We start from the raw sequence: 72,089 nt of genomic DNA on the forward strand, positions 1-72,089 counted from the left end.
CTAGGTAAAAGATGACACCTAATTCTAATTGTAATTGCCTAATGGGTTGCCTATTTGGTGTAAAAGACTATAGAAACTAGGATAGATACAATTTAGTTAAGTAGGAACTAGAAGATAGGGTTGTTCTAGTTCTAGTAGAAGATTAGTTAAGTAGGAAACTAGGAACTATCGAACTAGTAGAAGACTAGTTAAGTAGGAAGACTAGTTCAGTTCAGTTTCGGTTTTTACACAAGAAAACCAAAACCGATCTAATATTTCGGTTTATAAATTTGCCCAACCCGAAACCGACCGGTGCTGATGAAAACAAAATTAAACCAGAATTTGCATTTTTTACATTTGTGCACTCCTATGTTTCATATAACTAGCAATAATTCATTCATTAAATTCAGAAATGAGCCACATCAAGGTCCTTTTCTAGTCTTATTATCAAAGCAGTTTCAATTATTATAATGTGAAAATAGATCAATCAAGGTAAACGAGAAGCACAAGACCCCATCTCGTTTACTGGTTTAAGAAAATGAAAGGAAAGGCCTAAAATAACCTCCATTATTGCAAAATCCAAACTCTCACCTAAAATATTATAAAGTCCAAAGAGACATCATGCCATGTGGGGCTGTTCACCTCCAAATCTAAGTGGAGTTGCAATCGTTCAATGTGCATTATAAACAGTTTCAGTTATTGCAATGTCCAAATATATAAATCAAAGTAAATGATGAGCACAAGATCCCAACACGTTTATTGGTTTAACATGATGAAAGGATTAAAGGCCTAAAGTAATCTCCATTATTGGAACATCCAACCAATTCTCACCCAACCAACTGATATCCCTTAGAATTGACATTTGTGCCATTAGGCTATGTTCCAATAATGGACTTATATTGGAACATATGTTAAAAAAGATCCAATTGTGAAATTATATATTAAAACAAAGCGGTCAAGAAATGTTTTTCTTTTTCTCTTTTTTTTTTTTTATTCCATGTCATTTTTTAAACAACCAATAAGATGCACTTTCCCAATAACCTAAATAATCTCTTCTCCTAACTACCTCCCCCACTATCCCCCACTTTCTCCAAAATTATCTTTAATTCCTATTTATCTCAAAAATTATCTTTGATTTAGTAGAGAGTTTCTCTCCTAAATTATCTCTAATTCCCATTTATCCCCTCCCCAACTATATATATAAAAAAAACTTGGATTAAAAATTTTAAGAATTATTTAAATATTCTAACAAAATTATATAAAAACTTTAAAATATTTATTAAAAAAAAAATTTTATATTTTCACAAAATATATCACGAAATTATCTACTAACAATTTAAATTTTGTTTTTCCAAATTATCAATTTAAATGTTATTCAAATAATAAAAACTTAACATTAAAAAATAAAATCTTATTTAAATATTTCAATAAATAAATATCATAAATAAAAAATATTATAAATATATAAATAACTACATAATGAAATATTTAGTAATATGTAATAGCTTTAAATAAATAAAATTCAAATAAAAGATTTTAAATATTTAAATAAATATTTAACATAACTAGATTTTAAATAGTTAAAATTACGAAAATATGTAATAAATTTAAAAGATTTCATAAAAGTAGAAAATTAATTATAACATAATATTGAAACTAATAATAATTTAATACCTTACAAAATTAACAATGAAATGATGAACTAATAGTATAAATTATAATTTAATGGATAATTAAATTCAGTAAATAAAAAAAGTAAATAAATATTTTACATATTATTTAAATATTTAAATAACTAAAAGGAGTGTTTGTTTTGCTATTAGGGCCATATTTTTTATTCCAAAAATACGCTTATCACTTTTTGTACATAAACAAAATTGACCAAATATAGCCAATAGAATGGTTGTCCGTGTCTTATTAGGGGCAAAATTGGTATTTTTATTTTTTTATTTTCTTTTATTAAAATTTATTTAAATGAATATTAGAGACGACACTGTCATTTTCCACTATCATCTAATGGAAGATTGATTAAATGCATAGTAAATTATAAGTGGTGTTTTAGTAAAATACATACTATAGGGTAAGTTTTAGTAAATCCATGAAACTATAAGGCGTGTTTTAGTAAATGACCATTTCTATTATTTAGCTTTCTCTTAACAAATCCTGCGCATCACATTGGTCCTTGCTAGTATTTAATAAAATGTAACAGATTTAAATAAATAAAATTAAAATAAAAATTTTAAATATTTTAGAGATTATTTAAATATTTAAATAACTAAATATTTATCATAACTAGATTTTAAATAGTTAAAATAACAAAATTAAGTAATAAATTTAAAAAATTCTGAAAAATAGAAAAATAATTATAACATAATATTGAAATTAATAATAATTTAGTATATTACAAAATTAATAATGAAATTATATAATAATAGTATAAATTATGAGTTTAAGGATAATTAATATCAATAAATAATTAATATTTTAAAATTTAAATATTTTATATATTATTTAAGTATTTAAATAACTAAATATTTAACTTAACTAGATCTTAAATATTTAAAATATAGAAATTATGTAATAAATTCAAAAAAAAATTCTGAAAAGTAAAAAAAAATTATTATTACATAATATTGAACTTAATAAGAATTTAATATTTTTACATAATATTGTAAATAAATAATTTCACTTATATCAAGTAATAATTCGAGTAAATAAGTTAAAAAAATAGTATTTATTAATAATAATTTTAAACTCTTAATCTACTTTTATTGTATAATTATATATACAAAATTAATATTTATTATATTTTAGTATTTATTTATCATTTTTTTTGTGATAAATGTATTTTTAATGATTATTTATAAATTTATTTTGTTTTATTATTTAATAGAAAACTTTCAATAATTATTGGAGATTAAACTACTATTTTTAAAATTTTTAAATTTAACTTATTTTACTTATTGTATTTTTGTTATAATTTATTGATTAATATTTATTAATGATTAAACTATCAATTGAAATTATACTATTTATTGACTAAGTTAATATATTTTTAGTAGTTATTGTCTTTTTGTAATTATTGCATTTTTCCATTATCAATATATTTTCAATAATTGTGTATTTTCACTATAGATTTTCAATAATTATTGGAGATTAAAGTATTCTAATTTATCAGAGATGAGCCTATTAATTTAACTAAAATTATAAGGGTTCATTAGTTGGTTTGGTTCACCCGTAGGCTATTTGGCCAACCAAATTGACCTGGTCAGGTTGGGGATTTAGTTAACTGAAATCGACTGACCTTTTGTGAAAAACAACCCACTCAAGTTGCATCGGTTTGGGTCAATTTTTTTGTTTGGTCAGTCGGTTCAAAAGATTTAAACTTAAAAACTAAATTTAATTTTAAAAATTACAGTGCAATTATTAAAAGATAAATTAAAAAATTAGATTTATAATATAAAACAAACATTTTAGACTAAGAAATATGAGAAATTTCTTACATTTTCATATTAAAATTTATATTTAAAATATAAAATATTAATATATATCCATGGTTAGGTCATTCGATTTTTGTCGGTTTATAAATGGCCAAAGTGAAATTGATCCAACTTGGTCGAATTGGGAAACTTTTTAACCAAAATCAACCTAAAATACTAGAAAACTTACCAACTCGGGTCAAGTTGATCGGGCTGGTTGATTTCATCAGTTTGATGAATAAAACTAACTAAAATTAATTATTGTTATTGTATTATAAAAAATTTATTGAAAGTAGTATATAAAATATGAATAATTATTAATTATTTAAAAAGTTGAAAATATAAAACAATTGTATACTCTTGTATGTTTTTGTTAGGGTCATTTACTAGAACACACATTATAGTTTTACATATTTACTTAAACCTACCTTATAGTTTTCATTTTACTAAAACATCCCATATATTTTACAACTTATTTACTTAATTAGTCTTTCATTAAGGAGTGTTTGTTTGGCCATTAGGCCCATGGTTTGTTATTCCAAAAATATCCTTAACACTTTTTTTGTATAAAAAATTGACCAAATATAACCAATAGGGTGGTTGTCCATATCTTATTAAGACAAAAATGGTATTTTTATTTTTATTTTTATTTTTTTAATTAAATTTATTTAATTAAACATTAGGTTCAACATTATCATTTTCCACTATCATCTAATGGAAGATTGATTAAAACCATTGCAAATTATAAGTGGTGTTTTAGTAAAATGCTATCTATAAGGTAAATTTTAGTAAATCCATGAAACTATAAGGGATATTTTAGTAAATGACTATTTCTATTATTTAGCATTCGCTTAATAAATCCCGTGCATTGCACGAGTCCCTGCTAGTATATGTAGAGATTTTACCGTGTGTGTGTAGAGATTTTAGGGCACCAATGGGCATGGCTCTTGTTGGTGAAGATGGGATCACTGTAACTTAGGAGGAGAAGCTCTGAAACGCATCTGAAGACACTGTCTTTAGAACGTTATTTGCCCCCACTCAGTTTTACTGAGTTTGTTGTTGGGTTACAGGCAAATTCGTTCCTAGGATACAACAGAGCCTTGGGCGAGAATCTGCAACCAGCAAAGTTGAAGAGTCTCCAAAGAAACCTTTTGTGAGACTATAGCAGACCGGACTGAGAGAGAGAGAGATATTGAATTTCAAAAATTGTGTTTTTGGAGTCTGATTCATGCTCCTTAAATAACTTATGAAGATGTATGAAAAAAAGGTAGGTGCTGGTTTAGAGAAGTCACCTTGAACAGTCACAATTTATTGTGACTGTTTAAAAGGTTGTTAACAATTGATGACTGTTAACTTTGAATTGTGCCTCTTGATCACACTCGATCGAATCGTGACCGTTGATATCAGCAATGGTGATCAATGGTCATCAACATACCAAAACCAGAACCGCCCATCGCAAGCCACACGGGTGCGAGCAAAGTGCGCATCTAAAGTGCCTCATTGCGCCACACACACGCGCGCACACGCATTGCGCGGCATCGAATCCCCATACTCTCCTCTACTAATTCTAAGGAGTGTAAATCAGCTCCTATTGAAATATTGAAAACAAAACTTATAATTTTCCAATGTGGGACAAGTTCAAAACTGATTTTTTCAAATAAGTGTACAGGTGCAATTTCTCATGTAATTGACCAATCAAACCCATTGAATTTAATCTCTTATGAGATTAAAATCCAACAGCTCTGCCATCTTTAGTAGTCTTTGAATGAAAATAAACAAGGTTAGTAATTTAAAACTTATATTTTATCTGTTGGTAAAGTTGACTTAAATTCATTTTGTCTTATTCTCTTTGGGCACAATTACTACATTCAAAATATATGAAGAATGACCAACCCCTTTGGAGTATAAAAAGCATTTGGGCAAATATGTTTTAATGTAGAAAAATCATTAAAAAAAATGAGTGAGATGGATTATTGGAACGGGCTGGAACATAAATATTCTAGCTGATGTTTGGACTAAAAAGGTGCGTTTATTAACTATATGGCAAGATTGCTATGCTAATTTATCATTAAAACAACTGTTGGAGTGAGATGATCCGTCCATTGTTTCCAATAAACATTTGTCCAAATTATCCTCCATGTTCCTTTACTATCTCATGCCCCACTTTTTACATTTTCTCATTTTGTTTTTACTGCTAGTAAATGCATACATGCATTGTTCGTGACAATTTCATATAACAATAATAATTTCATTATCCTTACTATAACTCTTGAAACAAAGTTATAATGGTCGATTTAAATTTTGTATTCCACTTCCAGTGTTAATAAAAATGCATCTTATTCATCATATTCATTTTTGTATATTATGACAAATCTATATAATATTATAGATGCTTACAATTTTTTTTTGTATTTTCTGTAATTGTCTATCTCTATCTATTTTTGAGTTTTTATTATATAATTATGGCATCATGTTGACTCATTTGACTTGAAAAAAAAAGACAATTTAATCACAATTTAATCTTTGGGTGGTTTTAATTTTTGTTTATTGCAATTATCTTTGTTTAATATGATAACTGTATTATATTTAAGATGTGTCAAATTTTTCTATACATTTTCTCTAATTTTGTAATTTTTTGTATTTTTGTATATTTTTTAACTTGTATTGTTTAATTATGACATCATTGGTTGATTTATTTTACCCAATTGGTTGGACCACTAACACACCACTTATATGGAAAAACATTTTTGTTTTTAAGTTAGTTTTAATTTTTTATTGTATTTTCCTTCATTAACAAAAAATAACTCTTATTTATCACACTTAATGTATTTGAATACGACAAATGCATGACATTGGAGATGTATCCAAATGTTTAATTTGTACAAAAATTCTGTTTTCTTTAATAACTTTTTGTGTTCTATTAAATACTTATTATTTATCTATTTATTTTTGTTTGATATGGTAATATATAATATTAGAAATTTGTGCAAAATTGTTCACATAATTTTTTGTATTTAAAATTTTGTATAATTTTATTTATGTTGGAACTTTCATTACTTAATTATGAAATAATGGTCGACCCATTCAACCAAAATGGTTGAATTACTTACCCACCACTAAAATGAAAGAATGATTTTATTTTTCAAGTCAGTTTTAAACACATAACTATGTTTTGTATTGTTAAATTGTTGAATATAGATTTAATTAGTAGATTTTATTGGTCAGAAATACAAACATCTCAAATATAGGGTTCAATAGGAGATAATGTGAGAGAACACTTTAAATATAGGACTTAATGAGAGGGAATTGAATGAAGTAAAGAGTAGTGGTTCAAATTACATTTTCTGCCTCCAAAGCTATAGAGACCAAATTCAAAAGTAGGAGTATCTTAGTCAAAAAAGTCCATAGAGCTCATTTCTATACTATATATAAGGTAAAACAGTCCACATTGGCATGCTTCTCCTTTCTCCCTTCCCCCCTTTCTTGCTTGGTCCTTAACTTTCTCTCCTTTCTCCATTATTCCTTCCTAGCCCTCTCATTATGCCAAGTTTCTATGTTCCTCTCATTCACATCCCATTATCATTTTTTTTCTTTCTCACACACATTAAATTCCAATTATAGTAACAATTGGAGTAGAAGGAAGTATTTTCACAAAGCTTAGAATGATGTAGAATATTTGAAGAACCCAATCTATACTATTATTAAATGTGTGAATGAGAGTAAAACTTTTGTTTGATTAAAATACCCTAATTTTTTAATTTAGTCATTCTCTATTGAAATCCCCCTCAAGGTTCAAAGTATTGACACAGGTCGATACGCTGGTAGGGCGTATCAACCTGTATCGGTACTTTTTCTAAAGTTTTATTTTTTTTTCAAAACTGGTTCAGAGGGATCAGTTTAAGGGCCTGACTAACCTCTGAACCATGGTTTTACCGATACAACTATGGGTGGATTCGAGCTGAGCCGAACTAAATAGTATGAGGCTCGAGCTCGGTTTGAGTCAGAACCTTGAGCTCAAGCTTGGCTCGAGTAAAAAATTCATAAGCTCGAGCTCGATTTTGAGAAAAATGTTTTATAAAAATAAAAAAGTATATATAAAAATATTTTTTATTTGATACTTAAAAATTTAATAATTATAATATTTTTATTATATATTATTTTCTATAATTTTGTTATATATATATTCGAGCTGGCTCGCAAGCTTTACGAGCCAAGCTCTAGTAGGCTCGAGCTCAACTTGTTTCATAATTGAGCTAGTGAATTGGGCTCGAGCTTAGTTCAGTTGAAACCGAGTTGAGTTGAACTTTTCGCAATCCTAGCTCGTGCAGCTCGTGAAAAGCTCAGCTCGTTGCCACCCCTAGATACAACCCCTAGAGGGGCATATCGGGAAGATATTGACACAATACGTATTTATTGATATGGGCCGATACGCATCGATACTTTGAACCTTGATTAGAATACCCCTATTTTTTTATTTGGTTCCTCTCTAATTGGAGGTGACTTGAACTATTACATTTCTCCTCATTCAATTCCTTCTCATTAAGTCTTATAATTAGGGTATTAACCCCAATTCTTTTGAGTCTTATATTAATTAACAATATTAAAGAAAAATAATTGTTTTGATTGGTGATATAAATAAAACACAAACTTAAAGCCAACCAAAAAAATGGAGTTATTTTCTATTTTGTGTTCAACCAATAATTTAACCTTTTGGGTGAAAAGGTGTCAACCCTTTATGTCATTGTTAAATAAAATAATAATAATAATAATAATAATAATAATAATAATAATAATAATAATAATAACAATAATAATAGTAATAATAGTAATAATAATAAATTAAAAGGAAATTTCCTTATTAGTTCCCTATACTTTGAGCCTAGTGCCATTGGTCCCCAAACTTCAAAATGTGACAATTCAATACCCGAACTTTTAAAACGTATCAATTTAGTACCTACCGTTAACCAAAAAGCAACGATTAGGTGGCATTTGAAAAAACACAAATGCACTTCAAGTGTCATCTAATTTTCTTTATCAACCATCCAACATTGATAAAAAATGAATAGTCTCAAGTCCTTGCCTCTTTTGTTCAATAAAGTTAGGGTTGCCATAATGCCCACAATGGACAACTACTCTGTAAGATGCACTTTTTGGTTTGTAGTCTTTGAAATCCTTGAAGATGTTGATTGACTTGAATTTGAGCAATGCAAGGAGATACTACAACAATATAAATTGTTATTTCTTCTTTGTTGGATTAAAGCCTTACTCCTTGACAAATCAGAACTATCCTTGCCCATTGCAAAGAGTTACTCTCTAATATCTCCCATGATCGCTTGCTTTTATTTGTTTTTTGTGATGTATGGTGGCGTGCTACCCCTATCTTGTGTAGCACTCTTTTGATTTATTTGTTTTTTGTGATATACCACTCAGTGGCATATGTGAAGGGTAATTGTAACAAGGTCGCACATTTCATAAAAAAAAATGATATTTCATACTTGGTCACGCCCTCCTTCTTTCATCTCTCATGAATTGACCTCTTATGGTATTACCTAAGCACTTGATATATTGATTTGTCGTTTTACACAAAAAAATATTACATTTTTATTAAAAACATTTGTTCAAATTTCATAAATTATCTGTATATGTTTTGTTCATGATATGCAATGTCAATGATATTTTTAATTAATTTATTAATAATATATAATATTTTAATCATTTTAGTTTAAAATATTAACTAGCAGAGGAGGCCCTGTGTTGTAGGGGCTCTCTCATAAACTATCAGTCTTGAGTGCGATTCCAATTAGAGACTTGATCTCGAGCTCGATTTTGGCTCAAGTCAAAAGCTCAGAAGTTTGAGCTCGACTACCTTTGATTGTAAGTCTCTCATGCAGCCAAGGTTCTGAGTTGAGGTCTCCCTCAATTGCTGAGGTGCCAAATCAAAACCTCTCTCAGCTGCTAAAGTGTCAAGTCGAGGTTTCCCTAGCAGGCAAGGTGTCGAGTTAAGGTCTCCCTCAGTTGTTGAGGTGTTGAGCTGAGATCTCCCTCAATGACCGAGGTGTCGAGCCGAGGTAACACCCTATGTGCACACTCGATTAAGCTTGTGAGACCTTTGATTGCAGGTCTCCCTAGCAGCCGAGGTGTCGAGCTATGGTCTCCCTCAATAGCCGAGGTCTTTCCCAACTGCTGAAGTGTCAAGTTGAGGTTTCCCTAGTGGGCGAGGTGTCGAGTTGAGGTCTCTCTTAATTGATGAGGTGTTGAACTGAGGTCTCCCTTAGTTGTCAAGGTGCTGAGATGAGGTCTCCCTTAGTGGTTGAGGTGTTGTTTAGATCAAGCTTGATTCAAATTAGAGACTTGAGCTCAAGCTTAACTACCTTTGATTGTAGGTCCCCTAGCAGCTGAGATATCGAGTGGAGGTCTCCCTCAGTTGGAGAGAGAGTGGCATTCTTATAATTTATAAGGAGAGAGAGAGAGAAATGGCAAGAGAGAGAATGACATTCTTGTAATTTATAAGGAGAGAGAGGGAGTTGATATGAGAGAGTAGCATTCTTGTAATTTGGAAGGAGAGAGAGAGAGAGAGAGAGGCATTCTTGTAATTTGAAAGAAAAAAAGCAAGAGAGAGAGAGAGTTGGTAGGAGATAGTGACATTCTTGTAATTTGAAAGGAAAAAAAGAAAAATTTGTTGTTAGATTTCATTTCTTGCCTTCTCAAGCCTTCTTTCATACACATTCCAACTTAATGCATTTATATTGATGCTCATCAATATCTAATTATAATCCAAATCTGACGGATAAAATCTGATTCAAATTTCAATGCAGATGAATTAAATTTGGATGTACGTTATATCTAGTTCAATTTAATCCACTTCCAATTTTAGGTGGATGGGGGTGTAGACATTTTTTTATGTTTTCTGCTCTTTTTATTTTTATGGCAAAAAGCTTTGTTTGACTGCCCAATTTACATGGAAACATAGGTGGCCTAATGGTCCATTTGGTTATTGTGGTGCACCTAAGAATTCCAAAATATTCCCATTTTCTCATGTTTGTTTTGAGTGACCATATGGAATGGGATGAGGAACTTTATTTCAAAACTAGGGATGCAGGGTCTCACCAAATAGGTGGAGCACTAAACCACTGAAAATAGTGAGAAAATTTTATCAAGGGCAACTAACATCTCCCTCCTAGCTTTGAGCACTCAATGATCAGATCTTTGATCGTCATTTTCATCTTCTCTAGCGAAGATAAGAGGAAAAAATGCTTCACTTTTCTTCAGTGATTCGACCTATGTGTTTTTTGTTCTCTAAAACATCATCTTTCTTCTTCCCCTCTCTACTTTCTTGGCCATCAATGGCTGAATTTCTAACTATGTTCCTAGTAGCTCTCTTCGACTCTCAAGGCCATCACTAGACCCTTCAACTTCTAGGGTCATCCTCAGTTTGGTATTGCTTGGGTGATTAAGGTCATACACACCAATCAGTGGTGTATGTCCTTAGAGGACTCACCAACATTTATCCCAACAACCAAATGGTGTTAGATCTACTAAGCCTCTATGTGTATTGTTGCAGATCTAACAAGAAATCTTTTTTTTTTCCATGAGACATTGGACCTATTGATTTATTTACTTATTTTTTCTTGTTTTTCTCTAGATTTTGCTAAAATGCATGCGATTATTATTAATCTTTTATTGTATAAAATGTATGTGATTATTTTTGTTTTTCTCTAGATTTGAGGTATGCCACACACCCACACACACACACTAGTGAGGATCCATGCAATGCATGGGCTTTGTTAAAAGAACTTGAGGCAAAAAGAAGTTAGGGGTGTAGCTTGAGCAGGCCTAATATGAGCCTAACCCAATTCAATTAAAGATTTTGCATAGGTTGGGCTTTAGTTTTCAACTTCAAGCTGGGTTTAGGCCAAAAAACTCAAGCCTAACCTAAGTTCAGGTTGGGCTTAGGTTGAGGCCTTAGGTAGCCTGAGCCTGACTCGACCAATTTGAGTTCGCCCAACATTTTGTGATATATATAGGCACACACACACACTAGTGAGGATACATGCAATGCACGGGCTTTGTTAAAAGAACTTGAGGCAAAAAGGAGTTAGGGGTGTAGCTTTAGTAGGCCTAATATGAGCCCGACCCAATTCAATTAAAGATTTTGCATAGGTCAAGCTTAGTTTTCAACTTCAAGTTGGGTTTAGGCCAAGAAACTCAAGCCTAACCTAAATTCAGGTTGGGCTTAGGTTGAGGCCTTAGGTAGCTCGAGCCTGATTCACAATTTAAGTTCATGCAACATTTTGTGATACATACACACACACACATACATCCATCCATCCATACATACATACATATTATTAGTATATTCTACCTATAAATTGGCTACAAAGCTTAACACGTCCAATCCCAAGCCTAGCTCAAGATGTTAGGTTAAAGCTCAGGTTAGGCCTAGGTTGGTAAGAGAAAAATTAGTGATAGTTTTCAATAATTACTGATAATTTACTAACCTAGGCCCGAGTTTACTAATTTAGGCCCAACCTGAGCTTAACCTAACATCTTGGTTGTACTTAGGCTTGGGCATATTGAGCTTTATAGCCCAGTTTCCGGGTATAACATATTGATAAATTTGGGTTAGGTCAAGTTTAAATTACCCAAGGCCTCAACTCAAACCGAACCTGAGTTTAGCTTAGCTTTAAGTTTTATGGCATAAACTCAGCTTGATGTTCAAAAACTTAAGCCCAAATTATGCAAAAGCTTGGGTTGAATTAGACTGGACTTGATTTAGGCCCACCCAACCCAAGGTACACTAGTACACCCCTGGCTCTTTTTGCCTCAAATTCTTTTAACAAAATTTAGGCATTTGAGGGTCCCCCCTAGTAATTAATAGCACTAATTTTAATTTATAGTTACTAATAGTAATATTAATTACTAAATTAGTAATATTTCATGCTATTTCTTAATTATTCAAAAAATAGTTAATAATTAATATTTAAAAAATATTAATAAATTTATAATCATAGTTAATAATTCTCAATTATGAATTAATAAATTTTATAATTCTTAATTTATAAAAATATTTCTATTTATAGATAGATTACTATTATTAATAGTAATAATAGTTAATTTAACAATTAATTTAATTATTCATGAAAGAATTATTAATTTTTAAATTATGATATTAATAAAACAATTAATTATTATTGGTAATTAATTAATTTATTAGTAATATATCACTAATTAATTAATCATGAATTATTAATATATCACTAATATTAAATATTACAAATAGTAATATATTTTGGTATTAATTTTTGGATTCTTTTAATAAATCATGGACATAAATAATAGAATTTAAGTGAATTTTGGTACTTTTTAATTAATCCTAAAAATAATTAATTAATTTTGGTAAGCTATTAGTAAATTGTTGACAATATTAGTAATTAATCCCAAAAATATTACTAAAATGAAAATTATTAATTATTAAAAATAGTAATATTGTTTGGGAATTTTTAATTAATCACAAAAATAATTAATTTATTTTGGTATGAGATAATAAAATAAAATGACATTTTTAATTATAAATTAGGAATGTGGAGAGGTTTTTTAGGGAAGTGAGGAGATGTTTTTTAGGAATTAGGACTTTAGGAGAGTTTTAAGAACAATAAATTAGGAGTGTGGAGAGAGAGAGAGAGAGAGAAAAGAGAGAGAGAGAGAGAGAGAGAGAGAGTTGTGCTAATTAAGAAGAATAGTTAATTGAGTAGAGAGAGATGAGTTGAGCTAATTAAGAAGAATAGTTATTTGAGTAGAGAGAGTGAGAAACGTGGGTTGTAGAGAGAGATTTTAGGTAAAATATATTAAAATAGCTAATTAGGAAATTAAGATAGAGGGTGATAAATCTGTGGATATGTACTTGTTTCTTGTCTAGATTTTCTACATCTATTCTATTTGAACTCTTTATTTACCCTGTGTTACATGTTAATGGTTTTTTATTGTATTACTTTTATGAGCTACTTCTATTAACTTAATACTATTTTTCTGGTAGAAAATTAACTTAAGGGCAAATTTTTTAAATCACCCCTAAGGTTTAGAAAATTGACTAACTATGACCCTAATGTTTTATTATTGTTTTAAAGTATTCTTACTATTTTTGATAATTGACTAAATCTTTCTTACCATCAACATCCCATAATTAAAGAATTAAAAAGACTACTTTACCTATCACTCTCTCTCTCTCTCTCCCTCCCCCCCCCACCGCCCCCCCGCCCCCCTCTCTTCCCTTCGTCTTTTCCCGGTTTTTCCTGAAGAAATGGAACCACTTGCTTCAGATATGTTTTCTGGATATGTATATAGTTAGGACTTGGGAGGAATTAGTGATACTTACCCTTCTCTCGTAGAGGTTGGGCGAAAGGGAGATTAACGAAGGTGGTGCCGTGGTGGATGAGGGTCTTGTGGGCGAGGTTGTGGTTGGGCGAAAGCCAATTTGAAGCTTGATGATGGTTGGCGATGAGGGCCTCTCTTTCTTGAATGTTTTAGAAACAATGAGGTCTAGATTTGTGAGGCTTTTGTTCCGAGATGCCAGCAGCCATGATTAATGGGGTCTGGATTTCTTCTCTTCTAAGATGAAAGAAGAAATACAAGCAGAGAGACGAGCTCAGGGATACCACGGCCAGAATAAGAAGATACCTGTTTGAGTGAAATAAGAGGGGAATAGTGAGTAGGGGTGGATTCGAGCCAAGCCAAACCGAATAGTATGAGGTTCGAGTTTGGCTCACCAAGATAGTACAAGGCTTGAGCTCGAACTTGATTCGACTTGAGTTCGATTTGAGAAAAACTGTTTTATAAAAATAAAAAATATTTTTTACTTGATATTTAAAGATTAGGAATTATAATATTTTAATTATATATTATTTTCTATATATATATATATCTATCAATAGCTTTACGAACTGAGCTTTATTAGGTTTGAGATCAAATCGTTTATTAATCAAGCCTGTAAATTTGACTGAAGCTTGGCTCAAAGCTCAGTTGAAATCGAGCCGAATCGAGCTTTTCATGAATTTGGCTGAAGTGGCAGGTTTCTTACCTGTGGTTCGGTCATCGACAGAGCCGGAGCTGGAGAAGAGAGCTTCTTCGTCCAATAAGTTGATAGTCGAAAAACAACACTTTGAGAGTTGAGAGTGGCCGGAGGTGGAGGGCTTCTTGTGGTCTGGTGATCAACGAGAGTTGGAGCCGAAGCTGGAGGCTAAGCTTGTGGGATTTTGTTGGACCTAGAAGCTGACAAAGTTGGTTCTCTCTAGAGCTACAGGAGGCTTCGGGATACTCTTACCGTCGTATATCTTCCAGCTTGAAAAACTTACGGATACAAACACGTTCACTCCTTGTTACATACACAAACACGTTCATCTCCTTGGACACCTCTGTTATATGTAACCAGAATACACAAAGAAATGAAACAAGGGAAGTGAGCGAGATCCTGTCTTAGTGCGCTTTGGTTTGAAGCACTATATCTTCACCGTCTTGTTCTTGGTCTCGGTGTCCTGAGTTTTGTGAATACAGGGGTTGCCATGTTGCAAGTGGTCTAATTGGCTCGAAGGTGGTTGTGTGCATCGGTCTGGGAGCGGAACTAGATGAGTGTTTCCATATCTTTGGGAGTATAGGGAAAGAGAGAGAGGATGATGGCCACCACTGATTTGAGTAGAGAAGATGGTGATCTTTGCCTAAAAGTATATTTTGAATTTAATTTAAAATTAAATCAAACATGTGAAATCATGTGTAAACGGCTTACGAGGGAGACTTAATAGGAATGGAATTGTGGGACAATTATTAGAAATGGTTAGGGTATTTTAAGACAATATTAAAATAGTAGTATATAGTTAATCAATTCCCTAAACCTTATGCGTAGTTTAGGAAAATTGCCCTTAACTTAATACTATAATTAGGCCATATTTACAATATTCACATTTTTTTTTTAAATTTCGTCATGTTAGCATGCCACATGGTACGGGTGCAAATGGATGGGATCATGATCAGATCTAATCCTATTTGGTCGAATTCGAACCACCCCTATTCGGATATTCGAATCAGATCGAATCAGGTAATAGGATCCAAACATAAATTAGATTAGATTCGGGTCACCCCTATCCGATCCGATATATGTTATATGTGTATATATATATATGTGTGTGTGTGTTATTTAATTATAATTATTTATATTTCATTTTTATAAATTTATTATATTATTTATTTATAAAAACATGTATATATGTGATGAAAATAATTAAAATATACTTATTTTTTTTGTTTTTTTTTTCTTTATTTAAATTGATATATTTTATTTTTTATTAATAATTTATTAAATTTAAAAGAAAACAAGTCATATCGAATTAGATTTGAAGATTCGACTTACCGATAGGATTCAAATTCAGATCGAGGCCTATCAGATCCGATCGGATCTTGGGATTGGGTTAGATTTGCCATGAACAATGTCAGAATGAATTTCAAATATACCCTGATTCGAATTTGATTCGATTTATTTGCATCCTTACCTTGTCTACCATGTGACAAGTTTCGTTCAATACTATGCCATGCCATCCCATAAACATTAGGTTTACGGGATATTTGATCTCAAGAACCAAGCATATTGCAAAATTTTCTCAACAATCAAACACCGAAAAACAAATTTTATTGGACCAAACATGATGCTATGCCAAAAAGGGAAAATAAATTTACTTTCTCATCTAATCTTTTCTCATCCCATTTTTCTCTACAACCAAACACTTACTGAATCCGTATTTGATGAGAAAATGAAAACCTGCATACAAAACACGGTCTCAGTTCGGTTCAGGGCTTTTGTCTATAGGCTTAAGGGGAAAAGATAACCCTGCATCCAAACACTTTCTGAATCGGAAATTGATGGATGCTCCACGGTTTCGTCTTTAGGGTGACTGCCGCCAAACCGGCTACTGAGCAGCGACGCCCAAGCGTAGCCGATCGTCTCTGCTATCCTTTTCCCTCTCTACTATCACTAGTTTAATTGATGACGCCGCAGTTGCAAGCCATTTGTTTTGGTATAAGCTGAAAAAAGATATTCTTTCTTTCTCTCTCACACACACTGAAGTTGATGAAACGACAATGTCTTCGGATGGCGTTGAAGCGGAGACGGTGTTCATAGGAGCTGGGTGCAATAGAATCGTCAACAACGTCTCCTGGGGCGCCTGTGATTTAGTCTCCTTTGGTGCTCAAAACGCAGTCGCTATTTTCTCCCCCAAGGTTCCAAATTTTCTTTTACTTCTCAATTATACCTCACTGCCAGATTCTTATGCGTATACTTAAGGTTGGGTTTGTTTATGTTGGATTGAAGAGTTAACATTTTTCTTTATTATTTTCTACAGACTGCCCAAATTTTGACTACTCTTCCTGGGCACAAGGCTGTTGTGAACTGTACTCAATGGCTTCCAAGTAGTAAGGATGCATTTAAAGGTATAATCTTTCCTGTTCCTGTTTGAACGTATGCTATTATTTAGTTTCAGTCTTGCAAGTTCAACAACATTCAATGGAACAAGTTTAAGTTCACTACAGAAAAAGAAACTGATGCACGATATCTTGATGAACTCAACCAGTGTACTGGAGAAAGAACGCTTAATGGTGTTGATTAGGCACATCCTATTTTTTATAAACCGGCACATTCCCAGTGAGAAGACAAGAAATACCTCTGTTTACAATGATAAGTTACTTTTGTTTTAAAAATGTATTCTTTTTGTCTAATGATTGAGGGTGTTCATCATTCTTGAATAATGGGATGTTCCCAGTTCACCATCCTTGCTTAACCACAATCAATCTACTGAAGAACTTTAACAGATAAATTCTGATACATCATCGTGATAGGAAATTTGCAAATTACTTGCCTGGTCAGAAAATGATGACAGGTTGACAATCTACATTTCCCTCTCTCTGCTTAACTTGATAATTATAGGAGTATATCCTAAGATATGAGAGGAACTGGGTTCTATCCTACACTTTATAATTTAATGCATTTTCTACTTTTGAGGTCGTTTGTGTCAGTCATTCTAGTTAAATGAAGTTGGATTCTGAACTAATAGATCTCATTTTTCTCCACAGTGCAACATCTAGAACAACATTTTCTGCTTTCGGGAGACACTGATGGTGTCATCATTTTATGGGAATTCTCTCTTAAGGACAGAAAGGTACTTACTTGCTTGGAGTTCTTCCACAATTGAACTTTGTAAGCTCTTGCATGGAGGACATAAGTATCACACTTATTCCTCAAATAAGCATACAAATTGATAAAGTTCATATTGTGCTAGCCTAATCTTGGGCTTCTTATACTGCATTCTCTTAAAGTTACCATAGTCTGAGGTCTTTCATCAGGCTAACATCCATCATTATAAGATAACTCCAAAGGACAATTCATTTATTTTGATGCTCAGAACTGAATATTCTGTCAAGTTAGCAGCTAAGAATTGTAGCTCCAGATGGATTATTTTCTACGTGGGTATCTGTTTAATTCCTACTGGAGAACACCTCACTAAGTCCTTGTTGTGTTTTTTTCTGATGGTCAATTTTGTCCACCAACTTAAGATTTTATTGAGAGTTTGCCCCTGTCTGCTGTAGCCAGTTGGCATTTGACACGTACCTTCAAAATTTGTTTCTTCTGATGATGTGGTTTACTGGATTCTAGCTGACTATGTCATGGTCAGATCCTCTCTCTCTCCCCCTTCTTTTCTTTTTTAAAAAACTAATTGGCTTCTGCTTACTATTTTTTCACAGTGGAAACATGTATTACAAGTGCCACAGCTGCACAAGAAAGGTGTTACATGCATCACTGCAATTGTGGTTTCACACAATGTTGCACTATTTGCTTCTACCTCTTCAGATGGTACTGTTAATATATGGGAAATGATCTTTCCATCTACTATTGGAGGTATGGCAATACTTAATGATATGTTACACTGCTTTGCAGATCATGTAAAGTGTCCATAGTAAAGGTTCAGTAAAGTGTGTTGTAATGGGCATGGTCCCTACTCTTTAGTTGTTACAGATGTTGTTATTCACTAAAGAGAAGTTGTCCTGTTTATGTGGTTGAAATTTTCAGCACCAACATCCATCGACTCTGTGTTCACTTTTCATGCATTTAATTTTCTTTTCTCTACAATATAATAGAACTGACCATATAATAGAATTGGCCTCTCAATGTCTGAAAGTGTTGCTAATACTTGCAATTTATCCACTATAGGTTCAGAAGAAATCAGAGTATTTAATGCCATTGTTGCATTAGAAACAACTAGATCTTGTTTTTGTTAAATGCTCATGTGGTTATTGTAGGTGATTGTAAATTGTCATGCCTACAAGCTCTTTCTGTGGGCACGAAACCTATGGTTGCGCTTTCATTAGCAGAATTGCCAGGGAGTAGTGGGCATATAGTCTTAGCAATGGGGGGTCTAGATAGCAAGGTTCATCTTTACTGTGGGGAGAGGATAGGGAAGGTTTGTAAACACATCTGTGCCTTTGCTTCTCCTTATATATTTGTATTTGTTATCAGTCAGTTGACATAGTTCTCTTTTTCCAGTTTGTTCATGCATGTGAATTGAAAGGTCATACTGATTGGATCCGAAGTTTGGACTTTTCATTACCCATTTGGACAAATGGTGAAAAGAATAGCCTTTTCCTTGTAAGCTCATCTCAGGATAGAAGCATACGGATATGGAAGATCACTTTGAATGTATCTTCAGCTGATCCCAAGGTGCCATGCCGGAAAGAACATATAGGCTTAATGTCTTATATTGAAGGTCCTTTGCTTGTAGCTGGTTCTTCATCCTATCAGATATCTCTGGAATCTCTGCTTATTGGACATGAAGATTGGGTGTATTCAGTGGAGTGGCAACCCCCTTCTTGTGCAGCTGCTGGGGAAAATGATTGTTATCAGCCCCTTAGTATTTTATCTGCGTCTATGGACAAGACAATGATGGTTTGGCAACCTGAAAGGACAACTGGTATCTGGGTGAATGTAGTTACCGTGGGGGAACTAAGTCATTGTGCACTAGGGTTTTATGGTGGCCATTGGAGCCCATCTGGAGATTCAATTCTGGCTCATGGATATGGTGGGTCTTTTCATCTCTGGAAAAATATTGGCTCTGACTATGATAACTGGCAACCACAGAAAGTTCCATCTGGTCATTATGCAGCAGTTTCAGATATTTCATGGGCCCGATCTGGTGAATACATTCTTTCAGTTAGTCATGACCAGGTAACCCATTCATTTGTAGTTCTATGGATTTGCTTTTCTTCCTTTGTTTACGGTGTTTCTGGTTTATAGTTGTTGCAAATTTGCAATGTGCACCTTGACTCTGCCTGTCGTTGCATTCCATCTTTTTCTTACTAATTTTTCTCTTTTAGGCAGACTAGGAAGGTAACAGCTGATTAGTAGATCCTGAAGGGATGCTGGAAGGCAACCTTGATCTCCAAACGAGCTCCGTTTTTTCTTTTTTTTGATCAGCAAAAGAGAAATTTATTTGAATTTAGGGTTAAATTTAAATTTTACAGCTTTGTGTATGGGATTAATGCTCCCACACTAGTACATATTTCTGTCCTACTTTGCATTGCAGCCCAAAACAATTGTTGCCTCAAAGCCCCTTGTTTGGCAAGATAATCAGCTAGCCCATTTGCACTCCTTCTAACCCATTTGAATTCAACCTCTACCTCCTTTGCAACCTTTTCCACTTCCCTTATCACTTGTTTGAAAGTCCACGGAGTACTTCTATTGTTTTTAGCCCAAGAGATGATACCCTTGGAATCCCCTTCAACCTCAATATGCCTCAGTCCTAGCTGCTTAGCTATCTTCGGCCCTTGTAGCAATGCCATTAACTCAGCTTTTAGAGAGTTACCAATGCCAATCAGTCTAGAGAACAAAGCTAATATTCTCCTTTTAGAAATTCTGATTACTCCTCCGATACCTGACAGTCCCGGATTTCCAAAGAGCTTCCATCAAAATTCAGTTTAATCCTACCGCCTTCTGGAGATTTCTATTCCATCCTTACTTCTAGAAGATATTCAAAGATTTTACCCAATGAGCTACTTTAACTTTTATGGTGTCTATCACCTCCACTGTTCTACTCTTCTCCAAGAATATTCTATTATTCCTTTATTCCCAAATCACCCAACAAATAGCTGCCTTTGTAGCTTTCCACATAACCTTCCCTCTTTTCTTTGGTTGGCTTAGGAAGTCTCGGTTGAAAATAGACCTGTTCACGGGTCAGGCTTCAGGCCTAACTTTACACTGTTTCGGGCTTGGGCTTCGGGCTGGGACAATTAGAATTTTAACAAAAGGCAAGCCCGAGCCCGGCCCATGAACAGGTCTAGTTGAAAAGTCCTACCACATCTTGAGGGGAAGCCCACCAGCAATCAAAGAGAGTACAAAAAAATTCTCAAACGTGATGCACAAAGGAACAAGATAATAACAGATGTACCAGGGACTCACCACTTTCCTTACAAAGGGAGCACATATGAGGAGAAAGGCAAGCAAAAGGCCTTCTTCTTTGCAGCATATCACAAGTATTTACCTTGCCAAGGAAAATTTCCCAATAGAAAGCTTGAATTTTTTCGGGGATAGGCTTACTCCAAATTTCTTTCACAGGGAAATCCCCAACTGGGATGCTAGGCGAAGCAAGAACACTTAAAAAGGAAGAGCAAGAGAATAGGCTATTTGAAGAGCCTTTCCAAATTCTGGAATCTTCCAAGGATGGGTCCAAGTGAACTTGTCCTATTAGATCCAACAACTGAAATAAAGAGTCACATTCATTTTCCCTGAGGCCCCTTTTGAAACCCAGATTCCAATTGACCCCATTTGGACTAGGAGTTCCCAAATTACATACAGTTTCCCCTTTAAGATTTGACAAAGTATAGAGGTAAGGAAAAAGATCTTTAAGTGGGCTTTCTCCCACCCAAAAGTCTTCTAAAAAATGAACTTTATTGCCCTATCCCACATAAAGTTGAATGGAATTAAGGAAGGTAGGGTAGATTTCATAAATTGCTTTCCAAGGAGAAGTTGAAGAAACATGAGGGGCAACTTTTGCATCCCAACCATTTCCATCGGTCCCTCCAAACCATGAATACTCTCAATGACTTTGTGCCACAGTCTATTGCTCTCAAAAGGGAATCTCCACATCCACTTTCCTAACAGAGCTGAGTTCCTAAGTGAAAGGTTTTCTATTCCCAAACCCCCTTGATCCTTGGGCTTTCTAATTTGTTCCCAATTAATCAGGTGAAACTTCCTCTCCTCTCCTGGGTGCCATAGGAAATCTCTCATGTATTTCTCTAAGCTCCTTGCTGCTCTACAGGGTATTCTAAAGGTTGAAAGGAAGTAGACAGGGAGGTTCGCCAAAGTGGCTTTAATCAAGGTTATCCTTCCACCTAGAGAAATACAATTCCTCTTCCACAGAGCTAGCTTCCTAAAAAATCTTTCAATGACTGACTTCCAGAACCCTTCTGATCTAAGGTTTCCTCCTAAAGGTAAACCCAAGTAGCTAATTGGCAACTTCTAATCTCACACCCCAAAATCTCAGCGAATCTATGGAGTTCCCCTTCCTCCAGATTAACCCCTATAATGCCAGTTTTGGTCCAATTTATCCTTAGACCTGTCACCCCACAAAGTTATCCAATAGCAACTTTAGGTTTACCACTCCTTCCTCATTGCCTCCCTCACAAAATGAGCTCCAAAATTTTGACCACAAGGCATGAGGGAAGCAACAAGGTGGTCAGCAGTTTCCACCTCTGACTGGCAGGGACCACAGTTTAATGATCCTACCTGAACATGTCTTCTATTTAAACTATTCTCAGTCAAACACTTACCTGTAACTGCTGATCAGATCATCAAAACGACCTTTGAGGGTATTTGAGGAAACCAAATCTTTGAACTAGGTAGCACACATACTGAATGGCCAAGGAAATATTTGTAGAAAGACTTCACCAAGAAGACCCCAGATGCTTCAGGCTTCCAAACCCTCTTTTCCTCTTGATCCAGCACCAGCTTGACCTTATGGATGGCAGTGAGAAGCTCCATCGGGTCATCCACTTCCCAGTTACTTAGATTTCTTCTGAAGACTGGATTCTGCACTACTTGGTTGTTATCAATCTGAAAGCAATCAGCAATCAAAGCATTTCTGTCCCTAGCTGCCAGGAAAAGAGTAGGAATTAACTCCATGAGAGGCCTGCTTGAGCACCATTATCATCAAATTATTATGATGCAGTTTACTGATAAAAAATTATTATAATGCAGCTAGTCCTGTTGTCTCTCAAGTTATGAAACTCCTCAAATCTCTCTTGCTAAAGTATAGTCGTTAAATTATTATATTTTAACACTTATGGTCTTATCAAAACCTTTACAATGTCTATGAAGGTGTTTTCCTCTTTTCTAGTTCTAGTCTGCAATTAAAACATAATGGGAATTCATTTGATTCTTAATTTCTTATTCCATCATATATAGTTTTAGGGTGTGTCTTCACTCACATAGGCATATGAAAGAAACACCTTATTTATTGTGAAAACTTATTTAAGTCTGTTTTTAGTACTTTTCAAATTAGATGGATAAAATGTCTCACATTCTACAATTGGATAATATGGAATCATTTACATGTATATTTAGGTTGAATTCACTGAATGACGGCATACTAATATTGAAATTTTAGAATATTGCAGACTGCTCGTATTTTTGCTCCATGGAGAAATGAAGTAGGCCTGGGAGACAGATTTTATTGGCATGAAATTGCTCGTCCTCAAGTTCATGGTCATGATATTAATTGTATAGCAATCATTCAAGGAAAAGGGAATCACCGTTTTGTCAGTGGAGCAGATGAAAAAGTTTCCAGAGTTTTTGAAGCTCCTTTGTCATTCTTGAAAACACTAAATCATGCCACTTTGGAGATATCTAGTTTTCCTGAAGATCTTCAAGAGGATATTCAAATTTTGGGTGCAAATATGTCTGCTCTTGGATTGTCACAGAAACCTATATATGTCCATGGTACTCTTTCTCTCTCTCTCTCTCTCTCTCACACACACACACACATACACAAACACTGACTGTAGAGATGATGGGCCTTACTTGTGTGGGCCTCTGTTAACTGCTTTTATTTTCACTATGCTGCTGCCCTGTTAAGGGTATTTGTGTAATTTCATATTCTTAAAAGATCGATTATGGGACTGGGGAGAATTACATTTCTCTCTTCTCCATCTCCCTTTTCTTCCACTTTCTTCTCTTCTCTTTTGCTTTGAACTTCTTCTATTTTCTGCTATATTTTCCTTGATTAATCATAACTTTTATTACTGTTTTTATTTTCTTCTAACACACACACCCACAGAAACACATAAATGGTCACATACAAATTTGCACTTCTTGCTTTGACCTGAATAATCAGATCACACATTTTCTTTGACCTATATAAACCAAACTGCTAAAGTCAGACTAAATTTGTTTTTGTTTCCATCTGGTTGAGTCTTAGCTTGATGGTTGATTCATTGTTACTTCCCATTTATTCTCATATCTGAAACGTTTGAAGATAAATAGTGATACAACACAAGAAAAAATTAACCCATTTATGGGCATATCTGCACTAAAGGGATATATGTTAGAGTAGCCTTGGCTGTATGAGACTTTAATTGTTACAGTAGCAGAATTTGTATCATAGGCATTTCAGTTGCTATTTGAGTGGCCTTAGTGATGCAGTCTTGTGCCTTCCATTGTTATGGTTTATCGTTGTTTATCACTTGTTTTTCTGGAATATTATCTGGATGCATCACATCTGAAAACTACATTTTGATCTAAAAAATTGAATAAGAAATTAGAAATGGCAGCTACCTCAGCATTGGAGAGATCCCACTATGCGGAGTGGGAATCTATCCAACAGTTTGGCTTTATAACTCAAGCCTATATACTCTGACACCCCCCCCCCCCCCAAAAAAAAAAAAAAGTGTGGTTTCATCAAGGAACAAATAACAAAATAGTGATGTATTGTTATTTGTTTCTTATTCTGGAGACATAAGAAACAAATAACAAAATAGTGATGTAAACTCTGAAATCATTACTATCGAAGTGGTGCAGTGGGTGAAATGCTTGGAAAATTTCGAGGATATTTCTACAGATGCTCTACCTAGCAATTTGGAAGGAAGTGGCTGACTCTGCTCCTTCTAAGGCTGAAATCAGGCCTCTCTGATCCCCTACCAGATGAAGGTTTCATTAAGCTGAACTTTGATGGGACTAATGAAGGCAACCTGGGTCATTTAGGTATTGGAGGTGTTTTCAGAGATGAGGGAAAAGTTGTTCAATTATTCTCAGGACCAATTGGTACAGACAATTCACTTAGAACTGAGATTATGGCTGTATTGGAAGGAGTTCAAAGGGGAAAAGAGCTAAACATTAGAAGATTGATCATTGAAAGTGATTCTAAGTTGGTGATTAATTGGCTACAAAAAGAGGAAATTGGGTTCTGGCATTATGTAAATGAAAAAAAAAGAAGGTTTAAATGGCAGACCCAGAATATGGAAGTGAGATTTCAGTGGGTAAGGAGAAGTGTTAACTCCTTTGCTGATGTACTTGCTAAACAAGGGGTGGGAAGGGTGAACTTGTTTTAGGAATTGTTGTAAGCTTGTGTAATTTGTTGGGGAGGGGTAAGAGAGCTTATCCCTCCCCCTTTCTCTTGTATCATCTTTTAAGTTTTAAAAGTGATGTAAACTCTCCAGTATCCTTACAGAGAAGTGTTTTCATTCTTTGTAGGCATCTCACAAGTGTTTATTTTCATGTGTTATGACCTGGTAAGAGGCCCTAATTCTTAGCGTAGGATTGGGAAAATTGCTTTAATTGAAAAAACCAAGAAGAATGAACAATTGAAAAGGGTGTTTTGCAGAAGGATGAACAAGGAGCCATGAGTCTCAAAAGATCAATATCCTTTATTAATACTTGATATGGATCCCCTCGGTCATTCTACTTTAACTTGCTTCCATGTGAGGGTACTGACTTCCCATGGGCCTTGATCTGGAATTCGCATGCCCCTTCTAAGGTTTCCTTTCTGGTTTGGACTGCTGTGTTGGGTAAATATCTTACCACTGATCGGCTGCTCAGAAAGGGGGTGCCCCTACCGAACATCCTTTGCCCTCTATGCAATGCAGTTCCTGAATCCTCCAACCATCTGTTCATTTACAGCAGATTCTCCTCCCAGCTGTGGGATTTGGCTTTCTCCTGCTTTGGAGTCCATTCTTGCCTACCTGATTCAGCCCTTCAGCTCTTGCAAGGATGGTCTCTTAAGGGTTTGAACAACAAGGGTAAATTGCTTTGGAGGACTTTCCCTTCTGACATCTTTGGCCCTCTGGAAGGAAAGGAACAGTTGAATTTTTTACAACTCTTTTTCTGGTGTAGTTTCAGTAAAAAACAAGGATATAAGCTTTTTGTGTTCTTGGTTAAGTGTACAAAGGGCATTCATGGGTGTCCAACTTTACTCTTTTTTGCAAGCTGGGCCCTTCTTCTGTTGACACTGTATATTCCCATTGTACAGGCTCTCATTGTACATGGGCTTCTACTTTAATACAATTCAATACTTTACCTGCTTCGAAAAAAAAAAAGAAGATGGGGAAGGCATGGGATCATCATTATCATCATCTAAGCATTATTCTAACTATATGGGGTCGGCTACATGAACCCTGTTTTTCCATTTGTTCTGTTTAGTGCCACATCCGTTGTTAAATTATGGGATAATAGCTAAAAAGATACAAACTTTCAGTCTTATAACCCTCTGTTAAAGCCAAAGATCGAAGAAAAGCCAGAATTGGAATAATCTGTGGAAGAAAATAAGGCCAATGATGTTTCCCTAGAATGGTAGGGATGATAAATTGATTTGGAGATTGAATCTGAAGGGGAATTCTCTATTAAGTTAGCATATTCAGTCTAAGCTTTGGCCAATTCCAACACCACACCCAGTATTACTGAACTAAGAAAGAATGGACTATTAATTGCCCCCCAAAAATAAAGTGTTTTTGGTTCCTTCTTTTTCTAAATCGAATTTCCTCGAGAGCTTCCTGAGGCGAAGGGGTCTAAACAATGATGAAGATTGTGTGGTTTGGGGGGAGAGGGAGGATAGTACTCACATATTCTTTAACTGTGATTATGCTAGGCAAATCTGGAGAGTTTTGGAAAATTCAAATTTGGCCCCCTCAAATGTGGATAACTCAATTTTAGACTGGTGAGTAAGAATCCAAAATGATAGAGGACAGAAGAAAGAAATTTGAGAGAGCTGATGGCCTTTGTCCTGTGGAGATGGTGGAAAAATAGAAATTTTAAGCTGTTTAAAAACAGATCTCTGCCTCCCTTGTCTCTGATAAGGCTAGAGAGGAGGCTTTAGAGTTTAAAGTGTTAAATGAGGGTAAACCTGGGGTTACTTCTTAAAAAAAGAATTTGGGTGAGATGGGAAACCCCGAGGACCGCATATATCAAAATAAACTTTGATGCTTCAAGGAAATTTGATGGGTCCTCAGCCATTGGATGTATAGCTAGGGATGAATCAGGGCACATCCTCAAAATTTGTAGTAAATCTGTTGGCTTTTTCTTCATTAATGTAGCAGAAGCTTGGGCAGCTTTTGAAGCCTATGCTATGGCAAAGTTGTTTACCAACGTTAATGTTATAATTGAAGGTGACTCAAAGCATGTAATCGACTGTCTGAAGGGGTGGGATACCCTTCCTTGGAGTATTAAAAGCATCATTAATGAATCTTATTTGATTTGCAGCAAGTGGAAGCTGAATGTCCTGTATGCCCACTTGTACAGGGAAGCAAACTTTGCAGCTGATTGGCTTGCCAATGAAGGTCATGGTTTAGGGTCCAGCGAGTTTTTGTTGTCTAATAATTCCTTTTATTTTATTTGCTTTAGTGATTATTGGAGTTTGTGACTTTGTGTTCCCCACTTTTCCTCTCTAAAAAAAGTACTTTAAATTAAAATGAACCCTACAAATTTATACATCAGATGAAAAATGCCATCTACTTTTTGAAGAAAAATAGAAAAGACTCTTTGTCCAAACGCTTCTTGTATGATCAGTTAATTCACACCTTACTGATGTATTCTAAAACTTCTAAAGAAAATATAGAGTGCCTAAGTTTGATTTTTTCCATTAGTATGTAGGATATGATATTACCAAACATGAGTTGTTGCCATCAAGTACAAACTTGTGCATTTCTGGAATGTCTGTTCCTGGATTCTCTTTTTATATTAAAAGAAAAGCATTGTCATTCTTTTTTTTTTTTTGGATTTGGTATCATTGGCATTTGATAGGACATCACTTCTGCTACCCTTTGATGCAAGATCCAAATTCTGTGCAACTCTCTGTAGGCATTATATGCTAACCAATCAAGTATGACTACATGGGTTGCTTGTCTATGTAGCTGCAAACGAGGTCTCAGACAGAAACAGCAATGATGCTTTAGACACTCTGGAAACAATTCCGGATGCAGTGCCAGTTGTTTTGACTGAGCCCCCAATTGAAGAGCAACTAGCATGGCATACACTATGGCCAGAGTCACATAAGCTTTATGGCCATGGGAATGAGCTATATTCTCTATGCTGTGATCATCAGGGGAAGCTTGTTGCCTCGTCATGTAAGGTATTCAATTTTCTTCTTAGAACTTCTGTTTCCATTTCTTTAATTTGTGTTGCTGTATTGCACAGCATTTCATTCCAAGTCTTAGAAAGATGACTCGTATTGGAACCCATTTGGATTATTATGCAACACTAGACACAGGTTATTTTTCACTCAGCTTTACTCCCTTAGGGACATTTTTTCTGAATTGCTATCTGTTTTACCATTCTATAATTATTCTTACCAGAACTGGTAATCAAGTATTCTCTCGTTGCTGGTTACTTATTTTAATTTTTAGCTTCTGTTTCCATTTGCTATATTTTTTCATGCACTTCTTGTAGCTGTCACAAGCATTCATTGGTTACACATCAAATTGCTTGTGTGCTAAATTTTTAATGCTAATGGATGTCATAATAGAATAAAGTTCAATTCAATTAAGTGGAGATTCCACAAATCCACAGTCCTGTTCTCTACGTTATCCATTGATGTTAATGATTTGGTTCATTCAATGCTAGAAATCACATCAATAGGTTTTATGAGCATTCGAGTCTTTTCCCTCCCATCAGATTCTTATCTTTATCCCTTGTATATGAATTTTTTTTGCCTCTTGCATTTAAAAGAAAAATGCATTCTGAAGGGTGCTGGTAATTAAACAATAGTATACTTAAATAGGCAGGCTTCATCTATATATTGTTTTTTTTTTCACATGTAACTGTTCTTCAATTATTGTTGGACTATGCTGTATTAATTTATCCAGTCACTGTAAATTACCATCTATCTTGCAGGCACAATCAGCAATGGTGGCAGAAATCTGGCTATGGCAGGTGGGGTCCTGGAAGGCAGTGGGTCGCCTGCAGTCTCATAGCTTAACAGTTACACAGATAGAGTTTTGTTGGGATGACTCTTTACTTTTAGCTGTCTCAAGGGATCGTCAATTCTCAGTCTTTTCAATTAAAAGGACAGGTAAATTGGTCTCTTTAGTTTACAGAACTGTCTAATAATTTGCTGTCAGTAGGATCTTAGTGTTTTTTTTTCTTCCATATAGCTTCTTTATTTCTTAAATGTTGCCATGAAGGCAGATGTACTACTAGTCAAGAATGATGCCTTCAAATGAATGCAAGAAATAACTAAAAGAATTGAATTTTCAGCACATTATATTATAGGGTTTCTCTTCATATTCTCTTGATCCTCCTCCAGAGGAACATTCCTACTTTGTTGAGACTATCTTTAGTTAAGCATGATATAGTACATCTGACTCATTGGTTTTGAAACCCCAGGGGCAGATGAAGTCTCATATCATCTTGTTGCAAGGCAGGAGGCGCACAAGAGAATAATATGGACATGTTCATGGAATCCATTTGGCTATGAGTTTGCAACAGGCTCAAGGGACAAAACTGTGAAGATCTGGGCTGTAGTAGAGAATGGATCTTCAGTGAAGCAGCTCATGGCTTTGCCACAGTTCAACAGCAGTGTAACTGCCTTATCTTGGATTGGTCGCAATCGTTCTATGAATCATGGGTTTCTTGCAGTTGGAATGGAAAGTGGACTAATCGAACTTTGGAGCCTTTTTGGAAGAACTGATGGTGAAAGTACAGCACTGCCAAAATTCAATGCTTCTCTTGCAGTAAGGTTCAACCCATTCATGTGTCATGTTTCCACTGTGCAGCGCTTGGCATGGACGAACTCTGAAGAGAGTGGAGATGGAGGATCCCTACAGCTTGGTTCTTGTGGTGCTGATAATTGTGTGAGGGTGTTTGATATAAAAGTGGACTAAAGTAGTTTTTTGGGTATTGTCCTTGTGTTGTATACAACACTTATTTTTACTTGATAAGATGATAAATTGACATGAAATATAGTTAATATTCCATACAAATTGTTGCCCCAAGGCTCCATTACAACCAGTCAGAGACCATAGCGACTGAGCCAGTTGGCACTGCCGAAATAATCGGAAAGTAGTTGCCCAAAAGGTGATTTTGGGATGCGATGCAATTTACTTATTGCATCTGTATACATTAGGAAACACATATTACTTGTGTAATCCCTCTTCTTTTCAGACCAACTCTAGCAGTGTCGATATAGTGTTTGTGACCTTATGCTCAGGTGAGGTAAGGTTTGGTTGGTCCGACGACTCACCCTACCAGCCCAAATTGCACTAGTCAAAGTAAGGCATTTTTTTTTTCTTTTTAATTTGGAAACAAAATGTTCCTAGTCGCACCTAACAATCCGTCCTATGGAAGTTTTAACAGTAAGAGCCAATGAGCTTATTCAATAGCCGACCCAGACGTTTGAATTTGAATTCCAGTAGTTTGGTTCTGAAATCTGGACCATGACCATTCGGCGAGTCATTGAAATATGAATAATTGAAGAATCTCAAGTGTAGTGTGAATTCTTCGTTACAGTTTACATTTGGACTCTTTTCTTCTCTAGATTTAGCCATTGATTCAATAGTTGGAAACTTCGAATGGAAGGAGGAGGTTCCCTTTAAAAGGCTTAGTTTGGAAAGAGTACAAATACATACAAAATACAAGGTTTTGCACTCTACATATTTGTATTTGTAGTCCTTTCAAACTAAGCCTCTGCTAGTTTGCCAGCTTTTTTTTCATGAAATTTGGTCCTTCGTTGAAATAAAACATTGATTGCCCAACTAAGCCAATTTGTAAGCAAAATAGTGGAACACATTATAGATTTCCCCGTGTATGTAAGGGAGTTAATAGATGCCAATCCAACAGCTATTACGACTTTGCCCTTGTTAACATGTAAAGCCAACAAAGAGTATAACAAGAGAGTACCTTCTCATAAACAACCTTGCACAAGAGAAATGGGAATAAATTGATAGAGTTCAACTATGATACTGGAAAAATTTATAATCGATTGACTGGTATCATACAAGCAGTAACCAATCACATGACATTCATCAAGTTGTTTTGGTATCATACCTTTCCATTCTGGCATCATAGGTTTACTTACCCTACTTGATAATTACACTGAGTTTGGGCCATGTGGATGATGCAACATGTCTTGGCTCTTCCCAATGCTTCCTGGTTGTGACAAGCGTTTCTAAGAGCTGGGGGGCTCGATTAGATAAAGTTATTTCGATATCTACCTTTCCGTTCCAGCATCATAGGTTTACCAATTACCGTATCCATGCAAACGATGCAACGTCTCTTGGCTCTTCCCAATTGTTCCTAATTCAGACAAGTGTTTTTAAGAGCTAAGTTTTCTCTTAAGAGCTTGCTATATTAGTCCTTTGTCTCCATCCAAGCCAAGTTTACCATTGTCGACTTGCAAGAGTTTAAACATTCTGTGATTTGATCAAATACATACAAATATAAAAATAATTTTATTTAATAAAAAAATAATCATGGTCAAAATTTTAGGTATTGTATGTCACCTTTGGCTAGCAAGGAATGCCCTTATTTTTGCCAATCAGAATTGGAGTCCTACTTACATTTTAAAACGAGCATATCATTTTGCAAACCAATGTCTATCAGCAAGATCTCTACAAACTCCATTTCTCAATATAGGTCCATACGTTGATAGGGGCATATTTTTGCTCTATTATTTATAATTTTTCTTTGAAACTGGTTCAGAGGGATCAGTTTAAGACACGTCTACCCCTGAACCAAATCAGACCCCCAAACATCCCCTGCAGGAGTGTATCGATAAGCCACTGATGAGACCCGATATGTATCGAAATATTGAACCTTATCTGCCATCTATGCGGCATTGGACCAGACCTCCACGGATTTGTAAAGATAAACTTTGATGGTGCCACGCGCTCGCGCAATCCCTCTTTCACCCAACTCAGCTTTGGTTACTGAAGCCGTGGCAGATGACACTCCTTGAGTCACTTCGATTTGCCCAATCTTGGGGCATTTCAGCTGCTATTATAAAAGGCGATGCTTAGACTCTGATTAATCTCTTGTTGGAGGATTCTTCACAACCTCCATGGAGCATATCGCCTTCCAAATCTTTTAGTTGCTTATTTACTACGGAACTCTAATCATGCTGCTCATCAATTAAGTGGCTAAATTTGCACTTTAATGTACCATTACTCACACTCGGTCCACTTTAGTGGAGTTTCTATCTCCACCTTGGATTTGCCTTGGGCTTTTTTCAAAAATATATATATATATATAATGGTAGTGGTTATACATTGGTCAAATAACTTGCATTCCTTATGTTGGGTCTCAAGGGCCAATGGCCACTTGATCCTTCAACTCAAGATGATTTTGATCCAAATGTGTTTCAAGGAGACCGATAACAGGGTGGTACAAATGGGTTGCCATCAAGACTTTGTTATTCAACAATAGAGGGCTCTGTCAACTAAAATGGGTAGGAAGAAACTGTAGCTGCAAGTCAATAACAAACACCTAAACAGTGCTCCAGAACCACATAATCCAGGATGAAGAATCTGTCAACCTTTTCTTGCGGCAAAGACCGTTCAAATAATGTAGATGGGGCGAGTTTGATGACGGATAATCAAGGAATAATCTTGTCCTACGTGAAAGCTTTTTCAACCAAGAACTGTGGTCCTTATAATATTTTTTTTGTTGATTTCCAATTAAGACGAACCTGGCAAAAATGAGCAGAAACGTCCAACGATCACACAGATTCATTCATTAATACAAATCTCCCGCCTAGTCACTCTCTGACAGTTCAATTTTCTTCTTAAGGCAAAGCATAAACGATAATATGCCATTCTCACTTCTCAGTTTGAAGAAAAAGAAAAAATAATGGAAAGACTGGCCCTCTTTCACCGACAGGTACATACATCATACGATACAGAAAAGGAGCGGAGAGAGATGGAAAAACAGAAAGAGAAAAATGGTTAAGTAAGAAAGAGAGTGGCAATAACATTGCACAGCTCTCTCCCATTATAACAACTCTGTGAGCCCCTCTTGGTATTGAACTTTTGGTTCAATGTGGGTTCACAGAGGGGCTCACATACGGGTGTTAACATGTGAGCACCTCCTTTTGATCATCTCAGAATTAGTAACAGGGTGATGTAATGAAATTTGATGGTTAACGAAGAAACAGAGTTGTGGTGCTGACCACTGAGATATCATCAGTACAGAACTTTTCTTTTTCTGCGGCTCAAATGCACTCAGTAACAGAAGCTTGGTGGATGTGTGTGGGGGATCTGGGCCTTCGCAACTCTCCTCCATGCATGTGACCCATTTTCAAAGAATCCATCTTCAGAAAGCTCCTGAGTGCTGATTAACAGGCAAAATTCATTGTGAAGACAATATCAGAACTGAGAACTGTATCTTTTCTGGCTTTTCATTTTAATTGGTTTTTGGTGGAAAGAAATCTATCAAAGCCGGAAAAAAGAGCAAATGAGAAATAAAGGAGAGATAAGATGGTTAAAGCCATAAAGGTCTTCTGATCAAACAGATATCTGGCAAAGGAGAAGAGCAGCTTTTAGTAGGAGTTTAGGACTCATCCAGTGGCCAGTGGGCCGCTGGATGCATGAAATAAGTTCTCCACGCCAGAAACAAGCTGTCATTGCAATTCTTTTGCCTGTACAATAGTAATGGACTAGTGTGAGTGTCCTAATTAATACACTGAGCAGGGTTAAGAGACGAAAGAAAAGCTCGTTGGAAGCAAATGAGTAATATAGAGGTGACCCACTGAGTCTGAGTGGATGGTCTGCATCAATGAATTATGGGCCCATGACTCGACACTCATGGATGGGGTATAGTAGAGGACAAAATGAATGCAGTAAGATTCATCTACGAATGCAAGGTTACTTGATACCTCATGTCAACACATCAGCAAAAGCACAAATGCTTGGTATGCAGTCTGTTGGGGAAGATGGGGTCACTGTAACTTTGGAGGAGAAGCTCTGAGGCGCGTCTGAAGACACTGTCTTTAGAACATTATTTGCCCCCACTCAGTTTTACTGAGTTTGCTGTTGGGTTACAGGCAAATTCATTCCCAAGATACAACAGAGCCTTGGGCGAGAATCTGCAACCAACAAAGTTGAAGAGTCTCCAAAGAAACCTTCTGTAAACTGTAGCAGACCGGACTGAGAGAGAGAGAGATAGTGAATTTCGAAATTGTGTGTTTTGGAGTCTGATTCATGCTCCTTAAATAATTTGTGAAGAGGTATAAGAAAAAGGTAGGTGCTGGTTTAGAGAAGGCACATTGAACAGTCACAATTTCAACCATTGTGACTGTTTAAAAAGTTGTTAATAGTTTGTGACTGTTAACTTTGAATTGTGCCTCTTGATTACACCCGATCGAATCGTGACCGTTGATCTCATCAATGGTGATTAACGGTCATCAACGTACCAAAACCAGAGCCGCCCATCGCAAGCCACGCGGGTGCGAGCAAAGTGCGCCTCTAAAGCGCCTCATTGTGCCACACAGACGCGCGCACACGGTGCACGCGCATTGCGCGGTATCGAATCCCCATACTCTCCTTTACTAATTCTAAGGAGTGTAAATCAGCTCCTATTGAAATATTGAAAACAAAACTTATAATTTTCCAATGTGGGACAAGTTCAAAACTGAGTTTTTGTAAGAGAAAAACTGATTTTTTTCAAACAAATGTACATGTGCAATTTCTCATGTAATTGACCAATCAAACCCATTGGATTTAATCTCTTATGAGATTAAAATCCAACAATCCCACACATTGATTGATCAATTACATAGTTTTCTCTCAATCCAAACTACTATGACACAGTTATGCATACAAAAGGTGTTTATCAACTTAAACCTCTTGTTAGTATAGTTATCTCAGAGCCTTATCAAAGTTATTGGTGGTAAGACCTTAAACCAACTACTCTCAACACAGACCGGAGACACCTATACACATAAAAATGTTCAGTCTCTGCAAGAGTTTCAAATTTTGCTCAGCACTGTTACGGTCATGTGCTTCTTTCCTGGTTTCAGGAACAATCCCGAGAGCAAACGCAAACCCTCATGAGAAGCGGCACCACTTCTATGTTCACATAGGTGAAGTTCCACTATGTGCTCCGTTATTTGACACATTTCAGAACTTCATTAAGAATTTATCTCAACCTTTCATCATAACGGAGAGCACTGTTTATGTTGTGATGGGAAATTTCTCAATGTCAGTGCTAATAATCACATTGCTGTAACTTGTTGTTACCCATTAAACTCAATACTAATGGATTTTCAGTTCAGGTTGGGTTACCATTACAGGTGACTAAGTAAAGGGTTTTAATCTCATCTCTTTGGTTGTCATTCTTACCAATTCTCTGGCTAAACCCTTGGTAAGAGGATTAGCCAAGTTTTTACTTGACCTCACATAGGTTATAGTGATGACTCCATTTTGAATCAGTTGCCTAACAAATTCATGTATCAGACTTACATGTCTGGACTTAACATTGTAGGTACCACTGTAGGCCCTTGACAGAGTTGCCTCACTATCACAGTAAATGGAAATTGGAGGCATAGGACTAGGTGAAAGTTTTATATCCAATAATAAATTCCTAATCCATTCAGCCTCTTTTCCAACAGCCGCTAAGGCTATGAATTCGGATTCCATGGTCGAGTGAGATATACAAGTTTGTCTCTTGGATGCCCAAGAGATCGCACCCCCACCAAGGACAAAAATCCATCCAGATGTGGATTTGTTATCTCCATTACCGGTAATCCAACTTGCATCAGTGTACCCTTCTAGTACAACTGGATAATCACAATAAAACAAACCAAGTTTCAGGGTTCTCTTGAGATACCCAAGAACTCTCCCAATTGCCTTCCAGTGCTCTGCACCGGGATTACTTGTAAACCGACTGTGTTTACTTACTGCAAATGCAATATCAGGTCTGGTACAAAGCATAGCATACATCAAGCTCCCTACTGCACTAACATACTCAAGTTGTGCAATTGCTCTACCAATATTTTCTACTACTTTTATACTAGAATCATATGGGGTGCTATATTCTTTAAAACCTAAATGCTTAAATTTCTCAAGTACTTTCTCAATATAATGTGATTGGCTTAGTGCATAGCCCCTACTATACTTTTTAACTTTTATTCCCAAGATGGTATCTACTTCTCCTAAATCTTTCATCTTGAAAACAGATGATAAGTAGTTTTTAGTTTCATTTATGTCAACCATATTTGTACCCACAATAAGCATATCATCCACATAAAGACATACAATTATTCCATAATTTTTAGTGAATTTTGAGTAGATGCATCTATCAGCACTATTATGTTAAAAACCAAAAGCTAGAATGCAAGAATCAAATTTCTCATGCCATTGTTTAGGTGTTTGTTTTAATCCATATAGTGATTTAACCAGTTTATAGACTTTTTTCTCGTTTCCAGGAAGAACAAATCCTTCTGGTTGTTCCATGTAAACCTCTTCATTTAAATCACCATTTAAGAAAACAGTTTTAACATCCATTTGATGAACAGATAAGTGATAAATGGATGGTAATGCTATAAGTGTTCTAATAGAAATTGTTCTAGCCACTGGTGCATAGGTGTCAAAGTAATCAATCCCTTCCTTTTGACTAAATCCTTTGGCTTCCAATCTAGCCTTAAAAGTTTGCACAGTTCCATCAGTGTTGTATTTTCTTCTAAACACCCATTTACATTTTATTGGTTTTGATCCTAGAGGCAGATCTACTAGTACCCATGTGTTATTTGACATTATTGAATCTATTTCATCATTTATAGCTTCCTTCCAAAAGACAGCATCTCTAGAGGTCATGGCCTCATTATAGGTTTTTTGATCATTTTCAATATTTAGGACAATGGGTATTTTATTTAAAATCTTCTCTCTATCAGCCTCAACCAAAAATACAATTGACTGAGTAGAGATAAAATCTGAACCTAAGTGTTTCTCTGCTCTTTGTCTTTGACTTCTTCTAAGTCCTATTGTAGGTGTTATAGTTGTGTCATTTCTTCTTTCAGTCTCATTATTATCAATAGGTATTGAGATCTGAGTTTCTCTATTATTTTCTGTGGATTCATTTTCTGCAGGTTCAGAACACAGTTTATTTTCAAAGAATTCAACATCTCTAGTTTCAATTATTATGTTGGACTCTAAGTCTAGAAGTCTATAGGCCTTGCTATGTTCTGCATATCCAATAAACATACTTTTCTTAGCTCTGAGTCTTAATTTGGTTCTTTTAGGATCTGGAACTCTATAATATGATAAGCACCCCCACACTTTTAGATATGCTAAAGTAGGTTTTCTTCCTGTCCATAATTCATATGGGCATTTGTTGTTAACTCTAAAAACAATTCTGTTATGTAAATGGCAGGCTGTTAGGAGTGCTTCTCCCCACAGGTTTAAGGGTGCATTAACTTTTAACAACATGCAGTTTATCATTTCTGTAAGTGTTCTATTTTTCCTTTCAGTCAGGCCATTCTCCTGAGGGGTATAGGGAGCAGAACACTGATGTATTATTCCAAATTCTTCACAGAAAGAATTAAACTCATTTTTAAAGTATTCAGCACCCTATCACTTCTAAGGATTTTAATTTTCTTTTCTAGTTGATTTTCAACTTCAGTCTTATATGGTTTAAACATGTCAAAGGTTTCATCCTTAGTTCTCATAAGGTAACATAGGTGTACCTAGAAAATTCATCTATAAATGTTATGAAGTATCTCTTGCCTCCTCTAGTTAATACACCATTGAGTTCACAGATGTCAGAATGGATTAGTTCTAGAAGTTGAGAATTTGTCTCAACACTAGGGAAAGGTTTCTTAGCCATTTTAGATTTTACACATATTTCACATTTTCCAGTTGATTCATTACTGTAAGCAATTATACATAGTTTGCTCATGTTCTTTATGGATTTAAAATTTAAGTGTGCTAATCTATCATGCCATAAAGAGAAAGAATCAACAATATAAGCAGAAACTTTTCCTTCATTAATACTTAATTTGAACATACCATTACAACCATATTCCTTTCCAACAAACATCCCATTCTTGGATATGATTATTTTGTCGGATTCAAAGACAACTTTGAATCCCCTCTTACAAACAAGATTTACTGAGACCAAGTTCTTTCTAATGTCAGGAACATGGAGAACATTCAGGAGAGTCAGTGTCTTTCCGGATGTGAAGTTCAACTCTACGTTGCCTCTTCCAGCAACTTTGGCACATGTTTGGTTTCCCATCTGTACCTCCTGGCCACCAGTCACTTCTTCATATGTCTTGAATAAAGACTTGTCTTTACAAACATGGACTATGGCGCCTAAATCAAACCACCATCCAGAAGACAATTTTGCCATGTTGACTTCAGTAATCATGGTCACGAGATTGTCTTCTACCATGTTTGCAGACTTTGTTCCGCCTTTCCGATATCGGCAGACTCGAGCATAATGCCCCTTCTTTCCACAAACATAGCAGGATCCTTTCTTATTGTTACTCTTTTTGAAGTTCCCATCCTTTTCCTTTACTTGTAATGCAGGGTTAGTCTTCTTCGATCCGTTTTCCACAAAATTTACCTTAGAGTTCAGCATACCGGTCAGTGTCTTATCCCTACTGTCTCTAATTCGAGACTCTTCTTCAATACGAAGGTGTTGCTGAATTTGCTCCAAGGTAGGTTCTTCAGCCTTGTGCAGAAGTTTCTTCCTGTAATCCTTCCAAGAGGGTGGAATTTTGGCAATGATTGCTCCCACTTGGAAAGATTCAGGAAGGATGATGTTAAGGGATCGAATTTTATTGACTATCACCTGTAGTTCATGAACCTGCTCCAGTATAGATTTATGGTCGTTCATGGTGAAGTCAAAGTATTCTGCAATAAGATATTTATTCGCACCTATTTCTTGCACCTTGTATTTGAATTCCAGGGCCTTCTAGATTTCTTTTGGAGATGCAAGTTCCTTGTAGAAGTTGTAGAGCCGGTCTGATAAGGCATTCAGTATGTGTCCTCGGCACAGAAGTGAGTCATCTTCCCGTTTTGCTCTTTCCTTCTTTAGTTTCTCATAGTCTTTGTCAATGGGTTCAAGAAGTGATTGCAAATTCGGGTCCAACAGATAGTATAGCTTTAGTGTGGTCAGAAAGAAGATCATCTTGTCTTGCCATCGGCTAAAATTTGCTCCATCAAACTGGTCTAGTTGAACAAGATCTTGGTTCATCATTTTGATCGAAGTCATGCTTGCTTCCGCCTCCATTGCAGAATAACGTTCTATAATTGTTGGGGAAGATGGGGTCACTGTAACTTTGGAGGAGAAGATCTGAGGCGCATCTGAAGACACTGTCTTTAGAACATTATTTGCCCCCACTCAGTTTTACTGAGTTTGCTGTTGGGTTACAGGCAAATTCATTCCCAAGATACAATAGAGCCTTGGGCGAGAATCTGCAACCAACAAAGTTGAAGAGTCTCCAAAGAAACCTTCTGTAGACTGTAGCAGACTGGACTGAGAGAGAGAGAGAGAGAGATAGTGAATTTCGAAATTGTGTGTTTTGGAGTCTGATTCATGCTCCTTAAATAATTTGTGAAGAGGTATAAGAAAAAGGTAGGTGCTGGTTTAGAGAAGGCACATTGAACAGTCACAATTTCAACCATTGTGACTGTTTAAAAAGTTGTTAATAGTTGGTGACTGTTAACTTTGAATTGTGCCTCTTGATTACACCCGATCGAATCGTGACCGTTGATCTCATCAATGGTGATCAACGGTCATCAACGTACCAAAACCAAAGCCGCCCATCGCAAGCCACGCGGGTGCGAGCAAAGTGCGCCTCTAAAGCGCCTCATTGCGCCACACACACGCGTGCACACGTGTTGCACGGTATCGAATCCCCATACTCTCCTCTACTAATTCTAAGGAGTGTAAATCAGCTCCTATTGAAATATTGAAAACAAAATTTATAATTTTCCAATGTGGGACAAGTTCAAAACTGGGTTTTTGTAAGAGAAATTTTGATTTTTTCAAACAAGTGTACAGGTGCAATTTCTCATGTAATTGACCAATCAAACCCATTGGATTTAATCTCTTATGAGATTAAAATCCAACACAGTCTACAAATGGTCCCCCATGTAGCAGAATCACAATGGTTTAGGTGCTCTATTTGTCAATGACAATCATTCTATGCAAACACGGACACCGTGCTAACAAACTTGATTATCTTATCTCCTCTCCCTCCCAAATAAGTGATTTTCAGAAGATAACATGGTACTAACTAACCCCACTCAGTAACATGTAATTTCTAAACCTGACCCAATCGAATAGGGTTTAATCAGTTCGGTATTTTTGAAAAAATGAAGGATTGGTTCGATTTTTGTTAACCTACAAGAAAATTGGCAGTTATTTGAACTAATCGGTATATATATTTATATGTTTATATATATTATATATATTTAATATATGTCACATATTTTCTATATATTATATATAAATATCTATTCATTATATATACATGTATTATATTTATAATAATTTATTTATAAATATATTATATATATTTATAATATATTCTATATCATTTATTATTTATAATGAAATATTACACATATATTTATATAATATATATTATAATATAAAAAATCCAAAAAAATGAAGAACCGAACCAGTCAAAAACCGAAACCGGTGGTATCGGTTTGGTATTGGTTTAGAGAAATGGAAAAAGTGGTGATACCAATTCGATTTGCAAAAATTGCCCATGGTTCGATTAACCGAACCGTGAACACCCTTAGCTTAATCCAATACCACCCCGACCTAATGCACAACTATCAATTGTATTTTTTATAACACATTTTGAAAACTTAAAAGTGGGAATTTGTTTTATAGGGTTTAAGGTGTTTTTTTTTCATTAGAAAAAAGCATAAAAACTAAAAATCAATATGAAAAGAATCCTAAGGATTAAGACTATGGAATTAGAAGCTAAAAAGTTACAACAATACCTCGTATATAAGCAAGGCATCAAGACCTGGAGGGGCAGATCAGCCAAAACGCGAACCTAATCCAACCCAACTTGAGTCAGAATCAAAACTTTAACCCGATTCCAAAGGATGGAGTCAAGCCGGATTTACTGTTTAACCCGATCCATTGACATCCCTAACTGATAGCTTAAGTTGAAGGATGATTTAAGCCAGCATATACAATGTTCCCTACCTTATAGTCTGGCTCTAAATTAATTTAGAGAGCATCAATGATTCACCAATCCAAGAGCTGAGAGCCCACCCTCATGTCTCCTCAAATGTGGCTGAGCTTTTGGTAACACAAATCATCAACTTTCTAAGATAACAAGGCCACAGAGTCACAAGGGTCCTACATCCTATGTTTGGTTATGAAACTTCAGAAACTTGGGGAGACAACATGCCAGAGTAGCAAAAACAAAGCTAGAACAAGGCTTTTCCCACATGGTAGCTGCAGCGGCAACTTCAAGCGGCTCCATATGCTTCTCCATCTTATCCACTCCACTCATCATGTGGTATAAATTTAATCATTGGAGACAAAAGCTGACTTACCTTCACCACTGCACTACTAAACCATATCCTCCCCCTTTAAAATTAACAAAAAAAAGTGTAGAGTGGGGATGATAATCCTCTATATTGTGGGAATGGGAAATTTCTTCTTCTTACTTTTCTATTAAGAATAGAAAATGCAAAGGTATGCCCCTATATTTTCCTTTGTTGCTACTTGACACATCCGGAGGCGATGTTTGGTAATGTGGTGGTTTCTATTTGAAACTACGGAGGGTGTTGGAGTGCCCATTTAAAAAAAAAAAAACAGCCCAATGAACTGGCTCTTAGTTGGCATCTATGTGGCAGTGTACTGGTGCACACATGCTAGAAAAAGCTATACACTATTAAATACCCAATCCTAACTCCAAATTAAAACAAAAGTTTATTTTTTTTATTTTTTATTTTTTTATGTTTCTAGAACGAGTTCAAATCATTAGATCTGCATTTAGATGTTAGGCAACATTTATCCTTAAATTTGACTATTGGATGATATTCACTATAGCATTGAATATAAACATTTCAATGGCATTGTCTCTCTAAATGTTTAAACCTAAAGGCTGTGTTTAGTTGCAATGCAAATAAATTTGCATTGATACAAAATCATGGCAATGTAAACGATTTGAGTGTAAATTTTGACTTATTTTTGTTTTAAATTTTAGTTTATTTTATTTGATTATAGTACAAATAAAGTTATATTAAGACATGAAGTAGAATAAAGTAAAATCCAAAACAAAATTAAACAAAAAATTGCATTTTATATATTTGCACTCATATATTTGTACTAGTGCAAATAAATTTGCACTGCAAGCAAACACGGCCAAAATGGCAATGGTACCCATACAACCTAAGTGAAATGCTAAGGACCAGATCTACTAGTAACAAACAATGTAAATAAATGCATCTTGCTCAAGTGTTGAGGACAGATGGCACAAACTTAATGTGCATAGCAATGTTTGTTTCCAGCAGATCTGATACCCTTTGAGGGCATGCACATTGTCATTGTGCATTTTAAGATTTAAAATTAAGAAAACATGTCTAGAAGTAAAACACACAATAACCATGAGTAACATAATAATAATAATAATAATAATAATAATAATAATAATATTGTTGTTGTTATTATTATTAGGAAAATTTTACTCATTAGTATCATGTATTTTGGGTTTAGTGTCACTTTGTCCCCGAATTTTAAAATGTAACAACTCAGTACCTAAACTTTCAAAACATGACAATCCAGTACTTACTGTTAATTAGTTGTTAACTAACCGTTAAGTGGTATTTGAAAAAGATACAAATTCCCTTTGAGTGTTCTCTAATTTTCTTTATCAATCATCCAAACATTGACAAAAAACTAACAGCCTTAAATTCTTACCTCTTCTATTTAAAAAAGTTTTTTGTCAAATGTGACCCCAACTTTCTTGAATGAAAAATGCAAGAATTTGAGACTGTTAATTTTTTGTCAACATTTAGATGATTGATAAAGAAACTTAAATAACACCTGAAAGGTATTTATGCCTTTTTCAAATACCACTTAACGACTGGTTAACAAGTAGTTAACGACAAATACTGAATTGTAATGTTTTAAAAATTTGGATATTGAATTGTCATATTTTAAAGTTAAAGAACCAAAGTGGCACCAGACCCAAAATACAAGGTACTAATCAATATAAAAATTTTTAGACTGAAATGTTTCATCTATTATTTTTGCCATTTTAACAATGAAAACTTTTGTTTTGTTTTGTCGACTAATTTGATTTTGATGTAAATGGCATTTTGCCAAACGCTATCATTCATCCAGTGCTGGTCTCGGCTATCCGAGGTCTTGGAAGGAATGGGTAATGGAAATGATAGAGCACACCGACTTACCTTCCTTAATATTTAGCAGTAAATGACCTTTTTCAGTCTCCCTCCACCTACATCTGCCGTAGATTTAACCATCCCATCAAAACTTTTTTGCCTTTAGATGGAGCAAGGCGCAAACATTGCATGTGGTATTATTATGAATGGACACGAAAGATAGCCGATTCTAGTTTTTTCTTTTTTCTTTTTTTTTTTTTTTTTATCCCCAAGTATTGTCTGGACGTAAGCACTTGTCATCCTTTGATGGCCAAACAAAGTAAAATATTAGTTAGTTTTACCTGATGAACATAACCAATTGAGGAGGTGAATTAAAGTCTCTGCTTATGTGAGAAATAAATTAAGAAATAGCTTATATGTTGGTGACCGCTCCTACAATCCCAGATGAAGTAGTATGTACAGTTAGGGGTTTGAATAGGACTGGTTTTGGCCAATCTAATCCGGTTCAAGAGTCCATTACAAATGGATCAGGTCCAATCTTATCCAACAGTATTTTGGACTATTTTGTATTATTTTGATTTAATGTTTGAAACATTTAATCTGTTCAAATTGATTTTAATTTAGATTTATTTTAATCCAGACCCGGTCTATTGATCCCTATATTCTTATCTTCTATCAATAGACTGGATATTGATTCAATCTGTCCTTATCCAATCTAATAAATACTTTAGATTATTATATTTGGACTGGCCCAATTTAATATAACTTATATTCTTATTGATCCATCCAATCCATCCAAATTGATTTTGATTATGATGGATCCAACCCAAAACCGCTCCATTGACACCCTTATACACAATCTTATTCCAGATGAACTACACACCTCTTTATAGTCAATCTCCTATTAAATCGAGAGTTTTATCAACACCAAAATACTAAGACTTAATGGTCTACAGATCACCTTCGGTAAAATTCTAATATCTCTGCCACTCTAGTGCTATTATTCTTATTTTTCTCGAAAAAAAATATTTACGGGGTACTTGGGATTTTTTCTATGATATTAAAATGTTTGAAGAAGGTACCTAGTAAGGGGTGTCTATGGACTGCATTTGGTTCAATCCAATCCAGTCCAATGTAAGTTCATTACAAATGGACCAGGTCCAACCAATCTAATAAATATTCTTAACCATTTTGGACTGGTCTAATTTAATGTCTGGACCATCCTGTTCAAATTTATTTTAATTTAGGTTGGTTCCAATCCAGACCTAGTCCATTAACACCTATATTCTTATCTTATATCAATGGATCAGATGACTCAATCAACCCAATTCAATATAAATTTATTATGGATGAACCAGGTCTAATCCAATCTAATAAATACTTTAAACCATAAAGTCTGAATTGATCCAGTTCAATATGTATTATTGGTCCGCCCAATCCATCTAAATCAATTTTGGTTTAATTGAGGTCCAACCCAAAACCGATCCATTAACACCCTTACTACCAACATATAGACTTTTTGAGAAAAGTGCTTGGCAATTTATAATAGAAAACTATTACAAAAAAATCTGAGGAATAAACTTGTCTATTGGAAGAAAAAGACAAATAAAAACATGCTCTAACAGTGGAATGAATAATGAGGATTATAGTTATTTAGAAGGAATCTTAAATTTACCTCTGTTTATTTATTTATTTTTTCATCATACCACATCCAAAAGGCAGAGGAGGTTCTAGTGGCTATCTCAATAACTGCCAGCTCTGCTGGCCCTCTATTGAAAAAAAAAAGTACTTTTCAAAAAGGCGCTTCCATTTCAATTACGGTATTTTGATGGGTTAGTGAAGAAGGGCTTAACCCTCCAAGAAGCCATATAGGAAACTCTCTAGAACATCTTTGATTCGGCTTTCTGGGATGTCAACGAATGCCCAATAAGATGTTGAGATGCTGAAGGACTAAGAATAAGAGAAATCCACAAAAACAGAGGAGCAGAAATCAAATTATCAGTCATATCAGCTTAGGTACAAAAAGAAAGTCATATTCAAGTTTTTATGGACCAAGGCCAACAACAACAGCTTACAACCTCATTAATAACTAACTTATTCAATAAGGATAAAGCAATAAAGCATTCAGTTCAGCAACAACTGTTATCTAATGGCCAAATGAGGGTGGGTTCAATTTATGCGGCTAAGACTAGCTAGTCAGTTTCTCTCTCTCTCTATTTCGAGAGAGGCTGACTTTGTTCTCTTTGTTCGTCGTCGGCTTTTTGCCTTGGAGTTTTCTCTGCGGTGGTTCCCTTCGGGGAGTCCCCTTTCTCTCTATTCTTTTGTTTACTCAGTTATTCTTTTATTCGTTCTATTCTGCATTTTTTCCCCTCATCCCCTGCTTTCGTTCTCTCTATTTTAACTCCCATATTGTTTTTCCTTTTCTTCTGTTGTCTTTTTCTGTTCGTTTGCTCTTTTTTTCATCGTTATTTTTTGCTTTTTTTTGCGTTTTTTTTTTCTTTTTGAGGGTGTTTTGACATGGGGTTATTTCTCTTGGATCCTTTATTGGGTGATCGACACAAGTGGAGTCTTTTTTACGTTTTGCCATCCATGATTGAGTCAATTTGCGATTCTTCGGCAGATGCAGTTCATGGTCAATTCCGTTCACAGTTCTCTGACGAAGGCAGTTTTGGATGGTGGTTACAATCTCTAGTAATGGTTGTAATATGTGAGGCTTTGTCATCTTTTGCAGATTGGAGACCTCCCCTATCATTTAGGGTCTCTTCTGGAAACCTCTCCTATTACTTTCACTCACAGTTTGTGGTGGATTGAAGATGTATTTGTCTACTTTTGTTGGTGATTTTAATTTACCTTTTTTTTGTTGCATAAGTTCTTTTAGTTCTCCTTCATCCATTTCTATATTTTGTTTTTCTTGAAAAATTGTATCAGTATTTTTAATTGGCCTTGTTGGAAATTCTTTGTATCAAATTTTTGAATGAATGAAATATACTTTAAGCCTTCAAAAGAAAAAAAAAAGGATTGACTAATCTAGTAGATAAATTATAGCCAAGCGAGAAATGTAGGCTTTCATTTGTTCCAATTAAGATCGTCATCATTCATGCCTTATCCCAATTATATAAGTTCGATTATATGAATTCTGTTTTTCTAATTCATTCTATTTAAAACGTGGCTTTAAAAAATGACCCGAAAATGGAACCATTCTGGCCATCAATTTTCGGGTCGACGATTCAATCATTTAGTTCAAATGGACGACCCATTCAAAAAAATAATAATTAAAAATAAAAAATGACCAAAACCATTGAAATGGTCGGCGATTCGATCACCTGGGTCAACAAATCGTTGATCAATTCAACGGTTTTTTTGCCAGATACTAGGTTTGGGGTAAAATGGAGCCTGATGGAGGGTGATTTGGCCCGACCTCACAGCACGGGTACACGTGGGCGTGACCTTGCTCAAACAGTGACTCAGCATGACAGCGCAACGAGCGTGAGCACAACTCGGAGGGAAAGTCCCATTGAATTCAGCTCGACAACTCGGTAGGTAAACTACTTGCTGGAAGCCGCCTTACCCACACCTCCTCCCCAGGGTTAAGGCATTTTGGGGGGTCCCGAGTTCGGGGCACCTTGACCCCTTTTAAGACCCGAGCTCCTCTCAATGGACCTCGGGCCACTCTCAGGCAAGAACGCACCGATCCTTCTCCGGACACCCCGAGGCACAGACACCTCGGGTCAGCTAGCTCAGCATAACCGGCTATAGGCAACCCGGCACGAGGGCTTCCTGCTTGACTGCCGTACACGACAAATCTGTGGACAACAGGCATGTCCCTCGCGCCGCGCCTGTCACCTTTAGAAAGGTGTTCCGCACCTGACAGACACGTACCCTGCAACGATGGCCCTGCGCGTGCCACCTCAGCCTTGCCTGTAACGACTGTGGCAGACTGACAGTGAAGGTTATACCTGCCCTGTTAGAAGTCAGAGGGCTTGAAGCAACAAAATTCAGTTATAAGGGGCTTATTCTCAAGGAACAATGTATCTTTGAATCATCTGCGCAATTTGCACTCTTAGCCTTCGTTTTCCTTTTGCTTCTTGCACATAATGCTGACTTAAGCATCGGAGCGTTCCCGTCAGGAAACCCCTCGGGAGTTCTTCCTCTTTCCTCTCATCTCAGGTACTTCTCAGGAGCCACGCAAGCGCCAGCTAGGAGTGACTGGATTGCGCTACATCAGAGCCGGTTCTAGATGGTTCTCAGGTTGAACAATCCGTCCGTCTAGGTAAATGGTGGTTCGAAAACCATGATTTAAAGCTATATCCACTTTTAAATTAGTGTTTAAATCATTTTTTACTATTTCTATCTGTCATTTTTACTCTATCCCAGGCTCTTTTAAGCCCATATCTTTTTTTCTTTCCTTTTTTTTTCTTGAAAGCCCAAAAGCTACTTCATTGCAAAGATTCTTTTACCAGTATTGGCAATAGAAGATTAGGAGAAGAGGAGCCTGGATCACCTGCCAACAAAACACGTTCCAATCCTTTACTAGCATGATTTTACATTGCACATCTCATACATGATGAATTCCACTTTTATGGTGGTCCTAGTTTCATGATGAGATGTGCAGTATTAGATCAAGTTGGTAGAAGGTTGGAATGAGTTTTCGTTGGCAAAAAATCTCAACTAGGGGAAGAGACCATGTGACTGTCTAGAGAGAATACAAGCCTTCTTCTCCATAAAATGAGCTGCACCATTCTCTGAAGTTAAGTCAAATATGTTTTTCTAAGTTTATTAGTTTTTCCTTTTTTAATTTTTGATAACAGGCCACACAACAGGTGATAGCCCTCCCCCAAACCCCTAAACCTTCCCCCAAACCGGGTGAAGGGTGGGATTCAATCACAAGTCTTCAGTCTTCACTACAATGAAATCAGATCGGTGTCTCATAGAGGGCTAAGGGCGCCCCACATCATCCTCCCACCTGTGTATGGGGAATATCTCTCCATGATAAGAACAGACGATGTTTCTAATGCAGATGAAATGTGAATGTGAGGCCACTACAACCAGCCATAAACTTTACCAACATGTACAGTCTAGCCATAAACTTGAAATTTTGAATAGTCATGATAACACCTCTTTTATCATGTTGACATAAATATTTATATTGCTAAAATATATAAATAAATAATTGTGAATAGTAAATTGTCCTTTATACCCTATTAACCATTTCACTTAGAAGCAAGCTCAACAAAGACTATGGATTCTATCAATTCTTGATAGATTACTATGGAACAAGGCAAATAAGATGTTGTCTTTCAAAAGTTACATTTTTCAATACTTAAATTATTATTATTATTATTATTTTCTCTTTTTATTTTAAAATTGGCAGACGCTGTTTTGGTAGTCAAATTGACAGAGAAGAAACAAAACACAGTTTTTGTCATCCTAGGAACAGAAATCAATGTTATGAAAACCAGACCATATCAAACAGTTGAATGGGTTCAATGGGAACAGGATTTACATCTACTTCGCAAAAGTGAACCGTGGTGAGAAACTATTGACAATGTTCTAATGCAAGTTCATATGCTAGATGCGACACGTGTAGGACGGACTACCGTATCCATTCCAGAGGAAACTATTAGTTGTGCGTGGGGATCTGCTGCTCACAAGAGACTACAGCCACACACATTCAAACATCTCCCAGCAAAATGTTTCCGCTGCTGTGCGAAGGCCTGTGGGTAGTAGTAGTAGATCTGATACACCTAACAACAGTAGGGATTGTGGATTGATAATGTGAGTTTGCCTTCGGTCAGTGCAACGCTTGTTATAATATGAAATTTAACCAGGGGTTCAACATTCTTTTGGGCTGTATAGGAAAGGAAAAGGTTAAGTAGTAGGAATGACATCGGGGTAGGGATTATATATGATGAAGCCGAAAATGGTTTATCAATAAATGAGGAACAGAATCTGTTCACTCCCCCGTATTTGATGAGGTGGTTTGGACTGAATTTAGTCTGCGGTGTGAGGTGGGCTGTTATGTCGAGTTATGAGGCTAAGCTGGAAGTACGAGCTAGGAGCTGAAAGGAATTGGGTAAATTTTTACTCAAGAGGACACTCCGATGCTTAATTCAGTGAGTGTTTCTTAGAGAGATAAAATACGAGAGAATGAGAGCTTATGTGCACTTATTCCTTGGGAGTTGTCCTGGGGTCCTTTTATAGCTCCTTGAGGTTCAGGTGCTGTAAGGCAACATCTCTGAGCCTTGTGCAGAGCCGTTTCCTAAATCCTAGGGTGTATTGGTTAATTGCTAGATCCAAGCTGTGGTTACAGGTTGCTTGCTGGCCTAGAGGCGGTCAACTCGGTGGTCCATTCTCCGAGCTGCGGTTACAGTGTTGTCACAGGCGTTGTTTGCAAGACTGTTTCAGGTGAGCTGGGGATGTCGGCGGATAGAGCTCACCCTAGCTCAACCGTGTGTTTGATGCTAACTGCCATGTGTTACTTCGGCGAGCTACTCTACGGTATTGGACGTTGTGGGCCGAGCTTATTCCAGCTCGACTGCATACCTGGTGTTGGCTGCCATGTGTCAAGCAGGCAAGCTAGTTTGCTGAGGAGAACGTTGTAGGTCGAGCTCGCTCTAGCTCGGCTTCGTACTTGATATTGACTACTACATGTTGAGCCGGCGAGTTGTCTTGCTAAGTGGGATACTGTGCCACTAACAACGTCCATGTATCATCATGAAGTGGGTTGACCAAAATACTCCTCATCAATATACTTACTGTCTCTGACCCTAACTTTGAAAGAAATTCCTAATATCAATAGAGATGGGATCACATTTATCTCACTTTGAAACAAATATTATATACTTACCGTCTCCATCCCTCATATCAATGGAGATGAGTTCCCTGTTGGGGATCTAAAGCCTCAAAATTATTTAACTATTTTTGTTGAAGAATAAATTTATTTTAATTAAAGGAAAATCTTAAAATATAAATAATATTTTAATATATATATAATATAAATAATATATATTAATCAGGAACGGAGCAAGGCATGGAATTCACTCCCCATCCCGGCCTCTATCTCCCACCAACATCACTATTAATTTCTGCCATGTTCCATCCCCACCAAGGCAATTTCCTTTGAACTCTGAATGCAGGAAATGTTGTTCTGAATTCAGAAAATTATCAAATATCCATTTTGATCCCATACATGAGAGTTTTTATTTGTCTTCCTGAGGGTATCATTGAAAAATAAAAAATTATAAAATTGCACTAGAGATAATTAGAAATAAACAACCAATTTTTTCTTAAAATTAAAAGATTCCTCTTAAAAGATAAGAGTTAAGAGGAAAAAAAAGGCCCTAATTATATATCAAGGAGTGTGTAATAAAACTCGACCACTCGTTAGGCATTGCAAGACTTTGGGAAATGCAGATGCTTGCCACCAAATTTTGTGCGTGGTCTGCCTTAATTACCAATTGTTTCACACAAAGGGACGACCTAAAAGATCTTGCCGGATCCTCTTTGCCTAGGTGTTTTCCAGTACCAGTACCACCTTTCCTTGTGACTAGTAAAAGATGGCGACTATACTTCCCTAGCTGCTAGGTACCCAATAAGCGATACCTTGTCTAACAAAACACCAAAATAGTCCATTTCCTTTGGTACTTTGGGTTTACTGCTAAAATGGAGTCTCACATAATGCTTCCCAATCTCTCTCTACCCAGAATTTCTACTTCTCACGAGTCACCTACTATTCAGTTACAATTTAGGGGTGGGTTTTGAGTTGGATCCGTCCAAATCAATATTAATTTGATTGGACTGGATGAACCAATAAGACATTGAATTGGAGCAGTCCAGAGTCCAGACATAATGGTTTAAATTATTTATTGTGGATTGGATTGGACCTGGTCCATCCATAATATGTTTATATTGGATTGGGTCAGATTGAACTAACATCTTTTTCATGGAAAATACATGTGTCAATGGACCAGGTTTGGGTTGTAATTGATCTAAATTAAACCGATTTGAACAGATCGGACGGTCCAGGCATTGAAGTTCACCGACCAAATCCGTTGATGGTCCATTTGTGATGTATTCATATTGGACTGGATCAAATTGGACCAAATCCGGTCAATTGACACCCGTAGCTACAATTATTGGTGTGCCTCCAATCTTAAGAACACTGTTCGTCAAGTTCTTGTCAGATAAGCTCTGTATCTGAGACTACATTTCTAATTGTCTCATGGGAAGGTTTGTTCTTTTTCTTTTACTGGAACAGATGTAGCAGCATTTACCAACTGGGAAGACTGATTGGTTAATTACTTCCCTTTAAACATCTTTATGTAATTTTTCCCTTGTGTGGTTCTTGAGTCGTTGTTCTAGGGCTTAGGAACTTCAACTTTGTTTGTTCTATGCAATCCTTGGATGCCATACAGTGAATGGCATCGTTGCAGCCTTGTGCATTCAACTGATGCTTACTGGTCATGGTCTAGAAACTGTAAAAGGAGACAAGAAGCACATCTTTTCATTTTGGGTTAAGACGCAAGTTGCTGAACCAATAAAAGAACTAAAGAAGACACAAATGAAAGCAATCCTAGTTGAATCCAGCAACTTTATCATCAGCATTTGTGAGGGTGTGCTGGAGGATGTCACAAATGATGATGATGCGCAGAGCAACTAACATTGCTACCATGGTGGAGAACTGTGGCATTAAATTGTCAACCATTTGATTGAATCCATCTACACGCCTTGTGTTGCCAAGAATCAAAGTCCAATCCACTGGTTAAACTAGCTTCTGAATCAATGCAGCACTAGAGAGAGAGAGAGCAGGTTAAGAAATTTGCAGTAGAAAAGTGGCAAAGATGAGCTGGTATCCATGGTGAATCAGTGAATCCCCCAAGTGGTCACCTTCGGGTCCTGAATTCTTGAGAAGCATGCCACCTCCATATCAGAACCCAATAATGGAAACCCACCACTCAACTTAGCAAACAACAGTGAATCCCCAGAGCTCATCATTGTATTCTTGGTCTGATATAGCCACAAACCACTATACCAGATCTGTTCACCAAGTAGCAGCATATCCAACCATGTACTGAAGCTCCTGTAGACAGGGTCTGACATACTTATATGGGATAAAAAGAACAGCTTGCTTTGCTGAACAAAAATACAGTTTTTAAGAATTAACAACCAAAATGGAGAAGGATATCAGGATTCGGGGCAGTTAATTAAAAACTGTCGCTAAAAAGAAAAATTACTTATGGTGTTTATCTAAGGAAAAAAGGGGTTAGCATGGAGATAATTAGATAAACCAAGTCAGAAATTAAATATGAGACCGCATAGCTGTTAAAGGTAATGTTGAATTGTTGATTCTTCATGTATTAACTTTCTTTAGAATGGTATGGACTCAATGGTGGGTTCTAATATTCTATATATGTGACACGTGGCAAGTTAGCGGGCCTCAGGTTACAATCTTTAGGTGGTTGCTTACCTATGTCAGGCTTTAATGAGATTCTATCGACTGTAGCGACAGCCTTAAACCTTATACATAACAACTTTGGCTGATCCAACTGCAACGTAAGAAACAGCTAGCACATCCGAGGGTACTTTTGTATATACACACGTGTTTTGTAATGCTTTTTTCTATAAAAAAAATTCTCAAGATACTCTTTCCCATGTGAAACTGAAACCCAACCCTTGAAATGGGTAATGAATTGGTTGATGCCAATCAGACGGTTAATTTGGTAGTTGGTATTAAGCTAATCGGGCTCCTCATTAAAAATAAAATAAGAAAAAAGAAAAAGAAATGAAAGAAATAGGGGGTGCCAACTGGCGTCTGAAAACAGGTGGTGGCGTGGTGTAACTGTACTCTCTCTTCATCTATTTCTAATGTCGCGTGGAGGATAGCAGCTTTTGCACGCAGGATGAAGTACATATCAGACAACATGGTGCTGACAATGACAAACGGTGTGGATGAATAATCCGAATCCCATTTCCCAATCACCCTAACCAGTGAACAGTGGCTCCCCTCATCAACTCTCCGATCTTGAGGACCACCAGAATCCCGTACATCCATCCAACAGGCCACACTCCCCCCCTCCCTCCCCTTTTAATTACTTTATTAATTTATAAACAGCTAATGAAACGAAGCTCGCCGCTTGCCACATGAAACTGAGAGGGCACACACGTGCACCTTTGCAGGGGTGTCCTTGCACTCTTCTGTGGGACCCTGCGCTGCAACCCCGTGGGGCCATAGTCTGACTCTCTTCCCCACCTCGTTTTGTTCAAACTTCAAACCTAGTGGGACCAGTTTCGTATAACGTTTGACCTGGTCAATACTATTGAAATCCCGCCAGCCCTATTTTCTTTTGCTGCTGTTCTGATTCTCCCTTTTTTATTTTTTTATTCGTCTGCCTAATTTTTAAGACCGTCCAATTAAATATCGTATTTATCAGAGCCGTCCATCTTCGTTCATGGAGTTGTTCTCCGGTATCGGATACCATAGAAGGGTGTTGTGTCTTGGTAATTTCATTTTAAGCATTGCGGCGCCATCTAACTGTCAGCCAACCTGACGGCTGACGCTAATAGACGGTTATTACTCTCTACTGTAGAAAGAAGTACAAGCAAGCCGATGTGGAAGGCTGAATTGCTGGTCCCAGGCCCTCAGCAAGTCAGCATTACAGGGAACCCCTGGTGACTGGCTCTAGATGAACAAATTCTGTTTTCATAAGCAGAATTGTTCCACCCTGCATCTAGATCAAAACCATAATCATCGTCATCTTCATAAAATAGGTGACAAAGACCATTAGAGACCCAGAAAATGTAATGTTAAGGAAAGCAAAAACGCGCCAGATGTTATGCAGGAAATGGATGTTCTGCCATGGAAGAGACCTGCAATTCAAAGCTTTATGTATTATATTTATTTCAATAACTAATACAAAAGACTGACCAAAACACAACATTTTGAGTAGACCTTGCTTTTTTACTATATGAATATGATGATCTCAGACCACCTTCATTTCCCTTAAGAACATCAACAATATAACACAGAAGAAGAAGAAAAAAAGACCCAGATCCTTATTTTCTATAACAGAGAGACAACACAAACAATACCAATGACCAAACAACTTGCAAAGAACATACAACCTAAGATTTACCAAACCCACCACCAAAATTGATTTTTTAATCTCCTATCCCCTTCAGAACATCATCTTATAGTGGTTGTGAGGTCCTTATCTGCTGTTTAGAGCTGTCCGTTGGCAACTGTGCCGAGGACTCCGAAACCACTACAGCCGAAGTCATGGTTTGGTATTGAGGAGGCAATGTGGAACCTGTAGGCTGAGCGTAGTATATTTGGGCATGTGTAGGATCTGCAAATTCGTATGTGTAATTACCGGTGCCGGCAGCGGCGACGGCGATGGACTGAGAGGGGTGATGCATTTGATGGTAACCCATAAATTGTGGTTGATGTTGATCAGAAGACATGTGAAGGAGATGTGGTGGGGCGGGTGTACCGGCTGTTCTGTACATATTTGGGGCCAAATCGGGTTTAGAGGGAGGAGCAGTCCTAGCGGGATACACAGGTGCAGCTGACTCTTTATAAGCTGCAGGAGTGTGAATCATAGCGGGAACTGGAGGTGTAGGTGGGCGACTAGATGCGATGGTGGAATTCTCGCCCAAATTAGTGTGCACAGGCAGGTTGTAAGGTTGGTTCTGCCTTACGGGCAAGAAGTACATTGGGTAATGCTGATCGAGCTGCTGGTGATGCTGTTGTGGCTGTGGCGGAGGATACATTGGGTAGAAAGACGAGATGGGCAACGGCTGCTGGTGGATGTAATGGGTGCCGGCATGAATGAATTGCTGTTGTTGCTGTTGTTGCTGCTGATGTTGATCCAATTGTGGAGTCAATACATGCCCGGAATCCTGAACTTGTTGCATTTGGATTCGATAGCTCGGATCAGATATGTTGCTCTTTGGGTCAACAGGGTTGGAAGAAACTCTGTTTTGTGCAACTTGTACAACTTGCTCTTGATATAACACAGGTTTGGGGCGAGACATCGCATTTGCCATGCTATTGTCTCTGCAAGGATTATAATAAAATTTAAGCCCATTTCGAAACTCAGAACTCGTTCCTACCTAAAGTACTGATCAATGTACCGGAAAATGGAAAACAGGAAGAACAAACACAGAGTAATTTAAGGTATACCTCGCAAGTGAATCCGGCGAAGGTAAATCAACGCCACCACTAGTCTTTTGGCTCAACTGCGTCGGTGCCGGCGGCTGCGGCGGTCTCCGGAATCCAACGGGAGCTCCATGGTCGGATCTCTCATCGTCGGAGAAAACCCGATTCTGGTTTTCGCTAGCTGCAGCAGCAGATGTAGAATTATTGGCGACTGCTGATGGCATCGTTGCGGCGGTAATAGTGGTCGGAAGAGGAGGCGGGGAAGACAAAGCAGAAAAACCCTCCTCTTGTTTCTGCGCAGCTACAGTCATATGTGAGAAATGTTCTTCTAATCCAACCTTCTGATCCTGGGACCGAGGCCCACCATCCTCTACATGAACCCGAATTGGAGGCAAATTTGATAGAGAAGGCGAAGAAGACGCCGACCCAAAAGAGGAATTCGTCTCTAGCATCGGCGAGTCGGGCACCGACTGAACATCTTGCCCTGGTTTAACTTGCTTACTATTGCCCAAGTTTTCTGGTTGAACCTCGGTATCAACAGAAGAGTCGATAGGACCATCGTCAAGGCCCAATAAACAATTAACCGAAGCGGAATCGGCCGAAAGACCTCTTGGCAGAACCCCAGCACCATTGAGAGCGTCCACGAACCAGTTCTCAGACTTTGAGTCATCGAGAAGTGACCCCATCGATGAGGCCGATTCAGGCTTCGAAGGGAATAGAAACAACCGCAGGCGAGAGGGCTTCAAAGAGGAAGCTGAGGTGCGATCGTACTCTTCGATCATGTTTTCGAGATCCTCATCGGTGGTGACGGAGATGAGGGAGTCAAGGTCCTCGTTGGGGAGCTGGTACTTGAGGGTGAAGGAGCGACCGTGGAGAAGGCTGCGGGAGAGACGAGCAGAGAGGTCCGCCAGAGAAGAGAGACGGTCAACGACAACGATGCGGGTGTCTCCGCCAAGGTAGCAGAGAGACTTGTCGTGAGGGCGAGGAACGATGTGACCACCGTAGCTGCACATCAGGCGAAGTTTAGCGCCGGGAACCGGTGGTAATGGCTCATCCCAGGAATCTGCGTTGCGGGAGCGGGGAGAAGAGTCGATGGAGTCGGCGTAGCCGATATGGGTGTTGGCGACGGCGGAGGGAGGTGGCGGAAGTGGTGGCTCCATTGGCGAAGGTGGGGCTGAGCTGGGATTTTTCTCCCTTAGGAGAGATGGAAAGAGAGAGAGAGAGAGAGAGAGGGTGCTCTAATTGGGCGTTGATGCTCTTATACTACTTGCTTCCACGGCCCACCTTTTCTTTTTCTTGTCAAATTGTCATCTTGTTTTTTCGATTTTCTTTTTTATTTTAATATTTCCCTTCAGATACGGGAGCGTGTAATAGAGAGACGGAACACACCAGAGGAAAGATGGGGTGCGAGAAACAAACAGCGAGTGTTGTCGTGATAAAAAAATAGTTTAATTAATTATTAATAGGGTGTTTTAGTGGAAATACCGAAATGTGTACTCAAATTTAGCTTCTTTATTTATTTATTTATTTATTTGCTTTATAAGTCTCACACTATTTTCTATTTTGTGTAAGTGAAGAAAGCGAGGGTGGCGCTCTCTTCAGTCTTCTCTTCAGGTGTATTCTGTAATGTATCACTCTGCAATCTGCGTCCTGGGCGGTGGACTGATAGTACAGACTACAGACTAGCAATTCCAAGTTCCAAGTTCAAACCGTGTGAAGCAAAATGCAAGACAGAATCAAGAAGCTTAAAAAAATATTACACAACACGTATAGTAGGAAACCATCAATTACCTTGGCAAAATTAATGTATGCAGGGGTAAAGTGAATATTTTGTTTTACTCCCAAATTTCCAATGCTGACTCACTGAGTTGGTGACAAGGGCAGATCAAAACTGTTTACATCAACCCTGGTCCCCTTTATTTTTTGAAAGATTTTTTCATGAAACAAATCGCCAAATATGGTTGCTTTTTTTATTTACTATGCGGCACATGGCTATTGGCTAAATAATTGCATGCCCAAGGGAAAAAAAAAAAAAAGGAAGGGATGATTTTTTGTTTCTGCCACATCTGTTAGCAATAAATGATGCTGGAAAAGTGGAAATCATCCATCCATTCTATTATTGTGACTGGTGAAAATGGTTAAATTTTGTAATATTAATGAAACATGGAGAGGTTAACAAACTATATGATGCCTTTAGGGTTACCACATCAACTGTGATGTGTCAAAACATGGGAACTTTTATCTTAATTTTAAAAGTTTTCCTCATTAAATAATGCTGAAAATTGATAGTTTCACCACATGGCAACTAGCTAGACATTCATTAAAAATAATATTGATGAAGAAAAGGAAAAAGGAGTTACAAAGAAATTTGTAAGATAATTCAATGCTGGCATCTAATAAAACATAACATGAAAACCATGGTTCAAACTTCAAATTATCCACAGGCAAAATACGCAAAATTGTTTCAGGTTTCAGTATTTCAACCAGGTGATCTGTAGGAAGGGTATAAACGATTGAATATGGCCTATAGGTAGGGATGACAACGGGGAGGGTTTTACAAATTCTATACCCTATTCGTCTACCTAAACTTTTCAACCAGTATCGGCCTCAAAACCCGTGGCGGATTGGATTTTGAGAATTCAAATTTTATCCATACATGAAAACATAAAACCCTCTCCGCATTCAAGGGTAGGGCGGGTTGAATTTAGAAATCGTATCTAATTTCTTACTATTTCCTATCATATATAAGCAATAAATAAGTAAAATAAAATAAATAAACAATAAAATTTTCAATTATTTGACTAAAACATGTAGAAAATATATGAACTATTGACGTAAAATTCAAAAATATTATTAAATTCAACACTTGGTATATAAAGTTTATATGCTTTCCAATAATTTGCAGCATGCAGGTTAGGGAGGACCGGGTTTAGCCTAATAACGTACCCTACCCATACCTGCCCCAAAACCCATCATTCAAGCAAAAAAAAACCCACCCAATCGGGTAGGGTAGGAGTAGGCACCCACCCCTACCTTTTAGGGATGTTTAGTATTGTATATTACTTCTGTTTATGCCTGATTTGTGCATTGAAAATCTGGAGAAACACATATTGGGTGCAAATTATAATGTAATGATTGTTTATTTATTTTTAGAATCATTTACTAAAACACCCCTTGTAGTTAGTTTTATAGATTTATTAAAATTACTTTATATTTTGTGTTTTACTAAAACACCCCTATAGTTTACAAGCAATTTACTTAATCAACCTTTCATAATATGGAAGTGAAAAATGATTGTTTTGACCTTAAGATCCCTTCAAACAAATTTAATAGACAAAAAATAAAAATGAAAATATCATTTTTGTGCCCAATAAAATGTGAGCAATAACTCTATTTGGTAAAATTTGTTGTTTGTTTGAACATTGTTGACAAAGAATCCAAACAATTTTCTTGATAGATTTGAAAGTCAAGACTTGTTTCTTTCTAGAAGCTTGATATGAAGTTTTATAGGTACTTTTGGAATAAAAAAGCACGGGTTCATGCCCTTAAACATTTTCCATTCTACTTAAATGGCCATCTTACCATTCTTAGACAGAAATACAAAAGACTCTTAATGGAAGAATGATTATAAATTATAGGGGTGTTTTAGTAAAATCCAACTATTGAATAGGTTTTAGTAAATCTGTGAAACTACAAGGGTGTTTTACTAAATGACAATGACCCCTTGTAGTTAGACACACTGGGTGCACCATAAAGAAAAACATTTATATGAGCAGAAAATTTCCTTTAAAGTGAGTTTCATATAACTAGAGATAAGTAGTACAAAACATTTCTACCTAATAGCCCACCAAACATAATTATGGTTTGGTAAAGCCTAAGCGCCCATGTGGCGTTGATGTACCATTGGAATAGACTAGCAACAAGCATACAATTCAATGATACCAAACATCCACTTAGGGGTTGTTTGAACACCCCTAATTGTTTTTGTTTATGATCATGTGACAGTTGTTTTTGTTTTTGTTTTAAAAAATAAAACCAATCATGTTGTGGAGCATACCATTCCCTAAGTTTTCCTTCAAACCAAACACAACATTAGTGTTTCAATGAATTCAAAGATTGATAAAAATATTATATGATATCTACCAATTTATTACAATAGTTTACGTTACCATATTTTAAACTTTGATAGAATGCAAACACAAATATATTCGGTGTAAAACCTTATATATTATGTTTGTAAACCTTGTATTTATACACTCTTCTCAAACCGAGCCAAGGGGGATTTTCAATTCATTTTGTTATGTTGCAATGAGTGTGTATCATGCAACAATAATTTTAGGGCCTTATAGTGAAGGTATAAAAGAAAGCAAACATAAGCAAAGTTGGGATGGATTTGATATTTTGATATGCGATGGGCCAGGCTCTTTTCCAATAGAATGAATATATTATAGCAAAACAATAATGTTTTAACGTGGTAGTAAGGCTTTAATGACACAGGCCTCTAGCTAGGGAATGTGGGCCTTGATGAGCCCAATTTGAACCAAAGCGTTGCAGAAGAGCCTTGCTTGAGCTTTATACATGGAGATGGAGTCAAGAAAATCTGTAATTAGCAAAAGTTGTCGTTGGCTGATTAGTCAAAATTGCTAACAGTACAGCAGGACTGGAGTTGGGTGAGGGACCGAGTCAAGCTACACAAGGCCCGTCGCACTGACAAATGACAATGGACATCCGCTGTGTAAGATGCGCTTTTAGGTTTAGAAAAACCGAAAACGAATAAATTGCATTTCACGATCGTCACCATCTCAGTAGGGTTTGTAAGGACTCAAGAACCTGGGTTTCAATCAGTCAAAGAAGTAAGATACCGGAAGAAGTACCATGTAGTAATTAAATGAAATACACATGAAGCCTGGAAAACAAACAAAATGAAGTAAATGAAAGGGGATTGGCATTTTACTGCTTTTACCTTTTTTTCCCCATCCATATTTGCTTTGCATCTACCTCTTTGAAAACTGTAATTAATTTTGCTGCTGGACTCTGTGGACAGCCCTCTGTAATACGGAAGATCGTCCAATTCGATCTTTTCACCCTATAATATATGTAGGAAATTAAGGGTATTTGTCGGTAGACAAAAGGTACAACCAGCAACAATATGACATGGACGAGGACACTGGACACCATAACTGACCTACAGTTAGACCTTCCCTTCTCCATCCATCTCATGCCTCCAGAGTCCACATGGCCATCAAGAGACGGAACACCATATATATATATATATATATATATAACCAAAAAACTACAGGGGAGATAACAGAGAATGAAAGAAAATAAACCATTTTGCTAGTGAATCAAGAAACTATCTTTCGTGGTTTGATGAATATTAATTGTTTCAAATTCACAATTTAATATCAAGAAAAATAAAGAAAAGAGTCTCAAAAAAAGACCAAATACTCCTCCATCACTATAATATTAAGTCTTAATTCTCAAAGTTTAAAGTATCATACATCTGATAGGCATATTGGGTGTTTTAATATCTAATAATTTTTTTAAAGCTCAGTTTGGAAAGAGTACAGATACAAATATTCACAATGCAAATAGATATCAAAATAATACAAAATACAAGATTTTGTATTCTACATATTTGTATTTGTACTTCTTCTAAACTAAGGCTTAAGGTTTTTGTTTCCCAAATTGCTTTAAATTCAGTTTGGAAGGAGTACAAATACAAATATGTATAAATATATAAAATAGGGAAATTGTCTAAAACTCACCATGAGTTTTCAACATTTCTCTTAAACTCACAACTTTTCAAAATGTCTAAAACTCACAATGTCAGTAAGTTTTTATTTTACAGAACCCGCCTTTCGTTAGTGCACCGTTAATACTTCTTAACAGAGGTGTCCATGTCAGCATAAAGAACAATTTTCATGATCAAATTACCCTTGAATGGTGAGTTAGAGGAAAGATGGTATTTTTTCAGTTTCCAGTTTTCTTGTTCTTTTTGCATTTTTAGTGTTTTGTTATAATTTCCAATGTCTTCTATAATTTCTGTTTTTTTTTTACAATTTTCTAATTTCTACAATCTATAAATTTTCCTGTATTTTTTGTTATTTATTTGCAATTTCTGTGTTTTCTATAATTTTTTGTGTTTTTTCTACAATTTTTATTTTCTGATTTTGTTTTTCAATTTCTGTAGTTTCTATAATTTAAAAATAATTTTTATTTTGTTTGTAATTTCTATAATTTTTGTATATTTTTTGTAATTCCTATGTTTTTATGTATTTTATATTTGAAAATACTTTTTTTAAATTTCTCCTTTTTTCATGTCTAAATATTAAAATGGTAATATTTTAACACCCATTAATTTATTTTGTATATATTTTATATTTTTCTATGAAGGATAAATTGGTAATATATTAACACACATTAGTCTGTTTAACGTCAAGTTAATGACATAGTGAGTTTTAAACATTTTGAAAAGTTATGATGAATTGTAAAAGAATGCTGAAAACTCATGATGAATTTTAGACAGTTTTACTTTTTTTTTTTTTTACTTAAATCAGAAGCAAGAAAATTGGATTATATGCTCTGCTCTAACGGAGTGTGTATAGAATTATCGCTAAGTTCAGCAGCAAAATAGGATGCTGCATGTCATGATTGGCTGATGCAATATCTATGTGGGATATTTTGGTAATTAAAAATTAACAAGTATGCTGACCCATATGCCCTTAAAGATGCTGGCTTATGTAATCATGGTTCTCTTGCTTTTTTTATGTTTGAAGTTTGAAATTTGAAGCTTCGGTAACATATCCATCCTCTAATAAAGTTGTTTTCAAAACTTTCCAGACCTGCTGGTTTCCAAACGATTAATGCATTTTCTATTTTAGATATTTTGTTTTAAAGCAAAAATGTTGGTTTCTTCTCACAATTGTGACTTGTGATCTTTGAATACACGCATACAGTTTATTATTATGACGTTTGGTGCTTTTGATGTTTATTTAATACAGTTAAATTCCATTAGGCATCATATAAGCTGAATAGTAAAAAAATACATTTGTGTTTTGATGATTTTATTTTCACAAATGGTTTCCAAACTAGTCAAGACAAATATTTATTTGATAAACGATTTAACTAAATAGTATTTTAGAAAAATAAATATCTAATATCGGTGCCACTTTTTTAGATAAATGATAAAAGAACCAAAGACCATCTTAAAATTCTCAATATGTTTTCTTCCACTCCAGATCCAGTGCGTTTGGATTTGAAGGGATTTTCTATTTGAGTCCACTAAAATTTTGACACATTAATCTATGATCAATTGGCCGAGATCGGCTCCAGTGCAAGGCCCATTTGAACACCGTTCAAACAGCCTTTACATCATTGCATCGGGAATATCTCTGTACTTCTATGCTTTATTTTATGGGGACATATTCCCAATGCAAGGCTATGATGTTGTTTCGAATGGACTTTGCACCTACTGAATCCAGTTTCCAATCTTTACAAACTTCATCACAAAATTAAGTACAAACAATATAAATTATGATTTTCTCGATTATTCAATCTAAATGTTATTCAAACAATAAAAATCCAACATTAAAAATAAAATATTATTTAAATATTTCAAAAACTAAATATATTAAATAACAAAATATTAAAACTAATACTTTAAATCAACTAATAATATATTTTGAAAAGTTACTAAATAACTTTCAATTATAATAAATAGATTAAGATTTTAAATATTTAGCTAAATAACTAAATATTTTAAATGATGAAATATTTAACATAACTAAATTTTAAATAGTTAAAATATAAAAATTATGTATTAATAGTACTATAATTTTATTGATTATTAAATTCAACAAGTAATTATTATTTTAAAATTTAAATAATGATAATATTTCAATAAATAAATAAATAATATTATAAATAACTAATCTCATTTATACCAATTAATAATTCTAGAAAATAACTTTCAAAAATTTATTTTTTATTAATAATAATTTTAAAAAGTTAATCTTTATTTATTTTATATGTATCTATACTAAAAATAATATTTATTGTATTTCAGTAATTATTTATTGTTTTTTGGGATAAATATATTTTCAATAATTATGTATAAACCTATTTTTGTTTTGTTATTTAATAAAAATTTTCAATAATTATTGGAGTTTAAACTACTATTATTCAGCCTTTTAAATTTAATTTATTGTGTATTTTGCTATCAAATTTTAATAATTATTGGAGATTAAACTATTGTTTACGAGTTGGTTCGTTTCAGTTGTAGGTTGTTTGGCCAACCAAATCGACCTGGTCAGGTTGGGGGGTTGGTCACTCAAGTTATATCGGCTTGGGTCAATTTTCGGTTTGGTTGGTCGGTTCAAAAGATTTAAACTTAAAAATTAAATTTAGAAATTAAGTTTAAATTAAAAAATTAAATTTATGATATAAACTATTTTAGCCCAAGAAATATTGGAATTTCCTACTTTCCCATATGAAAAAATATAAAATATTAATATATATATATGGTCGGGTTGTTCGATTTTAATCAGTTTACAAATGGCTAAAGCGAAACTGGTCCAACCTAGTCGGGGTTGGGAAATTGTTGAACTAAAGCCAACTATAAATAATAGAAATCGGGTTGGTTAGTTTCATTATTTTTATTCAGAGTGGCAATGAGGAGGGATGGGGATGAGGAGCCTCTCCCTCTCCCCATCCCCGTCCCTAAGAAAATCCACATCCATGTCCCTGTCCTCATCCTCGCTAATCGGGACAAAGTTATCTCCATCCTTGTTTCCATGGGGATCCCCACTCGTTGTGATTCTTTATAATGCCAACCATTATGTTTTTGTTTTTATTTTATTTAAAAAATAAAAATAAAATAATTAGAAAAGATTCAAACATATTCAACCATATTTTTTAAAATATTAACATATAGACATATATGTACATATATAAATATACAAACTATGCATATATATACATATATATTAGAGGGGATGGCATGGGGCGAGGATCGGGGTCCACGTGGGGTAGGGAGTATTGTCCCCGTCCCTGCTAGCGAGGAAGAAAATTTTCCCATCTCCATCCTCGTGGAGGAAAATCATCCCCATTTGGGGTAGGTCCCCATGGGGATCAAGGAAATGGAAAAAATTGTCATCCCTAAGTTTGATAAATAACTCTATCTAAAATTAATTATTGTTTATTTTGTATTGTAAAACTTATTAAAAGTAGTATATAAAATATAAATGATTATTAATTATTATATAAAACAATTGTATATAGGGATGTCAATGGATCGGGTTAAATGGTAAACCTGGCTTGATTCGACTCTATAGGGTCGGGTTAGGGTCAAGTATATTTGGTTTAGGGTCACGTAAGAGCTTCAATTCTTTGACCCAAGTTGGGTTTGGGTTTTGGTTGACCTACCCCGTCGGGTCATGATACCTTGCATATATACTGAGTATTCTTGCAATATTTTGACTTCTAACTCTATAGGCTTAAAGTTTATAATTTATTTATATGTTCATTTTGATTGTTTTCTTTTTTTTTTAAATGAAAAAATTAACACTTTAGAATCTATAAAACAATTTCTTTATTTAAATTAATATATTTTAAGTCTTCAAAATGTGTTAAAAAATACATTTAAAACTATAGTTGGAACTGGGTTAAACCCGCCCATAAGGTCGGGTTAGGATTGAAGTAAGCCCATGCCAATCCCGACCTATTGGCATCCCCTACGTATATTTTTACATATTTTTATTATTTATGTTTAATTTAACAAATTCTATGCATCGGATGGATCCCCGCTAATTTCTCTTAAATTCTCCTCTTTGACTCTTTCCTCACCCTAGTGACTCCACGTATGAATATCCACCCACCTCTCTCTCTCCCGTCTCTCTCACTATCACTGTATCACGTCACTTTTCTCTCTCACACAAACACGTACAGAATTAGCCGGAAGCTCGACTTCACATCCCCTGGGTCGCAGCACTTCATCGCGACCGCCCATGAGAAACGCACGCAGTGACGCACCATTTATCTCTATTATCCCTCGCCCTCCATCTCATGTGAAATGGGTCCCACCAGACATCACCAATTCTCAACACTGTTAGTGCCTTAGTGTGGGACCGATGGCAATGAAGACGTGAGAGTTGAGACCCACCTTAGATGCTTCCATGTATCAGATATAGAATGTAATATGCGTCATAAGAGATCATCTTACTTTATTATAATTCTTTTATTTTGATTTTTACTTTATTTTTTATGTTTTATATATGCGAGACCCATCTGAAGTGCCTCAACACGCAGCAGCTGTATTTCATTGCAACATTTTATATATATATTAGTTTGATTGATTAATTAATTGATTAGGTAGTTTAGAAGATTATAATTAATTAAAATGTTACGAAAACATGGCCTGCCTAATGGGTCATATCTTCAACCTTGTACCAATTCCCTCCATCTCAGGTTACATTTATTAGAAAAGTATAAAGGAAAAATCTAGGGCGCTTTCAGGTTTCACCCACTTTGGGCAGAAAGACTAACAAAACCCGGTTCCAGTTATCTGGCCCACTCTGGATTGTGAAACAGGCCCAGTTCGAAGACTTCCAACTTTTTACGGTAGAGACTTGAGAGGGGGTCAATTTGTCCAGCCTAGCTTGGCCCGAAACCTTATGACTTAACTCTAAATGCTCAGTATTGGTCCGTCCGTCCGTGGCAAGTTGATATTGGATGGCAACTTCTCCAGTCGAATTGGGATCTGCTCCTCACACAAGGCGCCTCACAGACGGAACCTTGTCATTCCTAGAATAGGACATATCTGAAGGTACGATGGGACTCTTCAAATGTGGCTGACTACGTACAGTGCGTGAGGTGCCTCCAAGCTGAAAAATACAAGATAAGATGTATGCAGCCACAAAGGTTGGTAATGGTTCACTATTCCTACGTTATTTCAGGCCCTATGGAAGGCCAGGCGAGACAGACATCTGGCAGTTTCCTTGCCTTTTCTTAATTTTCTTCTCGTCGAGGATATGTCCATTCACCTGACTTTGATCACCCATTACTCCAATCTGAACAGACTACAGAGTCATTTCATGCATGATGCAGCCAAACATCATCACCCAACTCCGTTCGTTGTTTTTTCATCACAAGAACCAGTAACCAAACTGTTTGCGTATTCTATTGAAAGCAATGGGAATTGGGAATGTTTGTTTTCTTCCTTTAATAATATACAAGACGTGTTGTTTAGTTTTCTCACTTTCTGGTAATGTATACCATATTACTGTCAAAAGGAAAAGGTGGGATAGAAGTACTAGTGACAAAAGCTAAACCTACTTTGTCTCTATTCTCCTTCTATCTAGTTTTTATTAGAGGATGGATAACCTAAACCAATAATTCTTCTCTTCTTGCAAAGGATCTTGGATGCTGCTGACACGAAAGGCTTTCGTCCCATCTGCTTACTCTTCCCCAAATAATTCATGAATTTTGCCCCAATTAACATAATCCCTACTTTGCCCTCAATTGGAGTGGATTGGAATCGAATATCTGACTATTCAAAGTCAGCTTTTTGACAAAAAAAAAAAAACATGAAGCTCGAGTTTGGGCTCGAGCTCGGTCGATTCGAACTAGAAATATGAATTTGAATTCAGCTCGACCCAAAAACTCATTTGTCCAAGCTCGATAATGAGTCAAGTTTCATATACATAAAATGATATATTATTATACATATAAAAATTAAAATATTATATATAATATAAATTTGATTAAGCTAATAGGTTTTACAACCTGAGATTTGATTAGCAAATAAATCTATATATTAGATTCAAATTTGAAATCAAAGTTCAGTTTAAACCAAATCAAATTGAACTTTTCATGAACTAAGTTTAAATAACTTATGAAAAAGCCCAATTCCTATAATCCTATCTACCCCTAAAAGAGAGTTTTAGGGTATGGAAGAGAATATGTTCATTAGTATTAGTAGAATTGGAATCAATTAAAAAAAGGCTAAAAAAAGAGAGGGTCGGTTATCCTAAGTGCCCCCTACAGTCTTATGATGCCATAAAACTCAACCAAGGAAGGAAGGATAAGTTATGTGTATGTAGTAATGTAACTTGTGGCATAAAGTCCATAGCCTAATTGCCTCCCCTAAACATGTGGGACACCTTGTAATTTACTACCCTAGCTCTACAGTGGTACCATTAATTGCAATTTGGCATTAGTTTTGAGAGAGAGAGAGAGAAATTAAAAAGAAAGAAAAGGAAACCGGGAGTAATGTTTGGTTTTGGTTGGGCAACCATTGATGTATGGGTTCAATTCCGACACAGCAAATAGGCCTATCACTCCGGCTCACCGAGCACCGACCAATTCTGTCTACCACCGTTTATTCAACCTCGCATGGGAGGAGCTCAAGTATGACACAATAATGTTGGTTCAAGTAGTCGAGCTTAATTTGCTCTCTGCTGATGAAGATTTTGCTTCAACTAAAGGGGATTTGTGAAGGCCCTTCAATGTAAATTGCAAAGCACCCTTGTCTTTGTTTTGTCAAACTGATTGGCGACATGAGTATAAAATACTCCTTATTCATCAATGTTTGTACAAAAAGAGATGGGCTTTTGTCAATCAACTTGCTGTATCTACAGTCTTGAGAGAACGATTGCTTTTTACTTGATTTGTGGAAGGGTAGAGTTTGATTTTTTTTTTTTTTCGACAGTAGTGAAAGTGATTGAAATCGTTCATAGATAAGAAGAAAGGACCCTTTGTTATTTATCTCGTTACTAAATAATAACAATTGAAAATAAGGTAGAAGATTTTTTTTTTCATTTTTATTACTTTTTTATTTTTAAAGCAAATTTAAAGAATATTTTTATCTTACTTATTTTAATATTTTTCCGCTGGTGGATGAATTGGGATCGGCTTCTCACAGAGTGCTCCACACACCAACCTCACAACCACATCCCACCGTGTAATGGGAACATCTCTCCATGAATAATAAATACAAGTATGGGAAATGTTCCCAATGTGCAGCCAAGACATAGTATGAAGCCGGTGTGAGGTGTGCTTTCTAAAGAGCAGATTCGGACTCCTAGTGGATAAATAACATATCCATCCGGGAGAATGGTAAAAAATGTAAGAGTTTCAGGGTTTCCAGGTAACTGGAACTTTTTTGGTAACCCATTAGAAAAATAACTTACCCACATGGGATAAGGATAAACAAGGGTTAGAGTTCAGTTTCTGGCCAAGAAACTTATCTAGAAAATGCCATTATTGTGGAGTCCAAAACTGCTCCTCACACTGGCCTCACAACATGTCCTGGCCACACATTGGGAACATCTCTCGTACATGAATTTATTATTTATGGGGAGATGTTCCCAATACGCGGTGGAGTGTAGCTGTGAGGTTTGTGTGAGGAGCAGATCCCAATTCATTATTGTGGGTTCTACATTTACGTAAAAAAAAATGTGAAAGTTGCCCTCCCCCTAGGAATGGAAAAGGAGTTGGGTGGGGATAGGTATCCACTCCCCATCCCCATCCCCATAAAAATCCTTGTCCCCACCAACGGGGGACATGGTTATCCCCATCCCCATCCCCACTAGGATCTCTATCCCCATAGAGATCCTCTCTCCTCTGATTTTTTTTATTTATGATGTCAATCATTTTATTTTTATATTATTTAAAAATTAAAAATAAAATAGTTAAAATTTTATCCATCCCTCTCCCATCCCTACTAATGAGAATGAAAATTTTCCTATCCCCATGGGTGGAAATCATCTCCATTCTCACCCCATTTGGGGCAGGTCCTCACAGGAATTGGAGAAATGGTAAAAATTGCCATCCCTACTATGCCCCCCACTTACCTGAAAAGTAACATAGCCTTAGTGAAAGGGAATCCTGCTCACATAGGTCAAATTTGTATTTGTCAAAGTAAAATTGATGCATTTATTGTTTGTTTTTTCTTTTTCCATTACCATTTTTGTTTGAAAGGATTTAAAGAGTTCAAGGGCAAAAACTATTAAGGCCCTGTTTGCTTTTCAGGAAATTACTTACCTAGCTAAATGTACTGCATCCACCCATGTTATTTTATTTTCTAGGTAGATAAGACAATCACCATTTTAGCCATAAAAAGCCATTATTGAAAGGGATGATTTTACACGATCCAAGTGTTGACAACTTCCCACAAGTGAGAGTGATATCTACTCTAGGGAGTTCGTAAACCCCACATAAATATATATAAAAAAAAATTTGAATATCTTAGTCAATAAAAATCAATATCCCATTGACCAACATCCCCCTCTCTCAAAATCTAAAAAAAGAATGGGCCTTTAATCTTATTTTGAATTACTGTAATCAGTTGAAATCATTTTCTTCGCAACCAGAAACAACCCCATGATAATGTTGTTGGTGAAATGCCGTTTATAGATCAAGTTCCCATAAATAACTTGAGGGCTTGAAAAGAAAGAGCTTATTTGGGAGCAAAAATGGTGGATGACACAATGGCCACGCACATGAAGTGGCGTAAAAGTGTGATGGTTGGAGTGTTGGAGATGATGAAGTTAACATTTTATGCGCAGACGAGAAAATATTTGTATATCCGAGGAGGATATGTAAGCTAGTGTCATTGGGTATTAAGTCCTAAATAATCTTAAAACCCTATCTTTCGTGGTTGTTAAAGATAATTGTACCCATATTATTTTAATCCACCAGCAAATTAAACAAATGCTTATAAAATTATGTGACCTACCTTCTCATAGAAATCTTCTCTTCGACAGTTGACCAAACCAAATTTAATACCTAAGGCCTTGTTCTGTTTGTCATCAGTGGACGAAGTAAAATGAAAGCTATGGCAAAATAAAGACTTTGCACTCCCATCCATTTGCACTAATACAAATCAAATTACATTGCAAACAAACAGTGGTTAAATTATTGGTCTAATTATGTAAAAATACAAGCTGATGCAGCTAACTCTAATAAGCCGCTGACATGTGTGGCCCGTGGCCGAGATGGTGAAAAAAATCGGTGGCCTAACTGAGGAATAGGTGCATGATCTACAAGATTCAACTAAGGAAGTAACACGTGTCCAACTAATTTCAACTGATCAGGGAGTGGTACATGTTGAGATGTAGCACCTTGACATACCACGTGGTAAATGCATGACTTGACTCGAGTTTGCATAATGGGGGAATCCGTTCGAACACTGTTCGAACAGCTTTTTTATATCCTTGCAATCGGAATATCTCCGTACTTCTATACTTTATTTTATGGGGAGATATTACTAATGCAAGGCTATGATGGTTGTTCCAATAAACTTTGCTTGACTGAATCTTGTTTCTTACTCAAGTAGGTAAATGCACGATTTAACCGAATCATGGACTTATTTTTGAGATTGAACGGGTATTATTGATTTATGGAAAACTAGTAATTGAAATCAAATTGAAGCTAATTGGTTAATCGCGATTTGGTTTGTCAATTTTTTGATTTTTTTTTATTTTAACATTATATATTATATAAATATATAATAAAAAATTAAATATATATAAATATTTATTAATTTATAATATAAAAAATAAAAATATTTATAATATATAAATATATAAAATATATAGAAATAAAACTAACAACCCACCAAGAAAAGTAGGTCAAACCCTAAGGGAGATACTCTAGCTCCCTTTGTTTTTCCATAAGTTATTTATTTGGATAAATGTATATGTGTGTGTGTATATATATATAATGTATGCATTTCAAAAAAAAATAATTATACATATTCTTTTATTTTCAAGGTAAATACAATAATGATTGTTTAAGACATAAAAAGTCATTATTAAAAAGGGAAATTTTGTTTCATCAAGTGTTTGGAACTTTTCCTTCATGTAGGAAAATTAGGTACCCACCTAAGAGACTAGTATCAATTATCACTTAGACACTTACCCAAGGAAAATAAATTTTCTGTCACATAAATCTAAAAGAGGAAAATGAACATGGGTTTTTTGTTCAATGGAAACCAAAATCTTAGACCAACTTCACCAATCCCCACCCACCCCCTCTCAAAATCCAAAAAACAAATGGACACTAAATGATGCAAATGGATCAGATCATGATCTGATCTGACCTAAAGTCTGATCCTAAATTTGTCGAATTCGGACATTCCTATTTTGTATTTTCAGATTGATTTGGATCACACCATATCTGATCTAAAAGGATCCAATCCAATATATATGTTATTTATTTAATTTTCACTTTATTTTACAATATATATGTTATTTATTTATTTATAAATATGTTATATATTACATTTGTAAATTTTTTATATTATTTATTTTTTTATAAAAACATGTATATGTATGATGAAAATAGTTGAAAAATATTTATTTTTTATAGTTTTTCTTTATTTTAAACTGTTATATTTTATTTTTCTTGTAATAATCTATTTTTTTTTTTAATTAAATCAAATCCGGTAAGATTCAGATATCCAACATCCTGATCAAGTTCGAATTCGAATCAATATTTATAAGGTCCAATCAAATCTTTTGATCGAATTAAATAAAATCTATAGTATATCGAATCAAATTTAAATATACTCTTATTCAAATCTAATTCGATCCGTTTGCATCTCTAGAACTTGCCGCCCAGGGTAGATTTCGAATTCTATCAACCAA

The 72,089-nt window shown here is 35.8% G+C and overlaps 2 protein-coding genes across 2 annotated transcripts; one reads left to right on the forward strand and one right to left on the reverse strand.

Moving 5' to 3' along the window:
* Positions 1-16,292: 16,292 nt before the first annotated feature.
* On the forward strand, positions 16,293-29,948 carry ELP2 (elongator protein 2). The gene is made up of 10 exons (XM_088985915.1): positions 16,293-16,718; positions 16,841-16,928; positions 17,568-17,653; positions 18,237-18,390; positions 18,792-18,952; positions 19,036-19,713; positions 23,160-23,481; positions 27,882-28,099; positions 28,861-29,038; positions 29,353-29,948. Exons 1-10 carry the CDS (start codon positions 16,581-16,583, stop codon positions 29,847-29,849), a joined length of 2,520 nt encoding a protein of 839 aa, XP_088842041.1. The 5' UTR covers positions 16,293-16,580; the 3' UTR covers positions 29,850-29,948.
* A 24,202-nt stretch (positions 29,949-54,150) lies between these two features.
* Positions 54,151-57,093, reverse strand: LOC148854929 (uncharacterized). Its single transcript, XM_088986264.1, has 2 exons — positions 55,465-57,093; positions 54,151-55,338 (listed from the first exon to the last, which is right to left on the reverse strand). Exons 1-2 carry the CDS (start codon positions 56,598-56,600, stop codon positions 54,471-54,473), a joined length of 2,004 nt encoding a protein of 667 aa, XP_088842390.1. The 5' UTR covers positions 56,601-57,093; the 3' UTR covers positions 54,151-54,470.
* Positions 57,094-72,089: the final 14,996 nt, after the last annotated feature.

This window comes from Nelumbo lutea, chromosome 4, assembly GCF_056320005.1.
Source record: "Nelumbo lutea isolate HS-2025 chromosome 4, American lotus-T2T, whole genome shotgun sequence".
Lineage (NCBI taxonomy): Eukaryota > Viridiplantae > Streptophyta > Magnoliopsida > Proteales > Nelumbonaceae > Nelumbo > Nelumbo lutea.

Excerpts from the sequence above, each read along its gene's own strand:
- LOC148854929 (XM_088986264.1), bottom strand. The coding sequence starts at position 56,600 with ATGGAGCCACCACTTCCGCCACCTCCCTCCGCCGTCGCCAACACCCAT. Across the intron at positions 55,339-55,464 it reads TCGCCGGATTCACTTGCGAG|AGACAATAGCATGGCAAATG; the intron begins GTATACCTTAAA and ends TAATCCTTGCAG.
- ELP2 (XM_088985915.1), top strand. The coding sequence starts at position 16,581 with ATGTCTTCGGATGGCGTTGAAGCGGAGACGGTGTTCATAGGAGCTGGG. Across the intron at positions 16,929-17,567 it reads TAGTAAGGATGCATTTAAAG|TGCAACATCTAGAACAACAT; the intron begins GTATAATCTTTC and ends TTTTCTCCACAG. Across the intron at positions 28,100-28,860 it reads TTGTTGCCTCGTCATGTAAG|GCACAATCAGCAATGGTGGC; the intron begins GTATTCAATTTT and ends TCTATCTTGCAG.